General features: G+C 35.5%; 1 protein-coding gene across 1 annotated transcript; it reads right to left on the bottom strand.

Annotated features, from left to right (window-relative positions):
- Nucleotides 1-36901: 36901 nt before the first annotated feature.
- LOC309822292 (mitotic spindle assembly checkpoint protein MAD2A-like) lies at nucleotides 36902-70769 on the bottom strand (the record flags this gene model as incomplete). Its single annotated transcript, XM_082654025.1, is given in 4 exon segments — nucleotides 36902-37047; nucleotides 37050-37497; nucleotides 37566-37787; nucleotides 70656-70769. Coding segments are annotated over 4 exon segments (930 nt in total).
- Between the last annotated feature and the right edge of the window lie 1320 nt (nucleotides 70770-72089).

Below are 72089 nucleotides of genomic sequence, written 5' to 3'. Positions count from 1 at the left end.
TCTGGATTACAGTTATTGCTGGTGAACATGACAGTTTAGAACTAAATGACTCAACACAAAACAAGGACCAGCAATTAAAATATTTCAGTAAACAGCTCTCATCATCATTCTTGTGGTCTTTTTCCTAATGGACTTCAGAAACACTGCTTCTAATATATGCAAGTCATGATACTAAAAAAAAGTCTTCAGCCATATATTTGGAATTTAGTCTTTGTGCATTGTATGCTTTCTGCAATCTCTAAACTGAATGATTTGATCTTTAATTTTAAAAAAGCCATTATTGACCTATATGATTTATTAGAGATGTCAATTGATTACTTTATGTTGATGGAGGATTCCTATTTTCTTAGTAATACACCATGGGTCACAGTAAATAAAAACATTATCAGGATCGCTTACTCAAGAAATTGATTTTCCATAGGATCCTATTTAAAGTCTTATTCTGGGAATAAGCCAGCAGTGTTTTATAAAGCAAACACTGTCATGCTTAAGAAATTAATCTTACAGAGAAAGAGAAAGACACAAAAGAAACATTATTTGATGCAAAGCTGAGTTTTACTATTGTGTTTCAGGTCAGTGGTTTTATACAGTACATGAGCAAATTCATCACCCCTTGTTGTCCAGTTCAAACATGGAGAGACATGGCATTGATATATACAAAGGAAAAGGACTTGAAAATGTTCTGTAATGCTAGTTTGTTCAAAGCTTATGGAGAAATCACTCTAAATGTTTTATTTGTATGTGAGATTTATCAATATGACCAAATTTTCTAAAAACAGAAAAGTTTTCCTAAATTCTTTTGATCTTTTCCAATTGTCACTTTAAAAGAGCATACAATTCTATGATCTGCTTGTTCCCCTGTCTCTTTAATCTTTCAATTTCTACTTATAAGAAAATCCTTTATAAGAACACAAGGCTATAGGATAGCAAGGAGGAAAGAAAATTGATTTTTTTGAGATTACAGATATTAAATACTGGTATTCTGAAGCCAAAGATAACTAACTGATAAACACCAGTAGGAAATGAATATACATTACCAAAAAGAGAATGTTTATTAGGATACAAATTGAAAGAATATTTCTCTAAGGAAATCAAAGAAACTTTCTTTAGGCAGGCTTGGAAGTAAAAATCTTCAAAAATATCTGTTTTTAAAGAATCTAATTTTCTCTGCTTATAAAGACAGAACAAATGCATTTACTATTCTGAAATGTGAAGAAGCCATATAGGTAAAACTACTTACAACTCTTCAAGCACTATGCAAATTTTAAGATTATAATGACTATAATTATAATAATATAATAAAATATTAATGATTAACTTCCATAATTGAATAGCATTTAAAAATTCTAATTATTTTCACCTTTATTATCTCAAAATTTCACCCAAAGTAATTCTGTATTGTAGGAAGTAGAGTAATACTTATTTTAAATTAATAAAGGAGGAGATTTTGAGGCCAGTTTGAGATTATTCCTACCCCAGACCAACAATCATTGCTATTGTGGAACATGACCAAACATTTAGTTCTCATCACAAAGCACCAATTCAGCTTACAAAAAGTACTATCATGCATTTGCAATTTGACAAGTGGCCAGACATCTCTGCATTACCTTTCCAAAAAGAAAAACAAGGGAAAAGAAACACATTTTTTTGAATAGTAGAGTACAATATATTTGTTCTGAGTATTTCTATTATTTAGTAAGTGTGGTAGTCATTAAGACTGTTCTCAATAATCCAGCTGTCTCTTTCTAATGACAAGGCTGTATTAAACTGCCTAACTTGTAATTATATATGGCCATGTGACTTTTTTCTTAAGACATATAAGCAGAAATGGCAAGTTTAACATTCAGGATGAAGCATTAAGCAACAGTGCATGCTTCTTTTCTTTTTTCTTCTCTTAATTTCTTCCCCTTGGCATGGTGACTGGCAATGTTAGAGACGGTGGCTGTTCTTTCAATACAGACTGACAGAGTGATATGATAAGCAAAGCACCTTTCTACCCTACATACATGTGGAACATGCAGTAAAATTAACTTTTTGTTGTTGTTTGTTTGCTATATGAGTTTATAATGAGTTTATATAGATTTGTATAAACACCAAAACAGTCAGTATGCAGTACACTTCCATCACCTCCAAAATTTTCCTCTTGCTATTCATTTTGTAGTCAAACACTCTCCCCCACCCTAATCCCTGGAAACCATCAATATTTTCTCAGGTCCTATAGTTTTATCTTTTCTAGGAAGTCATATAAAATGGAACCATATAGTGCATAACATTTTGAGACTGGCTTATTCATTCAGCATAATGTCTTTCAGAGTCACCCCTGTGTTACATGTAATTGACAGCTCATTTCTTTTCATCGTGGAGTAAAGATTCCATTGTATGAATGTACCAGTTTCTTTAACATTCACTCAACGAAGGACATTTTGATGGTCGCCAGGTTTTTGGTAGTTATGAATGAAAAAGGTATAAATTTTGTTTATAGGCTTTGATTTGAAAATGAATTCTCATTTCACTCCTCTAAGTAAAAGTGGGCTTTCTGAGTCATATGGTAAATGCATATGTAATTTTATAAGAAATTCTCAAACTTTTCTAGAGCAGTCGTATAATTCTGTGCAAAGTATATGGGTCACAGTGGCTCTGTATCTACAACACTTGATACTGTCAGATTTTATGAATTTAGCTATTCTAATAGATGTATACTGGTATCTCATTATAGTTTTAATTTGTATTTCTCTAATGATTAATGAGATTGAACATCTTTCCATGTACTTATTTTCCACCTGCACACCTCTTTTGGTCAAGTGTCTCCTCATGCCCTCTGCTCATTTTTAAATTGAGTTGTGTACTTACTTATCACTGAGTTTTGAAAAATTTTTATATATTCTGGGTATAAGTTCTTTATTAGATATATGGCTGCAAGTATTTCCTCCCTGCCTGTTCCTTATCTTTTCATTCTCTTTATAGTGTTTTTCATTGAGCAAAGGTTTTTAATTCTGAAATCTAATTTATCAATATTTTTCTTTTAAAGATTTATCTTTTGTTGCCACATTAAGAATTCTTTGCCTAACCCAAGGTTATAAAACTTTATCCTATGTTTTCCTCTAAAATTTCATTGTTTTATGTTTTAAATTTGTCTTTTGTTATTATTTTTTAATGAAGTATAATTTACCAAAAACCTATGTTAGTTCCAGGTGCACAACAAAATAATTCAATATTTCTATATATTACAAAATTGATCACCATCATAAGTCTAGTTACCATCTGTCATACAAAGCTACTGCAATATTGATGACTCTAAACACCCCATTCTGTACATTTTATCCCTATGACTCATTTATTTTGTAACTTGAAGTTTGTACTGCTTAAACTCCCTCACCAATTTCGTTCATCCCCTCACATCCCTTCCCTCTAGCAACCAACTGTTTTTTCTCTACATCTATGAGTCTGTTTCTGATTTGTTTTTTCAAGAGTTATTTTTAAATTAATTTTGCGTATAAGTAAGTCATATCATATTTGTGTTTCTGTCTGACTTATTTCACTTCTTATAATATACTCCAGGTTCATACTTGTTGTCAAGAATGGCAAGGTTCAATTCTTTTTTATGGTTGAGTAACTATATATTCATATATAATATCACATCTTCTTTATTCATTCATCTATTGATGGGCACTTAGGTTGCTTCCATGTCTTGGCTATTGTAAATAATGCTGCAATGAACATGGGGTACATTTATCTTTTCAAATTAGCGCTCCTGTTTTCTTCAGAAAAATAGCCAAGGAGTGAAATTTCTGGAGAGTATGACAGTTATATTTCTATTTTAATTTTGAGGACATTCCATACTGTTTTCCGTAGTGAGTGGACCAATTTTCATTCTCACTAATGCTGTATAACGGTTCTCTTTTCTCTACATTTACAACAACATTTACTATTTGTCTTTTTGATGACAGACATTATGACAGGTATGAGGTGGTATCTCATGGTTTTGATTTGCATTTTCCTGATGATTAGTGACAGTGAGCATCCTTTCATGTGTCTGTTGGCCATCTGTTATGTCTTATTTGGAAAAAAGTCTGTTCAGGTCCTCTGCCCATTTTTTAATCAGGTTGTTTGTTTTTCTTTATGTTCAGTTACACATGTTCCTTGTATACTTTGGATAGTAACTCCTTATCGGATATGTAGTTTGCAAATATCTTCTCCCATTCACTAGGCTACCTTTTTATTCTGTTGATGGTTTCCTTTCCTGTGCAAAAGCTTTTTCGTTTGATGTAGTCTCATTGTTTATTTTTGTTTTTGTCCGTTGCATGAGGAAACATCCAAAAATATTGCTAAGACCAATGTCAAATAATGTAGTATCTATGTTTTCTTCTAGCAGTGTTATGGTTTCACGTCTTACATTAAAGTCTTTAATCCACTTTGAGGTTAGTTTTGTATATGGTGTGAGAAAGTCATATAGTTTCATTATTTTGCATGTGGCTGTCCAGTTTTTCCAAAACCACTTAGTGAAGAGGCTATATTTTCCCTACTGTATATTCCTGCTACCTGTGTCTAGATTAATTAAACATATACACATGGGTTTTATACTGGGATCTATACTCTTCCACTGACCTATGTGTCCATTTTTTTGCCAGTACCATACTGTTTCAATTACTGTAGCTTTTTAGTATAGTATTTTTAACTTCAGCAGATTTCATTTTTATTTATTTTTTTGATTTTTTGGAGCATAGTTGATTTAATGTTGTGTTATTAGTTTCAGGTGTACAGCAAAGTAAATCAGTTGTACATATACATATATTCCTCTTTTTTAGATTCTTTACCCATATAGGCAATTACAGAGTATTGAGGAGAGTTCCCTGAGCTATACAGTAGTTCCTTATTACTTATCTATTTTATAATATATAGTAATATGTATATGTCAATCACAAGCATCCAATTTATACCTCCCCCCTTTACCCCGTGGTAACCATAAATTTGTTCTCTACATCTGTAACTATTTATGTTTTGTAGATAAGTTCATTTGTTCCCCTTTTTTAGATTCTACATAAAAGTGATATCATATGGTATTTGTTTTTCTCTGACAAACTTCACTCAGTATGACAATCTCTAGGCCCATCCATGTTCCTGCAAATGGCATTATTTTTTCTTATGGCAGAGTAGTATTCCACTGTATATAAATGTACCACATCTTCTTTAACCATTCCTTTGTTGATGGACAGTTAGGTTGCTTCCATGTCCTGGCTATTGTAAATAGTGCTGAAATGAACATTGGGGTGCATGTATCTTTTCAAATTATGCTTTTCTCTGGAAATATGCTCAGGAGTAGAATTGCTAGATCATATGGTAGCTCTATTTTTAGTTTTCTATGGAACCTCCATAATGTTCTCCATAGTGGCTGTACCAATTTACATTATCACCAACAGTGTAGGAGGATTCCCTTTTCTCCACACCCTCTCCAGCATTTATTGTTCGTAGATTTTTTTGATGATGGCCATTCTGACTGGTGTGAAGTGATACCTCATTGTTGTTTTGATTTGCATTTCTCTAATAATTAGTGATGTGGAGCATCTTTTCATGTGTTTTTTAGCCATCTATATGTCTTCTTTGCAGAAATGTCTACTTAGATATCCACCCATTTTTTTCTTGGGTTGTTTATTTTTTTTTAATATTGAGCTGCATGAGCTGTTTGTATATTTTGGAGATTAATCCCTTGTCAGTTGCTTCATTTGCCAATATTTTCTCCTATTCTGAGGGTTGCCTTTTCGTTTTGCTATGGTTTCCTTTGCTGTGCAAAAGCTTTTAAGTTTCATTAGGCCCCATTTGGTTATTTCTGTTTTTATTTTCATTACTCTAAGAGGAGGATTGAAAAAGATATTGCTGTGATTTACGTCATGGAGCGTTCTGCCTATGTTTTCCTCTAAGAGTTTTATAGTATTCAGCCTTACATTTAGGTCTTTAATCCATTTTGAGTTTATTTTTGTGTATGGTGTTAGGGAGTGTTCTAATTTCATTCGTTTGCATGTAGCTGCTCAGTTTCTCCAGAACCACTTATTGAAGAGACTGACTTTTCTCCACTGTATAGTCTTGTCTCCTTTGTCATACATTAGGTGACCATAGGTGCCCAGGTTTATCTCTGGGCTTTCTATCCTGTTCCACTGATTGATATTTCTGTTTTTGTGCCACTACCATACTGTTTTGATCACTGTAGCTTTATAGTAAAGTCCAAGGTCAGGGAGCCTGATTTTTCCAGTTCAGTTTTTCTTTCTCAAGATTGTGTTGGCTATTTGTGGTCTTTTGTATTTCCATACAAATTATAAATTATTTTGTTCTCATTCTGAGAAAAATGTCACTGGTAATTTGACAGGGATTGCATTTAATCTGTAGATTGCTTTGGGTAGTATAGTCATTTTCACAATACTGATTCTTCCAACCCAAGAACATGGTATATATCTCCATCTGTTTGTGTCACCTTTTATTTCTTTCATCAGTATCTTATAGTTTTCTGAGTTCAGGTCTCTTGCCTCCTTAGGTTAGATTATTCCTAGGGTTTTTTTTTTTTTTTGATGCAATGGTAAAAGGGATTGTTTCCTTGATTTCTCTTTCTGATCTTTCATTGTCAGTGTATAAGAATACAAGAGATTTCTGTGCATTAATTTTGTATCCTGCAATCTTACCAAATTCATTGATGAGCTCTAGTAGTTTTCCGGTGGCATCTTAAGGATTTTCTATGTATAGGATCATGTCATCTGCAAACAGTGACAGTTTTGCTTCTTCTTTTCCAATTTATATTCCTTTTGTTTTCTTCTCTGATTGCCATGTCTAGGACTTCCAAATTATGTTGAATAATAGTAGCAATACTGGACATCCTTGTCTTCTTCCTGATGTTAGAGGAAATGCTTTCAGTTTTTCACCACTGAGAAAGATGTTTGCTGTGGGTCTGTCACATATGGCCATTATTATGTTCAGGTAGGTTCCCTCTGTGCTCAGTTTCTGGAGAGTTTTTATCATAAATTGGTGTTGAATTTTGTCAAAAGCTTTTTCTGCATCTATTGAGGTGACAATATGGTTTTTATTCTTCAAATTGTTGATGTGGTGTATCACATTGATTTGCGGATATCGAAAAATCCTTGCATCCATGGAATAAATCCCACTTGATCATGGTGTATGATCCTTTTAATGTGTTGCTGGATTCTGTTTGCTAGTATTTTGTTGAGGATTTCTGCATGTAGGTTCATCAGTGATAGTGGCCTGTAATTTCCTTTTTTTTTGGTAATACTTTGTCTGGTTTTGGTGTCAGTGTGTTGGTGGTCTTGCAGAATGAGCTTGGGAGTGTTCCTTCCTCTGCAATTTTTTGAAAGAGTTTCAGAAGGGTAGGTGTTAACTCTTCTCTAAATGATCGAATTCACCTGTGAAACCACCTGGTGATGGACTTTTGTTGGAAGATTTTTTAATCAGTTTCAGAATTGAACCAGTTTCAATTTCAGTACTTGTTATTGGTCTGTATGTATTTTCTATTTCTTCCTGGTTCAGTCTTGGAAGGTTGTACCTTTCTAAGAATTTGTCCATTTCTTCCACATTGTCCATTTTATTGGTGTACAGTTGCTTGTAGTAGTCTGTGATCCTTTGTACTTCTGTGGTGTCCACTGTAACTTTTCATTTCCAATTTTATTGATTTGAGTCCTCTCCCTTTTGTTCTTGATGAGTCTGCCTAAAGGTTTAATAATTGTGTTTATCTTTTCAAAGAATCAGCTTTTAGTTTCACTGATCTTTGCTATGGTTTCCTTTGTCTCTGTTTCACTTATTTCTTCTCTGATCTTTATGATTTCTTTCCTTCTACTAACTTTAGGTTTTGTTTGTTCTTTTTTCTCTAGTTGCTTTAGGTGTAAGGTTAGGCTGTTTATTAGAATTTTTTCTTGTTTCTTGAGGTAAGATTGTATTGCTATAAACTTTCCTCTTACAACTGCTTTTGTTGCATCCCATAGGTTTTGGATCATTGTGTTTTCACTGTCATTTATCTCTAGGTAATTTTTTATTTCCTCAGTGATCCATTGGTTATTTAGTAAATATTGTTTAGCCTCCATGTGTTTGTGCTTTTTACATTTTTTCCCTGTAACTGATATCTAATCTCACAGTGTTCTGGTTGGAAAAGGTGCTCGATGTGATTTCAATTTTCTTATATTTACCTAGGCTTGATACCTCGGACCTGTGATCCAAAGTGCGAGGTATCCTGGAGAATGTTCCATGTACACTTGAGAAGAAAGTGTATTCTGCTGCTTTCGGATGGAATGTCCTATAAATATCAATTAAGTCTATCTGGTCTAATGTGTCATTTAAGGCTTGTGTTTCCTTATTAATTTTCTGTCTGGATGATCTGTCCATTGGTGTCAGTGGGGTGTTAAAGTCCCCCACTAGTATTGTGTTACTGTCGATTTCCCCTTTTATGGCTATTAACATTTGCCTTATATATTGAGGTGCTCCTATGTTGGGTGCATATATATTTACAATTGTTATATCTTCTTGGATTGATCCCTTGTTCATTATGTAGTATCCTAGCTTGTCTCTTCTAGACCCTTTATTTTAACGTCTATTTTGTCTGATATGAGTATTGTTACTCCAGCTTTCTTTTGATTTCCATTTGCATGGAATATCTTTTTCCATCCCCTCACTTTCAGTCCGTATATGTCCCTAGGTCTGATGTATTTCTCTTGGAGACAGCATATATCTGGGTCTTGCTTTTGTATCTATTTAGCCAGTCTATGTCTTTTGGTTGGAGCATTTAGTCCATGTACATTTAACGTAATTATTGATATGTATATTCCTATTACCATTTTCTTAATTGTTTTGGGTTTGTTATCCTAGGTCTCTTCCTTCTCTTGTGTTTCCTGCTTAGAGACGTTCCTTTAGCATTTGTTGTAAAGCTGGTTTGGTGGTGCTGAATTCTCTTAACTTTTGCTTGTCTGTAAAGGTTTTAATTTCTCTGTTGAATCTGAATGAGATCCTTGCTGGGTAGACTAATCTTGGTTATAGGTTTTTCCCTTTCATTACTTTAAATATATCCTGCGACTCCCTTCTTGTTTGCAGAGTTTCTGCTGAAAGATCAGCTGTTAACCATATGAGGATTCCCTTGTATGTTATTTGTTGCTTTTCCCTTGCTTTTAATATTTTTTCTTTTTTTTCTTTTTTTTTTTTTTTTGCGGTACGCGGGCCTCTCACTGTTGTGGCCTCTCCCATTGCAGAGCACAGGCTCCGGACACGCAGGCTCCGGACGCACAGGCTCAGCGGCCATGGCTCACGGGCCCAGCCGCTCCGCGGCATGTGGGATCCTCCTGGACTGGGGCACGAACCCATGTCCCCTGCATCGGCAGGCGGACTCTCAACCACTGCGCCACCAGGGAAGCCCTGTATTTAATTTTTAATAGTTTGATTAATATGTGTCTTGTTGTGCTCCTCTTTGTGTTTATCCTATATGGGACTCTCTGTGCTCCCTGGACTTGGGTGATTGTTTCCTTTCCCATGTTAGGGAAGTTTTTGACTATAATGTCTTCAAATATTTCTCAGGCCCTTTCTCTTTTTCTTCTTCTTTTTGGACCCTTATAATTCGAATGCTGGTGTGTTTAATGCTGTCTCATTGGTCTCTTAGACTGTCCTCAATTCTTTTCATTCTTTTTTCTTTATTTTGTTCTGCAGCAGTCATTTCTACCATTCTGTCTTCCAGCTCACTTTTCTTTTGCCTCAGTTATTTTGCTATTGATTCCATCTATTGTACTTTTCATTTCAATTATTGTATTGTTCACCTCTGTTTGTCCTTTAGTTCTTCTAGTTCTATATTAAACATTTGTTGTACATTTCAATCCATGCCTCCATTCTTTTCCTGAGATCTTGGATCATCTTTACTATCTTTACTCTGAATTCTTTTTCAGGTAGATTTCCTACCTCCTCTTCATTTACTTGTTCTTGTAGATTTTTATCTTGCTCTTTCATTTGCAACATATTTCTCTGTTGTCTCATTTTGTCTGATTTGCTGTGTTTGTGGTCTCCTTTCTGCAGGCTGCAGTATTGTAGTTTCTCTTGCTTCTGGTGTCTGACCCCTGGTGGGTGAGGTTGGTCTAGAGGCCTGTGCCATTATCGCTTTGATAGGGGGTTTGATTGGTGTTGTGGTGACCAGAGCCTGCCCTGGATATTGAGCAGGGCCTCTTTGCTCTGTGGTTGTCACTGCCCTGTCAGGGGTGGGGTCTGTTCCCTAGCTTTTAGAGGCCCCAGATCTGTTTTTCAGCTGTGTTTCTGATCTACTGTGTGAAGTAGGCAGGATTAGAGCACTCCCACTGGGAGAGAAGCCGCTGAGTATTCCTCCTCTGGAGCTGTTCACCTGTGAATGAGCTCTGCTGTGCCCCCTTTCGCCCACTGTGTAGGCTGAGAAAGTACAATGTTGTTGGCACTGCTCTTGATCTCACCTTAACTGTGGGTATGCTGGCAATTGGCCCTGGTGACTCTCACGTGTTGTTTTAACCATGCTACAGGTACAGATCCACTGAGGTCAGGTCCCAGGACTGCAGTAGTCGTGCACCTGGACCCGCTGTGGGAGCTATGGAGGCAGCTCAGACTCTGGCCTGGCCCAACCTCCACATGTATGTCCCCACAAAGCCCACAGCTGCTAAAGTCAGACCTGTCCCAACTGCAGCACACTTGTCCTTTTGGATGCTTCGCAGGCACTGAATTTAGGATGCTATCAGCGGAGGTGTAACTCTACAGTTTGTGCAGCTGCGAGGAGAGATTTCAGCTCTTCTTCCACAGTCACACAGCCCCTGGGGTCTCAGTTCTGGTTTGAGCCCCACCTCTGCATGTGTTCCTCCCACCAGAATCTCCTCCAGAGGTTGCTGGAGCACATGAGCCCATCAGGTAGGAAGGAGCCGAGGTGGTGATCGGGGCAAGCAGGCCGCCCAGGTGGGAGGGTTTAATTGATTTCCAGGTGTTTTAATCTCTTTGATGCAGTTGTAAATGGGATTGATTTTTAATTTCTGTTTCTGATAGTTCATTATTAGTGTATAGAAAAACCATAGATCTTGGTATATTGATTTTGGATCTTGCAACTTTATTAAATTCATTAGTTCTAAGAGATTTTCAGTGGATTCTTTAGGGTTTTCTATACAGTATTTCTGTATATTATTATGTCATCTACAAATAGTGAGAGTTTTACTTCTTGCTTTTCAATTTGCATACTACTCTTTTCCTTGTCTTATTTTTGTGCTAGGACTTCCAATACTATGCTGAATAAAAGTGGTGGGAATGAGTATTCTTGTGTTGTTCCTGATCTTAGAAGGAATGCTTTCAGGTTTTCAGCATTAAGCAAGGTGTTAGCTGTGGGCCTGTCATATATGTCCTTTAATATATTGCGGTATGTTTCCTCTATACCCACTTTACTGAGAGTTTATATCATAAAAAGATGTTGAATTCTATCAAAGCCTTCTGAATCTATTGAGATGATCATTGATTTTCATTCTTGGATTTGTTAATGTGGTGTATCTGTGGTTGTGTGATTGATTTGCAGATTTTGAACCATCCTTGCATCACTGGAATAAATCCCATTTGATCATGGTGTTTGATATTTTAATGTATTGTTGGATTCGGTTTGCTAATATTTTGTTGAGGACTTTTTGCATCTATGTTCATCAGTGATACTGGCCCACAATGTTCTTTTTTCGGGTTGTTACTGTCTGGTTTTGGTATCAGGGTGATGCTGGCATCATAGAATGGGTTCAGAAGTGTCCCTTCCTCTTTAATTTTTCAGAATATTTTGAGAAGGGTAGGTGTTAACTCTTCTTTAAAATGTTTGGTAGAATTCACCTGTGAAGCCATCTGGTCCTGGACTTTTATTTATCTTTTTAATTACTGATTCAATTTCATTACTGGTAGTTGGTCTGTTCATATTTTGTATTTCTTCCTGATTCAGTCTCGAGAGAGTGTATATTTCTAGGAATTTACTCATTCTTCTATGTTTTCCATTTTATAATTGTTCATAGTTATCTCTTATGGTCCTTTGTATTTCTGTGGTAACTTTTTATTTATTTTTTTTGCGGTACGTGGGCCTCTCACTTTTGTGGCCTCTCCCATTGTGGAGTACAGGCTCCCGACGCGCAGGCTCAGTGGCCATGGCTCACGGGCACAGCCACTCCGCAGCATGTGGGATCCTCCCGGACCGGGGCATGAACCTGTGACCCCTGCATCAGCAGGCGGACTCTGTGCCAGCAGGGAAACCCTGATCTTTTCTTGATGTTTTTAGTCTCTATTTATGCTCTGATACTTCTTATTTCTTTCCTTCACTAACTTTGGGTTTTGTTTATTTTCTTCTAGTTCCATAATTGTAAGGTTACATTGTTTATTTGAGATGTTTTTTTCCTGACATAGGCTTGTATTGCTATAAACTTCCCTCCTAGAATGGCTTTTGCTTCACCCTATAGATTTTGGATCATTGTGTTTCTATTTTCATTTGTGTCCAGGTATTTTTGACTTCCTCTTTTATTTCTTCAGTGTCCCACTGGTTGCTTAGTAGCATATTTTTTAGCCTCCACATGTTTATATCTTTTGCAGTGTTGTTCTTATAGTTGATTTCTAGTCTCATAATATTGTGGTCAGACAAAATGCTTGATATGATTTCAATCATTGTAAATTTATTGAGACTTGTTTTGTGGCATAGCATGTGATCTATCCTGGAGAATGTTCCATGTTCACTTGCAAAAAAATGTGTATTCTGCTTCTTTCGAATGGAGATTTTATATATATATATATATATATATATATATATACATATATATATATATATATATGTATAGTTGGTATGGTAAAATGTGTCATTTGAGGCCAGTGTTTTCTTATTTCCTATCTAGATGATCTTTCCATAGAGGTAAGTAGGGTGTTAAATCCCCCACTAATATCATGTGACTATTCCTCCCCTTTTGTTTATTAATATTTACATAGTGTAGCATTTCTATATGTATTTATGTAGTCCCATGTTGGAATATATCTTCTTTCTTGTTGGATTGATTCCTTTATCATTATGTAATGTCCTGTTTTTAATTAAACAGTCTTTTTTTTTTGTGAAAGTCTATTTTGTCTGTTGTAAGTATTGCTACCCAGCTTTCTATTTGTATCCATTTACATGCAATATCTTTTTACATCTGCTCACTTTCAGTCTGGATGTGTTTTTAGATTTGAGGTGTGTCTCTTGTAGGCAGCATGTATATGGGTCCTGTTTTTTTTAATCCATTCAGCCACTCTATGTCTTTTGATTGGAGCATTTAGTCATTTACATTTAAAGTGATTATTGATAGTCTTTACTTGTTGTCATTTTATTAAATTTTTTCAGGTTTTGTTGTAGATTTTGTTTGTTTCTTTCTTCTTCTTTTGCTCTCTTACCTTGTGATTTGATGACTATCTTTAATGGTTTGTTGGATTCCTTTCTCTTTTTTGTGTATATTTATTATAGACTTTTGGTCTGTGGTTACCATGAGGTTCATATATAACTATATATAATCATATATATGATTATTTTAAGTTTGAACACATTTTTTAAAACCTGCATTTTTACCCCCACATTTTCTTTTTCACGTTTTATACCTTTTGGTTTTATTTGTCCCTTAACTACTTATTGTTGTTATAATGATTTATTACTTTTGTCTTTTAACCTTCCTACTAGTTTTGTAAGTGGTTGATCTACTATGTTTACTGTATGTTTCCTTTTGCTAATGAGATTTTCCTTAATTTTCATATTTCCGGTTGTCATCTTTTTTTTTTTTTCCCACTTAGTAAAGTCCTAACATTTCTTGTAAAGCTGGTTTAATGGGGCTGAATTTTCAGTTTCTGCTTGTTTGTAAAACTCTTTACCTCTCCTTAAAATCTGAATGATGGCCTTGGTGGGTATAATATTCTTGGTTGTAGGTATTTTCTTTTCAATAGTTTAAATATATTGCACCAGTCCCTTCTGCCTGTAAAGTTTCTACTGAGAAGTCAGTGATAGTCTTATGGAAGTTCCATTGTATGTAACTAGCTGCTTTTCTTTTGCTGTTTTTAAGATTCTTTCTTTATTTTTAATTTTTGCCATTTAGTGAATATTGCTGCAATGAACGTAAGAGTGCAAAATACCTCTCTGAAATCCTGATTTCAATTCTTTACAATTTATACCCAGAAGTCGGTTGACAGATCATATAGTAATTTTATTTTTAATTTTCTGAAGAACCTCCATACTATTTTCCATAGAAGCTGCACCATTTTACATTTCCTGGCATAAAGACAGATATATAGAGAAATGGAATAGAATAAAAAAACTCAGAAATCAACCCACACATATATCTGCTATTTGACAAAGGAGCCAAGAATACATAATGGGGAAATAATATACTGTTCAACAAATGGTGGTGGGAAAACTTGATATCCACATGCAAAAGAATGAAACTGGATCCTCACCTTACACCATACACAAAAATTAACTCAAAATTTAAAACATCAAAGTTTTTAATGTTTAAAAACTTAAACATTAAAACTGAAACTACAAAGCTCTTGGATGAAAACATAGGGGAAAATTTTCTTGATACTGGTCTTGGAAAGATTTTTTATATATGACACAAAAAGAACAGGTAACAAAAGCAAAACTAGACAAGTAGGACTACATCAAACTAAAAATCTTCTGCATAGCAAAGGAAACAGTCAACAGAGCAAAAGGACAACCTAGGAAATGGAGAATATATTCATAAATCCTATATCTGATAAGAAGTTAACATACAGATTATATAAGAAACTCCTACAACTTAATAGCAAAAAAAAAGTAAACCAATTAAAAAATGGGTAAAGGACTTGAACAGACATTTCTCCAAAGAAGACATACCAATGGCCAACAGGTATATGAAAAAGTGCTTAACATCACTAATCATCAGAAAAATGCAATTCAAAATCACTTAGTCTTGATTTATTATTCTTTTCATATATTGCTGGATTTGGTTTGCAAATATTTTGTTGAAGATATTTTAAGCTATGTTCAAAAAGTATACTGGACTTTTCTTATACTGTCTGCTTCAGATTTAGTATAATATTCCCTCCTCTACTATTATCTGAAAGAGATTATATAGAATTGGTGCTACTTCTTCTTTTAATGTTTGGTAGAATTTACCAGTCAATATATCTGGGCCTTATGTTTTGGAAGATTTTAAAATATGGATCCACTTTTTAAAATGTTTATAGGAATATTTAGGTTATCTATTATTACTTGATTGAGTTTTGTGATGTAAGAATATCTTGCTCTCAAGAAAATTACATTTTACTGGATGAATAGCTAGAAAACATAGGCTCTTACACAACACTGTGACATAGGCTAAGAGAAGCATTGTCTAGTGAGTAGTATCATCATGATCCTAGATATGCTCCATAATATAGCCAGACTCGAGAGATTATTCATTTAGGATATTGAATAGATTCCATTCTACAGGAGGAAGGATACAGAAGAAACTGGAAAAATTGAGTCTTAAACATCTCATCTGTGGTTCAGAAAATACCTTTGGTCTTTGATTATTACAAGAACTCATTGTTCAGTGAGGTGTTGGTATAAAAATCACACTCAGAAACTGAATCAATACAGGGGGTTAGAATGGCAACTGGGAACATATTTCATGTCTACAAATTGCTACAGGCACATTGGAAAAGGAACCATGCTAGATAATAGATCCATATCTCACAAGCTTGACTTGTTAAGTTACTTATGTACTTCCTCTTCTGCTCAAAGTGTTTTTTTCTTTCTTTAACAACCAATGTGAGGCTGAGCTTATTGGTAAAAGCCTTCAGGATTAGAGCTTCACAGGGTGAGGGAAGAAGTTATGGAATCAGGGATGGACAAAACACTGTTTCATAATTTATTTTAAAAACTAATAAAACATTCTATCAAGGAAGTCAGTTAACTAGGGCATTTTTTTAAAGTTTAAGAACATCAATTGATTATTAAGTAAAAGTCAATTAAAATCACTATTATAATTAATAACACTATTAAGTTAAATAAACTAAAATATCATATCAGCCCAACAATTTTGCCAAGATACCCTTCTGAGACAGGGGGAAAGCCTTGGTAATGAAAAAATACAGGGCTTATGAGGAATATTTCTATTGAGAACACTTAACAAAAAATGCTGGTCTATGATATTAGTATAAAATCTAGCAACTTAGAGAAGTCCTAGGCAGAGAACAAAGTATTAATCCAAAGAGATGACAAAGGTTAAACACTGCAAACGAACCTCGGGAATACAACTGAAAAACAAGTAGCTGAAGTGGGTTTGGAGAGGTTGATAAATGTTTATCCTGGAGTGATATGTCTGGGTTGGAAGGCAGAAGTAATGTGGTTCAATATAGAGCTATTAAAGGCATCATGATATTTGGATAATTTTGGTCAACTGTAATATTATGAAACAATAACAGCAATAGGACATCTGGAAGCCCTTAAATCTTTGATAAATGGAGGTCAAAGATTCTCTCCTTGGCCAAACTTTAGACAGGCTTCTCTGTGATGTCTTTTTGACTAGACCTCATCCGTGGGCCTTATCTTCAGCTGCATAGGCGTTTTGACAAGAATCCTACTAAGTCAGTTTAGCAAGAATCTCCATACTCTTGATGTCTCCTCCTAGTAATATTCCAGCCACTGGCCCTTCCTCATTCTGCTCACTGACTATAAATCACCTGCTGTCTTTGCTGTGTTTGCAGTTGAGCCCCATCTCTCTCCCTTACTGTGAAAGTCTTGACACCTAATACAATAGTCCTGAATAAAGTCTTCTTCATGATTTTAAAAGTGTCAGAATGATTTTTTCTTCAACAGTTGTGGCTCCTGTCTAATAAAATCATAAAACTCTACAGAAAATTTTATGACTTTTGCATTGAGTGTACTCCAAAAATGGTCTAATGAAGAAAAAATATCATGTAACTCTTTTCTAATCTCCAGCATTTTGCAAAATGCTAGGGTAAGACCTCCATAGAAGGATAATTAGATTTGATAGAATTATACATTTCAACCTGAGTTATGAAAACAAGCATAGTATGTACAAACTTGCAGTTACTCACGTAAACTGTTCTAATATCCTTAATGATCATTTACAAGCGTAACAGTCCACTGTCTACACAATATATGTAGGAAAAAAAACCCTCTTTTACTGATCATAAAGTCTTAAGCTTGGCTTTAATATTTTATCATGATTCTTTCTCCTAGAATAAGCACTTCTCACTTTTTCTTTGTTGTTGGGCTCTGCATGCAGAATATTCATTACAGGCACTATGTACTGTTGAACCAAATAGTCATGGTCCCTGCACTCTTGAAGCAATTTAAAAGAGGATTTAAACTTAATTTCTATAACACTGAGAAAGAGCTACTGGTATGGTAGAAATAAAATCATGGTATTCTGGAATCCAGATTAAGCAAGTATATTAAACAGGAAGGAGTGGTCAATAGTTTTAAATACTGCTGAGTAGTCATTGATGAGATCAGTTTTGGTAGCATGGTAGGTAAGAAAGCCTAATTGGATAGGCTTATGAGAAATGAAAGAGAAAAACTGGAAAAGTGAAAACACACAATTTGAGGAAGTTTGCTTGGGAGATGACCACAGAAATGGGGCAGTAGTTGGTGGGCAAAAATGGAAAATGGAGTCAGGAGAAAATTTATTCATCTGTGGTGTGTTCATTTTAGGAGGGGAAAAACACCAGCATGTTTTAAAATGATGAAATGAATAAAGTGTGAAAGATAATAAAGTGTAGGATAAATCAGGGAGAATTTCTGGAGCAATGATCTTGAGTAGATAAGACAATACAGGGTATACTGCATAAATGAAGGGGCTTATAACATATAAGTGCATGTATATGTCATCTAACTTAATTGGAGGAAAAGCAGAGGAACTAGATGAACATTTTGAGAAATGCATGAATAGGTGGGAATCTGAGGATGTTCTCAGCCAGTGACCAAGAACTAAATTAGAAAATGCATTTGGAGGGGTTCTCTGGTGGCACAGTGGTTGAGAGTCTGCCTGCCGATGCAGGGGACCCGGGTTCGTGCCCCGGTCCGGGAAGGTCCCACATGCCACGGAGTGGCTGGGCCTGTGAGCCATGGCTGCTGAGCCTGCGCATCTGGATCCTGTGCTCCGCAATGGGAGAGGCCACAAGAGTGAGAGGCCCGTGTACCGCAAAAAAAAAAAAAAAAAAAAAAAAGACAAAAAAACCCAAACAAACAAGAAAATGCATTTGGAGATTGTGAGATTAGGTATAAAAGCTATATTAGAGGACAAAGGCACTCCAAGGGCTAAAATAGTCTTGCTTTCTCTCCTCCCACCACTCCCAAATTCTCCAAGTAAGACAATGTAAAACAACAGCAAATAGGAAGTTTGAGTTAGTCTCTCTACCATTCCCTCTCTTAACTGCCCCTAGTCACAATGAAGAACTAATAAAGACGTAGAGAATGACTTGAGGACACGGGGAGGGGGAAGGGTAAGCTGGGACGAAGTGAGAGAATGGCATGGATATATATACACTACCAAATGTAAAATAGATAGCTAGTGGGAAGCAGCTGCATAGCACAGGGAGATCAGCTCAGTGCTTTGTGACCACCAGAGGGGTGGGATAGGGAAGGTGGGAGGGAGATGCAAGAAGGGGATATGGGGATATATGTATACGTATAGCTGATTCACTTTGTTATACAGCAACAACTAACACAACAATGTAAAGCAATTATATTCCAATAAAGATGTTAAAAAAAAAAGCAAATTTGCCACATTTAGGATTTTTGCTAGATTAATACCATCTGAATATAGAGAGGTAGGTTACTCCTCCTCAGGGGAGTGGAAAAAAGAAGGTGTGGCAAAGAGGCCAGGGTGACAATCCCTACCAATGGAAAAGAGAGAAGTGCAGAAGAAGAACTGTGAGGAAAGGCCAGACAAGCAGATCTATGGTAAATGGCTAGTGAAATCTCCTGCCCCCAAAGACCAAATTTGGTTTCAGAAGAGTTATCTAAGTCATTTATGTTTACTTGTCATATTTTAGATACAAACCTATCTTATTTACTGACACTACTCCTAGATTATGAAGTCATATCATCAGCTAAAAGAAGTAGATATCTTTTAAAATGTGAAAGATGAGCATCTGTGAAACTTTAGTGTCTTCATTTTTTGAGTTTTTTCTGACTCAACTTTGACTTTCCAGTGAAATAACCAGGGACACAGTGTTAGAAGTAGTGTATGACTTGATTTTAGCAACTTGAGTCCTGGTGCTACTGTGTGACTGTGGTCTAAATAATTTCTAAATGCTCTATGGGTTCTAAATTAGTACAACACAATGGTGATTTTTTCATAATTTGAGTCTTGATACACATTTTCTCCACAATATTTATTTAGTTTCCTACTATAAATTATTAACATGCATCTTTACATTCTCGGAAAGATTTCAAGTACCTTGATGAATAGACAATGTCTTCCTTAAAGTTTTTTCACAGTTCTTGTGCCTAGTACATTTAATAATTTCTAGTAGAACCAAAACAAAAGCATTTTAAAATACAAGGATGGTGGTTTAGGACAAGAATTCTAGTTGATATTGTGTTTTGAATATAGACAGTCTCCCCCTTCTTTCTGAGAAAATATTTGTAGTATAAGTAGTGTCATCCAAAATACATTACAGTCATTTTCTGGGATATTGTGACAACCAAACATATGAATTTACAAAGCCCACATAAATGGAGTCCTCTTGATGGGGTAGTGCACAATTTGCACATCCAAACATGGAAATCATGTTTCTGACATGCTTTCCCTATGCCATAGAGAAGAGGGAATACTGGTATACATGACATACATCCTGCACTTCCAAAAGGAGTATAGAGGGAAAAAACAGTGTCTTTTCTAATACATATGAAATAGTCAGTGCAGTTTTTTTATGTTTTTTTCAACATTCGTTACCCTATTTTTAGTCATTTCATATTAAAAAATTAAAATATCCTCTACTGTAATCACGTAAAAAAATTCTAAAGATGCCTCAAATAGTTTTTAAAGGCTGCTATTGTGGTTACTTGATTCATATCATAAATAGCTATGCATCTCTAAGTACAAAAAAAAAATGCTTGGGACTTAAATGAAGCACATACTTTAAAAAGATCTTTCCAGTCGCTGTGCCTAAACAGAGTAGTGAGTGAGCCCCAACTGAAATACCCAGCAATAATCACTGCATATACACCAGTCCCTAGTGAGCTGTATATTAATGTTTGGCAATTGATGGCAGAATTCATAATTTCATGGCAGCTCTGGGGGAATAAAAGGTTTATTAAGAAAGTAAAATATTTCTGAATATTGGATTGTTTTTAAAATTTTCCTGCTCTGCTTTTGGAAAGTAAGGAAGCATATATCGTAATACTAAAAGAAACTGAATCAACATTTGGCATCATTTTATTTAACTTCTATTTAACATAGCCCAAAGTCAATAATCTACCTATATATATATACTCAAAATTTATTATTTCTGGGAGAAGAACTATAATGCTAAGAGTGAGTCCCTTTCTTCAGGTCCTATTCTTCTATCTACATCCTAGTTTTACCTCTACTCTCTCCCTGCACAATTCCCCACTGACTTCATGATGGCAAAATTCCTGGAGGCTTTTTTCTTTTTTTCATGAAAAACAACCAAATAGAGAAAGCAAATTAATTTTATACTAAGGGATTTAAAAAATGTATTAATGTGAGCTTCAGTATATAGAAATGCCTTCTCTTTTACCAGAGTTGGAGGGAAATATTTTTTTCCCTCAGACAGACATCAGTTTGCCAGAATGTTAACTTTTATAGATAAAGTTGATTTACATTCATAACCACACTACTGAGATAGCAGATGATTTTGAAAATGAACACAAAAGAACTGATGGTACTGTATCTGAAAGCTTGTATCTTCATTATCCATTCTCCATGCAAAGTAGTCTTTTATGCCTACTCTAGCTCCTTCTCTGGTAGTCAGTCAGTCAGGTACATTTTCAGATCAAGATGAACATGCCTAGTTCTCCAAAGACTGAACCATCACTCCAATTATTTTCTATTGCCCCCATGGGAAGCAGAATAATGCCCTTCGCTCAAAGATGTTCACACCCTAACACTTGCAACCTATAAATATGTTACCTTACATGGCGAAAGGGACTTTGAAGAAGTAATTAAATTTACTGACCTTGAGATGGGGAGAATATCCTGAATTATTCATGTGGACCCAATTTAGTCACAGGAGTTAAAAATTTTCCAGGCTATGGTCAGAGAGAGATGTGAGATTAAAGAAAGATGAGAGAAATACAACACTGTTGACTTTCAAGATGGAGGAAGGGCCCATGAGCCAAGGAATGTGAAAAGAAAAGAAAATGGGAATAGGAACATACATATCGATAATTACCATAAATGTAAATGGATTAAATGCTCCCACCAAAAGACACAGATTGGCTGAATGGATACAAAAACAAGACCCATATATATGCTATCTACAAGAGACCCATTTCAGACCTAGAGACACATACAGACTTAAAGTAAGGGGATGGAAAAAGATACTCCATGCAAATGGAAACCAAAAGAAAGCTGGAGTAGCAATTCTCATATCAGACAAAATAGACTTTAAAATAAAGTCTATTAGAAGAGACAAAGAAGGACACTACATAATGATCAAGGGATCGATCCAAGAAGAAGGTATAACAATTATAAATATTTATGCACCCAACTTAGGAACACCTCAATACATAAGGCAAATACTAACAGCCATAAAAGGGGAAATCGACAGTAACACAATCATAGTAGGTGACTTTAACACCCCACTCTCACCAATGGACAGATCATCCAAAATGAAAAGAAATAAGGAAACACAAGCTTTAAATGATACATTAAACAAGATGGACTTAATTCATATTTATAGGACATTCCATCCAAAATCAACAGAATACACATTTTTCTCAAGTGCTCATGGAACATTCTCCAGGATAGATCATATCTTGGGTCACAAATCAAGCCTTGGGAAATTTAAGAAAATTGAAATTGTACCAAGTATCTTTTCCGACCACAACGCTATGAGACTAGATATCAATTACAGGAAAAGATCTGTAAAAAATACAAACACATGGAGGCTAAACAATACACTACTTAATAACGAAGTGATCACTGAAGAAATCAAAGAGGAAATCAAAAAATACCGAGAAACAAATGACAATGGAGACACGAGGACAAAACCTATGGGATGCAGCAAGCAGTTCTAAGAGGGAAGTTTACAGCAATACAATCCTACCTTAAGAAACAGGAAACATCTTGAATAAACAACCTAAACTTGCACCTAAAGCAATCAGAGAAAGAACAAAAAACCCCCAAAGTTAGCAGAAGGAAAAAAATCATAAAGATCAGATCAGAAATAAATGAAAAAGAAATGAAGGAAACAATAGCAAAGATCAATAAAACTAAAAGCTGGTTCTTTGAGAAGATAAACAAAATTGATAAACCATTAGCCAGACTCATCAAGAAAAAAAGGGAGAAGACTCAAATCAATAGAATTAGAAATGAAAAAGGAGAAGTAACAACTGACACTGCAGAAATACAAAAGATCATGAGAGATTACTACAAGCAACTCTATGCCAATAAAATGGACAACCTGGAAGAAATGGACAAATTCTTAGAAAAGAACAATCTTCCGAGACAGAACCAGGAAGAAATAGAATATATGAACAGACCCTCCTCATTTTGCCTAATTCTCTGTTTGTATCAAAGTATTAGGTAAATCAGTTATCTCAGTCTTGAAGGAGTGGCCTGTGGGGATCAGAAGCACAATTCTGCCTGGCTAACCAGAGCCAGGTACTCAAAGGATGTCCCCTATGTGGGCTGTGTGCATCTTCCTGCTGTGGTAGGGCTGCAGTTGTTGCCGAGTGTTGGTGGGCAGGGCTATTGTTTGGCTTACTGGGAGGTTTGACCAAGGTGTAGAGGTAGGCAGGGATCTCAGTGGGGTGCATTCATTGGTGCTAATAAGTTAAATGGAAAATTCCAAAATGGTGCCCACCAGCACTGGCATTAGCAAATAGCCTGAAATCATGAAAATGGCTCCTGCCAGTGTCTCAGTTCCCAGGGAGTGTCCCAACTGGTTTCTGCCTCTCTGGAAGATGCTTCAATATTAATAAGTGGGTCTTCTCCACCTATGGTCCATGAGCTTTTCAAAACGGTGTTTTCGCCCTGGTTTTGGGGTAGAGTGAATCTGCGAGTGAGCCCTTTAAGAGAGGATTTTCTGTTCCCTGCAGTTCTATAGTTTTACTGGGTATATTCCTTCTTGTTTTTCAAATCTAGGTGTTTGGGGAGCTTGTCTTTCCTGTTAAGAATCTAGGGGGTGGGGGTGCCTGATATAGAGATTGAATCCCTCATTCCTTAGGGAAAAGATCTATACCTGTGTGATCTCTCTTGACTCTAGATCACTGTGGCTGAGGTGTGGATTTTTCCTTGAAGAGACCATATCTCTGCCTCTCCTACCCACCTCAACAATGTCTTTTTACCCTCTGGTGTGGAGGCTGTTCTTCAAACTTTCAGGTCCCTTTTGAGGGAATTATTTCATATTTAGTTGTAGATCTGTTGTGTCCCTGGGAAGTGGTGAGTCCAGAATCTTCCTATACTACCATCTTTAACTTGATCAAAGTTATACAATGTTTTCTGCCTTAAAAATCAATACGTACAGTACCCTAAAATAATAATTACTGTTTCCCCACTGCTTCTCAGGAGGCTTAATGACTATCGTTGGTGATTTATGTGTTTTCAGTGAATGCCAAATAATTTGAATATTGTCTAAGCTAAACATAATTAAGAATTTTTTAGCTAGGGCTTGAAAAAAATTACACACACTAAAGGGAAATATGAATATGTGTGTCTGTGTATATATATACATATATAGATATATTTTTAAATTTTGGTGTGTCTATGTCAAACCTCCCCTCTATTGGTCTGGATAATAAAAAAAATTTGACTATAGCTAAAAATCAAAATACAAATAAATCAATAATAAACATATGTTAATGTGGCACTGCATTTGGAACTAAAGTTGACCAAAACCAAGTTAACACGTGTCTATCTAGCTACGTCACTATTTTACTGATAAGCCATTGAATCAGCATAAAACTTAAAGCAATCTTGAGCTAACAAACTTCAATGTTCCCTCCATTTTTTCCTGGCCTTTCTCAAGAACAGCAATTCCCACTAATTCCCATTAAGCAGTATTTATTCTAATCATGCCAGTCTCCTCCTGGTCACCTACATACCTACTGACACTCCTCCGCTGTTGAAGCTTTTGCTGGTTTTACTACATGACAAAAAACTGCAGGAAGCTGAAAAGCAGTGATGAAGTGTACTTTCTCTCCAACTTATTGAGCTTCTTGAGAAATGCTCAATCATAATGATATATATAGGTTCTTTTATTCATAAAATAGGGAAGGAATGGTTTTAATCTTTATAACATATGTATGCATGCACATATTTCCAAGTTAGATATAGTTACATGAAAATGTATGGACTTAACTATTTTTCTTCTATGAAAACAAGAATCATATTTTATTCATTTTGAGTTCTGTTGTTTAGAAGAGTGCTTTGCACAGTATGAAAAGCTATAATTCTGTCAGATAAATGTGAAATATATGTACCCACTTAGCAAAAGACTATTGTTTCAATAATCTTAGTCACATACAGAAGTTTTTTGAGATAAGAGCTAAATGTTCTGCGTCTCAATTTCTTTTACTTTATAAATGCATGCAACTATAATATTTTTACATACTTTTTTCCTAGTGAAAATCTTTGGACCTTTACATTTATCGTACTGCTACTACTGAGTGTCTGGTCTCTTCTTTAATGTGTTCCAGATGAAACTTTTCACTTATGAAGCCAAAAATTATTATGTACACTGACTAAATCTGTATGAATATCACAATGAGGCTAGAACATTTTCATTTTGTAGCAAAGTAGTATTTTGTTTATTAATAAAAACTATAGAGATTCTAATGATACTTTTCTTCATAATTATCCTGAAATATCTTTGCACAGTATTTTATTTGATACTCCAACTGCCTGATGAAATTCTGCTAGATTGTGATTGATGGAAACCTTATCCTGCATCCTAAATAATCCCAAAGTAATAATTTGTAAGTAAAAGAGAACTTCAAGATGCTCTGACAATTAATCTAGTCAAGTCTATATGACTTTGCTTTTAAATCTCTCAACATTCCATATGCTGAAGAACTGTTCATAGAGATATGTGAGCAAAACTCTTACTTGACTATTCAGCAGATATATTATCATAGCTGGGAAAATAGCCACTCTTCAGAATGCTGACCCTGATTTTTATGTCTTTGAATGTTCATAAATTGTTTGATTGTAATGGTTCATAAAATTCTAAAAATGACTGAATATTAAACCCACAGTATAAAGGGATCACTTAATATTTTTATGGCTCATTTTATCTGTGTAATCGTTTCCAGAATACATCAATAAAATTGATCAGAATGTCCCAAAATATTAGTGACAAAGAAGTATTTTGTGCTGATCTTTTCCCTTCTGTTTTAAGTTGCTTCATATTTTGTCTGCCCTTCAATAAGTCCTGTAAGTAATTCTCCAGCTGATTACTCTTATTCCTTGAGTACTTACTTTATTATATAATTCCCTATTATAAATGACACATATCTCCATTTGGGAATAACTTTCTTTGGCAACTAATGCACCATTACATCTGGCACATGTTACTAGCAAAGCAGAATATTAGGCACTGGTATTCCTTTGTTTTCATTCTATTTCTTAGCATTTCACAGCCCTTGGTCCATGGAGAGCGACTCCATGCTCCCTTTTCTCTTCTTTCATCAGGAAAAGGAGAGTGTGATTTGGCAGATGAACAGCACCTGCTTTGACTTCCTCAAGGTTGGTCATTGAGCAGATTACATACAGCAAGTGTTTTTCAAGGGTTGGATTCTTCATGCTACATTCATTTTAAGTATCAAATGTGCAATACTATTTCTCTCCTTGTTGCCTTCTCAGATCTCTGTGACCTCTGCTGATGAATTATCGAAAACCTTGAAAGTAATCACTGGAATACTTCCTCTTCAATCATCAAAATTTAGTTTTCATTAGAGTTAAGTGTTCAGAAAGCAACTCAATTAAGCTAGATCCACTAAAAATAGGGGTTTTTTTTAAAGCAAGAAAATATTCTTTGTTCCTATTCCATGGTTCTTTTACTATTGTGTTCTTCAGTGACTTGCTCCAAGACATTTTACGCTTCCTTCGTAGTGGCATGAACTTCTTGCAAAATGATTTATTAGGAAGGCACGCTTTTATTGATATCTTTAATATATAAAAGAACCATATTTCTAGGTAAACTATCATTTTAGGTTTTCTTCTAGTGGAATAGACATAGGAAGTTGTGCTGTCTGAATGACTGTCACTGATATTTTACTAGGAAACTCTTTTTCCTTTAAATGATTATTTAATGACTAAATGTGATCTAGGTATTGTGTATAGGACAACAAAACAGGCATTTGCTACAAAAAGGTCATTCTATATCATGTGGAGATAAATGTATAAATAAGTCATTTTCAGATTATGAGAGACTATATTAAAATATGTTCAAAGGATCATAGGATCACAGGAGAAAGAAAGACTAAGAATATAAGACATGGAATTTAGGGGCCAGACTGCTCAGAGTAAAGAACTTTGAGCTGGGTATTGAAAACTAGTAGTTGGAAATATGTAGCTGACTCTGACTGGAAATTCTAGAGCAAAGAAATAAAGTCAATAATTATTGGTGCAAAGGTGGTTAGAAAGTTAACAGAAGTAGAACAGTGGCAAAGTTTGGGTGTTTTAGGTGCAAATAGGAGAGTTTATTTTGAAATCTTGTGGAACATCAATTGTCAAAATTTTGGATGAAAAAACAGGGACAAAGAAGACTAAGATGTGATAAAAGAGATGAGGGAATATTTAGTAGAAAAGTGTCAAAGCCTGCTGAATGTTGGAAGGGTGGGAAACATATTAAGATATAGGATGCGGGCTTCCCTTGGTGGTGCGGTGGTTGAGAGTCTGCCTGCCGATGCAGGGGACACGGGTTCATGCCCCGGTCCGGGAAGATCCCACATGCCGCGGAGCGGCTAGGCCCGTGAGCCATGGCCACTGAGCCTGCGCGTCTGGAGCCTGTGCTCCGCAACGGGAGAGGCCACAACAGTGAGAGGCCCACTTACCGCAAAAAAAAAAAAAAAAAAAAAAAAAAAAAAGATATAGGATGCGCTCAGCTGTGTCAATGGATGTGGGAAATTAAAATAAACTCTGAAAAAATACTAGTAAGTATAGCCTTAATAATAAACATTTTCAGTAAAGTAGAAACTAGATTTCTGTGAAATATCTAGCCTTTCAAGTCTTGAGTTGTATAGATGACTTCTTTTGATTTTCCTTCAATATCACTAAAACAATGACTATTGTCCATGGTTCTTCATGGTAGATATGTAAATGGACACGTTTGTATGCAGTCTATGGCTTTGTGCCATAGACGCCATTGGCCTCCACGTACACATACACATACAAACATGACGTGGATTAAGCAGAGATACCTTACAGAATAAAAACCTCTATCCCTGTATTGGTTTACATTATTATTTTCTTCATTTCAGAGAATATCTACTATTCACGTCTGCTCCCATAATAGCAGCCCAGCTTTTAAAAATTTCGTATTATTCCTTTACATAATTATACATTAGACTATTGATCCTTTACATTTATGATTATACATTAATGTTAAAATAAAGTTGAGTTAAACTTATTTTACCTCTATATCTGAACTGTATTTCTAATAGGACACATTTCTAGAACGGTAATGATTAGATAAAAGTGTATATGTATTTTAAATGTATTGACAGTTATAAGAGTTCCACAATTCATACTCCCACTAGTAATTATAAGGAATTCAATTTCCCCAGCTCACCAACCTGCTTATTTTCATTACGGTTAAAATTTTACTAATGGGGTGCATGTTCTATCATCATTTTAACTGCACATCTATTTGATTCATACTGGGATTTATTCCTATTGAACATTTTATTTTTTTTCTTTTGTGAAGTGCCTGTTTCTATTTTGTATTGATTTATAAGAGTTACTTAAGTATTATGGATATGATTTATTTAGATCATAATTTATACAATTTTTCCAAATTATTGTTTGTAATTAAAATTTTACTTATCTTGTTTAGTTATTTTAATAGCATTTACATTTTTCTGTAAGACACATACCAGTTTTTTGTTTTCTATTTGTTGTGTCCTTCTTTTCACTAATACCATACATATTCCAAGCACATATTTAATCTTTTAGTACTTTTTTAAAGCTTATTTTTTATATTTATATTTCAAATCCATGACACATTTTAAAATCCATCAAGCATTTAGTACTATATAAAATGGGGCAGGGATATATATTTTAATATTAATTTATGATGTAGATACATTATAAGAAGATGCCTCATTTATCATATTTCTACATGGACTTTGTGTTGCTTTTAGACTTTTTGTTGATTTATTAATCTGCTTGTATATCCTTATGGTAGAATTGTATTTTGGTTATCGCTGATATGGAATACATTTTAATATTTGAAAAAACACTTCATAATTTTCAGTAACCACATAATTTGAGGGTTTCTCACATAGGTATTCCACCATGTTAATTCTGGAAAAATAAATAAGAATATCTTTGTTACTGAGATCACAGTAAATTACAGATTTATACTTTTAATGTGTTTACTATGTGACTTACAATGGCATTGTTCTGCCATTTTTTAAATTTTTCTGTTCCTTAATGACTTTTTATCTTAGGCAACTTATTATTTTCTTACTAGATATTTCATATATTGTTAATGTTACACAATAGATTTTATCTTTATTGCATTTTAGACAAGTTGCTGTTGACAGGAAAGCTATCTCAGCTACAGTACTATGGCATATATAATAGAAAGGAAAGTTTTTCTATTGCTTTTTGCCCTTGTTATGCATCTGTCTCTGTTAGCTCCAATCTCTCAGCTGTCCCCAAGATTAGGACACATCCTCATTGAAGAGGTAAATCTGTGACTTGAAATTCTCACTCTTCTTCTTTTTTTTTTTTAAACGTCTTTATTGGAGTACAATTGTTTTATAATGTTGTGTTAGTTTCTGCTGTATAACAAAGTGAGAGCAGACTGTAAAGTCAGATTTATGTATGATTTATGACTTAGTAAATGGGGATTATTATTTTTTTAGTTCAAGTGATACAAAAAAGTAGAAAGTATCAATATTTATGTGTGTATATGGAAGGATGTATCTATGTGTGTTTCTATGTGTGTATATAGGTGCAATATTGGATATATAAAAATAAAGAAATCCTCCTATAGTTCACCTTTCACATATTCTCATAGATAATTTTCAGGGATTCTATAAGTATTTCTTCATAAGGATTCAGAATAAGCACTCAAAAATATTTATTGGATGAAAATATCGATACTAATGAGAAACAAAATTTTTAATCTTTGTAAGTTCCACATCACATATAATCAACAAATATTTATTGGTTGACTGAAGAAAACTTTCTGTGATTTACATGAAGTGAGTGTGAAGAGCTAGCTAAATATATGCACTAAAGAATGATGCTTATATAGATTACTGAACTTTTATTTATTAATATTCTTTGTCTCTCTCCACATATATAGAGAGAGATTTCTCTATATATCTATATAGATATTCAGACATATTATCATGTGATATCTAATGTGGTTTTTCTTTAAGGCAGTGTCAAAAAGATGATAGAAGACGATTGTGGAATTTAAGTATTTATTATTCCAAGCATTTGACTATTGTGAGAAACTCCAAAGTTGCTAACCCTACAGTTCTGCTGAGGCACCAGTTCAGCTTTTAAATGCCAAGAGTTGGTGTGGCAGCAGTTGCCACTTAACTAGTAAGTGAACATACAGTAACAAAGTTTTATTAATCAAGACTTATTCTGTATAAAGGATTTGTCCTTGGTGACTTCAGAAATTAACATAATCAGGTAACTACTCGCATTACTGTCCTATATGAAAATCAGGACACAGGTACACACAAAGAAAAATTTGTTCAATTGTTATTGAGGTCCTCAGTGAAGATTATAATTTGTCTTGAATAGTGAAATGAACTTTTCACTTATTCTCAGTGCTATCTTCATTGATGTCAGTAAGAATGTAGATATATTTACTCATACTGTGATAATAACTATATGCGTAATTTTAATTGCTAATTCTACTTGTCATGTATTTGGCATTATTTCCTGTAGCATATCATGCTGTGAAATACATTTGCACTTAGTTAATTCCTTCTATTCACATTAACACTGAAGAAAAAAACAGCAGCACATAACTTTTTATAAGAACAGTAAGAGCCAGATGCTAAAGAAACTTGCTTTCACTTACATAGCTCTTTTAAGTTAAGTGATTTTCTACTAGTAAGTCAAATACCCGATACACTGCCTCAGAGAAACAGAATTCAATTATGTTTTACTTGATATAATTGTTTCCTTCTCATGGACTTTTGCCCATGCCATATTTCTTGCTATAAATGTAAAATACTCTAATATATTTATCAAATAATTAAAGATGCTAGAGATGTACCAATGTTCATAGGAATTATGAAATATCAAGCAATGTATGAAATATCAAAATTAAATCACATAATCTTTAGATTCATAAAATCCAACAGGGACATTATGGACTTTCAGTAATTACTTATTTCTAACTACAAATATAAAGCTTCAAGTCTTAAAGAAATATTTATTTACAGGAAATTTTTTTTCTCTCCCTGTGTCACTCCAGCAGAATAGACAAATCCAACACATAATTCACCATATGTTAAACTCCCCTTACCTTATTTTTATTGCCTCACTTACAGCAAGGCTAGTCAAACATGCAACTAAATGTGGAAGTCTACTTTTTAAAATGAGGAAGAGACCACTAAAAAATGTTATAGGTTTAATTAGAGTAAATCATTTTTAAAACTGTATTTCTTCTGTGAATATCTGTGGCATAACAACATAAGACTGACTTGATATCTAGACTTTCATTCATTTTGAAAAGCCCATCCTAGATAAAAATACAACTTTTATGTAAGTAAATGGGTTTTCTCTTTAGAAAAATGCATCAGATAGAAATAATTTCGATTTTTATAATTAGAATGCTCATGTAAGACAATTATTTTCTTATCTGCTATGATTTCACACTTTCCTAGGAAATCATCCAAAGAAAAGCCAAAATGATTTGTTATTATGAACAATTTGTTATCGTTGACTATGGAATGAAAATGTTCTTTAAAAATAACATATCTTCATGGAATAATAAATTATTATTTAGCATTTTTAGTAACAAATCTTTAAATAGTATGAATGAATATGTCAAATCTCTCAAGGGATCTTGATAATAACAGGACTGTGGTTAGGGCAAGAGAATTTAGGTACTCACTTCAGGTATAGAATTTAGGGTGTAGCAAAAACTCAGTTTTCAAGATGAATGTCTTCATGCAATTTTAAAAATCCAACTTAATGCAAAAATTCGATGAGCAAAATATAAAACTTTTAAATAAAGAAAAGATCTAACCCTGTGTTTGCATAACTCAACTGCACTCTATTCCCTGCCCTGCTAATAAAAATACACATTTGCTGAATTTTTAAAAAATGCCTGCTCAATCAGAATTGGAAAATTTGATTTCCCAACACTAAATTACAAAGCCATGTGATTAAAAATCATGATACTTTGTGGTAACAAATAGAAAAAGAAAGAAGGATGGCTGATAATTTCATATGTATCTACTCTGAGATTAGAGAAAATGGTTGTTCCAAAGAGAAACTAATCTTAAAAAGATTAAGTGTAAAAAAATCCATTGATCACTATCTTTTGCTTTCTTTTCATTGATTATTCAAATAAAATAACAGTTTACAGGCATAATTTATTTATATTTTAAAATATATAGCTTATTCATACTATCTAATTTTTATATTGGACATAATTTATTATTCACTAATTTTTATGTGGCTAACTACTGTTTTGTTCTTGCCACGAAGAATCATAAATTTTCACTGTGAGAACCACCTGGAAATTTCATCCTTGTACTAGTTAATAAGTAACCAAGAAATCTAGTCAGATCATCTAGAGTAGCAGCCAATGTTAACTCTAAAACTGGGGCAGGAGTTGGTGGAATTACTTACTAATACCAAATAAAGAATATTTTGAAGATCTTCATTTCCAATAAAACACTGACTCTGTCTTGATCTTTAAATCCAATTATCAACTACTTTTGAGCCACTGAACAAAATTTTGTCCTTTTCACAAAATTCTACTGTTTGTTTAAATCTTGAGTTACTTAAGTAAAATTGTATTCAGAATTGTTTAAAAGCAGAAAATTGCTGATTTAGGAAATAAGAGCCCTCAGGTTAGGAATATGCTAAATACGGCAATCTTATTTTCTAAAGAATTACTAAAATAGAGTCTGTAATGAAAATCAGAGATAGTAGAAATAACTTACTGAAAGCAGATGGTTGCTATAGTGACAGGATACATCCACACTGGTGTTGATTGAAAGGAACGTATCTCAGAACTAACAGAGGCCACAGAGGATGGATATCTTTGGGAATCTTTCTTTTCTCCAACTTGTCTGTCCTAGTAAAAGATGGAGAGATTGAAGGTCAGGGAAGGCATGAAGATCTTACAAATGAGAAAATTCTTCTTTAATCCAGAAAATATTAGCAGAAGGCGACTCCAAAATTGTGTAGTCCAAGTGATGGGGCAAATACTTAATAAAAATTTAAAAGTTGAGCTGAGATTTTATCTCGAGTACATCCTTAATTGATTCATCATGGATGCCTGAAGTGGTAGTGCAGTGAGCTACACTTTTATGCTCCACTCAGCATAAAAGAATGCAGTAGTTAACAGACAAGTCACTGGTTGTGGAGACAGGAGTTGAAAGTACTCCTGTTTGCCTCTGGAATGTGAGCCAGGGAGGGCACACAAGAATCATGCTTTTCAGCAAACAGAACCAGCAAAACAGAAGTAATGGTGTATACGAGAGCCTAAACCCCCAAGCAACTTAGTATTATCTATAACCAGTGCCCCTAGCCCAGAGCTATTCATACCCAAAATACCAGCATACAAAACCACAAACAAAAAAAGAAAGAAATTTCTGAGTTTATAAAAAGTGAGATAGCACTTTTTAAAAAATTAGCTCACTTGGACTACTTCTTGGGTTTTAGCTATAAAATCAATTGCTTTTATTTTGAGTGTATGCTTGTGGAAATATTTTTGAAAATTTTCTCTTTGCATTCTCTATTAAGAACACATTTAATAAGTTAATTCGTTTTTAATCATTTAATTTGATTGAGAAGTTTGTGTCTGGGTCTGCTAAATCTGCTCATCAAAAGAGAGAAAGAACAGACCTAACATAAGAAAAGCGAGTAAACTACATTCTACTGAAAACAAAAATAATTTCCAGAGAAATTCTGGGACTCTGAGGGGATGGAACATGATATATGGATTTGTTTATTGGGATATTCTGTAGTAAGCATATTTGTATTGAATTTGCAATAGAGAACAATTTTACTTGGAAAAATGATATAATAATGGTTTCCAACCATTGTCACATCTTTTCTTCAATAAAAATAATGCAGACTTATAATATACAAAGAAGATAAATGCAGAGCTATCTTGGGTGAATCAGGAATGGAGGAATGGGTACCTCAAATGCTCAGATTATTTTGCCACCACTGCCCCCACCACCACCACCTCACAACAACAGCCTCTGAACTGGCAGAGTAGGTTTTCTTTTCAGAGTAGTTTTTAATAACTGGAGATATTAATATCCAACAATAGCTTCCTTTCAACTCAAAACAAATGAATGATAATTAGAAATAAAACAGAAATAGGCTACTGTGTGGAGAACATGTGGACATGGAAATAACTCAGAGCAGAGAGACTTATTAGAAGACTAAACATTAATCCAGGAAAGAAGTGGTTGTGTTCTAAATCATGGTAGTGGAAATTTTGGGAAAGATGCGATAGAAGAGTGGATAGGTTCAAAAAAATATTTGGATGGTAGGATTCAAAGGATTAGAGGGTTGGAGTGCTTTACTTGATGTGGGAAAGATAAGAAGGAGGGACAAGACGAGGAAGAAGACTGGAATTTTGGCTGGACAGTGGAGTGAGAGTGATACTATTCACAATATAATAAATTCAGGTAGAGTGATTTCAGTTTGACACATGCTGAGTTTTTGGGGTTCCTGAGAACCTTTAAGTGGAGATGCTGATTTCACAGATTTATAGGTCTATATATCAAGGAAAGAGCCAGAAGGACACAGATATACAGATACACAGAATGTGTGTGCACACACATACACATATATATGCACACATACATATATATGCACACATACTTACACACACACACACACAATGACAGTTCAGGCAATGAAACCTGATGAGACCAAGCACTGTGAAGAATGAAATTGGAAGGCAAAGAAAGGCAGAGGAAAGGAGATGGAAATAATAGAAGGGGATCTACAAAAGAGAACTGAGCACAGAGCATGGGAAGAGTTGCCTACCCAGAAGAATAAAACAGTGATCACAAAATACGTTCCTACAGAACTATTCTTACTCAGGTGAATATCCTTTTGAAACTTCTGTTTCATCGCTTAGCATCGAAAATCCAGATGCATAGCAATATTATTTACTTTATGAACATCAAAACATATTAATAATTGGATAATGAAGTTTAATTACTGGAAAGCTAGAGTTATAACTCCATTTCTAGATATCCTAGATTCAGAAATGATTTAGCTCTATTTTGACTGGTGAATGGGATTGGAAATTCTATTACATATTGGTTTTTGTTTATAAATTGTAAGTCAAAACCCAATAATATGACTGCTATAACAGAATAGAATCATATAATTGTGTTTAATCTATAAATATAATTTAAAATGAGAAAAAAAACTAATCTCAAAAAAAATTCTGCCTTTCAAAAAACAATTTTTCTTGGACGAAAATCTGGGAGTAAATGAATCAAAATTAGAATTGCATACATCAAAGCAATTCTAAATAGTCAAAGTTATACTTAGAGGAAAAATGATGACTGTTCAGAGCTTTATTTAAAGGATAACAAGAAAGTAAAACATATCAAACACAAGATTATAGAAACATAATTTTTGCAAGGGGAAGGAATAAAAAGAGAAATGTGAAAAACTAATAAATTTTAAGTAATTTCGTTAAAAGTTATTTTTAGTAAAATGGATCCTAGGTGTCTCAGGCATAGGGGCTTCCTACTGTACACCAAAACAGTGCTTTCCAACCATCTGTCTTATATTCTTAAATCCTATTCAAATGATGTCTTTACAACTATTATGAAAAGTTAGTATTATCAAAACTATCTTACAGGTTAGAAAACTGAGGTTAATGGACATGAAAATTACACAGGAAGTAAATACTGCAGGAACAATTTACCCTTTGGTGTGTTAAATATAAAACTTGTGATCTTTCCATTCTATAATGGAAAATATGTTGTCTTCAATTTCTTTTATCAGCATTTTATAGTTTTTGGAGTACAGGTCTTTTGCCTCCTTAGGTAGGTTTATTCCTAAGTATTTTATTCTTTTTGATGCAAAGTTAAATGGACTTGTTTCCTTAATTTCTCTTTCTGATACTTTGTTGTTATATTATTTACTTTTTTAAGTTGTTATGGCATTGTTTCTAGGTTTACATATACTGAACTAGTCTAGCATAGTTGGAATAATACAATAATTACATTAATACAAATAGTTTCTCCCAATTTGCATATACATGCTCAGAATACTTAGCTCAACAGAAGCTGAGGGCTGAGGTCTAGGGGAGGAACCCACAACATGGCAGGGAAGAAGCTGGGCAGATAACATGTTCTGACTTTGCTGTATTCCTATCCTCTGTACCATGCCAAACAAACCCTGTTGCTAAACACAACTAGATGTGGGTAAGGGAGTTCTAATTATTTATTCCATGGAAGTTGGCATTACCAGGGCACAGAGTAGATTGAAGAAAGGTGGAAAATGGATTGGAAAGGGTAAATAAAAAATATTCAACATAACTGCTAATTGCAGGGATGTGATACTCTGAATATTTTATGCACTAATGACATTATTTCACATAAGCCACCAAGGATTACCTTTTCTTTTTTTTTAAAACATACACATTTAACTTTATTTCATCATTGTCATTTAAAGCTTGATTTTATAAAACATAAAAGGACATTCTTAAAAGTTTGGTATCATAGCAATTTGAACAGTAGGAATATCCATAGCTTCATGGGTTCAAGTTATATAAATTAAAATCAAATAATTGGAAAATTTTTCAATATGGAAACTATACAAATGAAATAAATGGCAAAAGGACCTAATAAGAGCAATATTTTATTACTTATGGACTATCATTAGTTACTTTCAGGATCTAAACAAACATTCTGAATATTCATATTTCTTTAGCTCTATTTTATATTTAAATATTTCTGTACATTCTGAGTCAAGCTGCTTGACCAAAAGGTCTGATTTAGAAAGACATTTATTTTTATGGCAAAAGTTTTTCCATCTACAGTACTACCTTCAAAGGAATTGACATTACAATGTTAATGAAATCTGCTAGTTCCCTTTGGAACAGTGTGCAATAACTTACATCAGCCATATGGAAAGTGAAACAGGTACCAAGGAATGGAACAATTATGCACAGATTCAGTAAAGTATAATGTTAAGTTTTCCCCATCTAAAAATTAACCAATGAAATATATCAACTAAAGTTGATTTGGTTTCAGGAAAACCACATTTGAGAATACAAGTACATTACTGTCTTTAGCTCATCCTCAGTCATTGACAGGAATTTTGTAGGCTACCATGCTACTCACTTTGTGAATTGTAGTAGTAAATGAACAAAGATGAACTTCTTCAGAACTGGCAATGAACTGTGGTCCTGACTCTTCCCACTTTTCAGGTACAACCAAATCTTTGTATAAATCAGGAGATCAAATGAACAAGAAACTTCCAACAGTGGCAGAAATGTCACTGTAGCTGTGATCTGTCTGATCACTGAGCGAATTTCATCTTGGATAGCTTTCTGAGACTTTTCTCTGGGGCCACTGTCATCTTTTGTGGTCTTGTCACATTCAATATCAAATTGCCATCTTTCAAGGACCTCACCACTTTCAATATTTGAGATGACTACCACCAATTTCTGCACTGAACACTTGTATAACCATTCTTTCAGTTGTTCCACCACATTATTTAGGCATTTTATGAGTTCAGGATCAGTAGTTACAAGCAAGGTGAGTCCATATTTCTGCACTCGAGTAAAGGTTTCGGATGGATATAAGCCACGCTGACATAAAATGCTGTTGATGCCAAATGCTGGTCCAGAATGGCGCTTCCTGAACTCTAGTCCATCACCGTCGACCAGTTTCACCTCGCGGGGGTGACGGTGAGGGGTGAGCTCTGCACTTTAAAGAAACTCTCCTGGCGAAGGGGCTGTACCGTGAAGCAGGCCTCAGCAGCACCTAGGCGTCCTCCTCCATCATTAGCAACGCATCCGGAGGAGGCGCCTGCATCCGCCTCTTCCCAGATTCCTCCTGCCGGGCAGGAGTCCGGGGCTGAGAGGGCTTGGGTTCGGGGCCACTCCAGCCCACCCGGCTTCCCCTCGCCTCGGAAGCCGAGCCGCAGGCCTGACGGGCGGCCTGGGCTCCGTTCTCTCAACCTCTTACATTATTTGAAAATAAGAAGCTTTAGAAGCTTCTTTTACTCATTATGCTTTAATTTACATAATATAATTAGTTCACTGATCATACTCTTATTGGTACTCTGATTTGCCATAACAATCCTTCATTTTCAAATACTTCTTGAATGTTTCTTTTAAATTTTGGCTGCATAATTTCCACTTAACTTCTGCACCTGTGTTGCTCTTTCAATTTCCATAACCAACTATTTTCTCTTTTGAGTAATGTTCTATAATCCTGACTGGTTTTACTGACTTTTATTTATAAATTGTAATCTGTCCTGTATGTTTTCCTTTTGTCACAGAAAAATTGTGAATCCAGAACAAAACAAATATTTCAAGAGAGAATTTTTCCACAAGTCACTTTTTTTAGATAACTAGAATGAGTTACGTTGATAGAAAGTGTTCTTCAAAAGACAAACCACTTAAATAAGATATTCCTCACCTAGTAGTCAGTTGTACTTCTTTGGTGTCCTCAGGGAAATACTAATGTCAGATTAATACACCTATTTTCTGTATGTAGAAATTTTAATATATATCTGCATATTATATTTTTTCAACATATATGTTAACTTGTCTCAACGTTTTGTAGATGAGTAAATTGAAACTCAGAAATCCTATGTATACTGCCCAAATAATCAGCAAAAAATGACAAAATAGCAATTCCAGCCAGATTTACTGTCTCAATAATTTGCACATACTTCACTGTATATATACATATTTAAGATTTGTGTACAGAGACTCTTAGCATCTCACTTTTAGAGATTAAAATATTAGTAAGTCTTCCATTTTGTTATGATACGGAAGTCCAGAGTTTCTAAATATTTGTAAAAAGGAGCAACTGCTCTTGGAGAGAAAAACAGCAGGCACATATTTAACTTATCAGTCCTTTACAAGAAAATAATTGGACAGCAGAGAGAAATATAACAGGTCACCACCTCAAAAAAGGACAGCATTTACAAGAGACCATGGCATGATAAGAACAATCATATTATGAGTTTGCAACTGTTGTCATCCATCATGTTGGGAATACAAATAAGGATGAGATATGGAAAAAGAATATATGCGGGTTGCTAAAGCTTTTCTCAGGAAGTATTTTTTCTCATTAAAAGCAGTTTAACAAATAACATCACAGGTAGGGCAAATGCAAAATGACAGGCCTAGCAACAGAGGGCAGACATCATTTCTATAATCAAATGGAAATCTCACGAGCATTATGAAACTAACCAGAGCAGCTGCCTTTGAATTTTGCCAAAAAGACATATGCTCTTAGAACAGCCCCTTCCACTGCTGGTGGCTGAAACCCAGCAGGGTACTATTGTAATGCTATTCCACTTATATTTTATTATTTTACTCATAGCCACATTTTACTCAGAATATTGAAACTTTCATGGAAATTAAATGCCATGTGTTCACATTAGACTTCCACTGGCAGCTCCATTCTATGTGAAACAGTCTAGTCTAAGAAGAATTTGACCCCAGTCTTGCTGAAAACATTCCCTCCTTAGTTATCTAAATGTCAACTCCTTCAAATTTAGCACTAATATTTTAAAATACAAAGGTCTCAGTTTTACATACATAAAAGGAAACTATTCAAACTGAAACCAAGCAGGACCCTGCGGGGCCCTCTTGGGGACAGACAACCTCCCCCCACCTTAGATCCCCCAGCTCTTGTTTGTAGAAAGTTTTAGCCTCCTCTGCCTTCCATGAGTTACAAAGAACAAATTTAATCAGAGAAGTGAGCAAATGCAAAAATAAAGGAAAGCAGTCAAGCAAGACAAAATAATAACAGTTTAGCCATAAAACAAAGTCAAGGACCTTTAGTTCCTTCTCAAGGGCCATAGATAATATCTTGAGCCATATCCTTGAGTTGTTTTGCTGATACTAAAACCCCTACCAGGTGGAGGAAGTTAACTGCATGCTGACCACCAGCACAAAGACCCCAGGCCAGGTGGAACCAGAAGGTTGGTGTCTGAGATCCCTGAAACATCACCTTGTTAGTTACCTCACCATCAACCAATCAGAGAATTGTGCATGAGCTGATCACATTGTCTTTAAAAAACCCTTCCCTGAAATCCATCAGGGAGTTCAGGTCTTTGGAGCACAAACTGCCCATTCTCCTTGCTTGGTGCCCTCAATCAACACTGTACTTTCCTTCACAACCCGGTGTCAGTAGATTGGCTTTTTTCCACGTCTGGTGAGTAGGCCAAAGTTTGGTTTGGTAACAAACCCTGTAGTCACTAGCCCTAGGAAGTTTTTTTTACAAGTAACATTGTAAAACTATGTCAGAAATACTGAGTAGGAAGTTGTATTTATCAAGGACAAATATTAAATCCTATGTTTCCCATGTGCAATGTGCATTGACCGTCATTCCTTCACATTAGGACTAATTGCTTCCTAATCCTTAGGGGGAAAACCCTAAATCATATTGTTCTAATCAGCAGCCCAGAAAGATTTAAACAGAGGAAAATAGTAGCCCAACTTCCTAAGTTGTGTTTGTAAAATGCATTCGCAGGTTTTGTGCGGTTTTTTTTAATTGTTGTTATTTTAAGATGCTGTGAATTTGAAAGAATGAACATAATCATAAAATGCACAGGATTCTAAACCCATAATCAGGATATTTAGAGTAATTCTCAGTTTCTTGGTTATAACAAGAGCACATAAGCCAAAATAATTTTTAAAATTAAACAAAAATATTGGCTTAGTGGCTTCCCTGGTGGCGCAGTGGTTGAAAGTCCGCCTGCCGATGCAGGGGACATGGGTTCATGCCCCAGCCTGGGAAGATCCCACATGCCGCAGAGTGGCTAGGCCCATGAGCCATGGCCGCTGAGCCAGCGCGTCCGGAGCCTGAGCTCCGCAATGGGAGAGGCCACAAGAGTGAGAGGCCCGCGTACCGCAAAAAAAAAAAAAAAAAAAAAAAGAAAAAAAATTGGCTTATTTGAGCCTGAAGTTTATTCAGACTATCAAACATGTTGCCCTGAAATTAGCAGGCTTAAGAATGATAAATACAGTGTAATGATTAAGATCACTGGTTTGGAACCAGAGTGCTAGGCTCAAAGTGTCTGCAATATAATAACGTGGTGACCTTTGGCAAGTTATTTAAATTCTCGGTATCCCTTCATCTGCAAATCATACAAAAATATATGTATGCATATCGTGGGGTTACTGTGAAGATTAAATGAGTTAATGATTTTAAGTACTTGGAAATTATCTAGTATACATTAAATGCCCCATTTTTTAAAAAAAACTTAATTTCCAGCTACATGAGTATGTATCTTTTAATGTGTGGAGATTCCTCAAAAAATTAAAACTAGGGGCTTCCCTAGTGGCGCAGTGGTTGAGAGTTCGCCTGCCGATGCAGGGGACACGGGTTCGTGCCCCGGTCCAGGAAGATCCCACATGCCGCGGAGCGGCTGGGCCCGTGAGCCATGGCCTCTGAGCCTGCGCGTCTGGAGCCTGTGCTCCGCAACGGGAGAGGCCACAACAGTGAGAGGCCCACGTACCACAAAAAAAAAAAAAAAAAAAAATTAAAACTAGGACTTTCATATGATCCAGCAATCCCACTTCTGGGTATATATCCAAAGGAAATGAGACAGATTATAAAGAGATATCTGCACACCCATGTTCACTGCATCAATATTCACAGTAGTTAAGATGTGGAAACAATCTAAGTGCCCATCAACGGATGAATGAATAAAGAAGATATGGTGTGTATATATATAAAATGGAATATTATTTAGCTGTAAAAAGAACATCCTGAAATTTGCACAACAGAGATGTACCTTGAGGGCATTATGTTAAGTGAAATAAATCAGACAGAGAAAGAAAATACTGTATGGTATCACTTATACAATCAAAAAAAGCTGGACCTGTAGAAACAGAGAGTAGACTGATGGTTGCCAGGGACTGGGGAATGGGTAAAATCGGGAGATGTTATTCAAAGGGTACAAACTTAAATTATAAGTCCTGGGTATCTAACGTACAGCATGGTGATTATACAAAATAACAGTGTATTATATATTTGAAAGTTGCTAAAAGAGTAGATCCAAAACGTTCTCACCACAAAAAGAAATGGTAATTATGAGAAATAACTGAGATGTTAACTAATGCTATGATGGCAATCATTTTGCAATATATATGTGTATCAAATCAACATGATGCACACATTAAACTTATACAATGTTTTGTACATGTATAATACATGTCAATTATATTTCAATAAAGCTAGAAATACAAATTCTTGGCAAGTGTTCTTTTCTCCATCCCTTATATGCTTTTCTACTAAAAATATAATTAGGTTCTCAACTACTGAGACTTACTGAGACAGATAATAAAATGTACAATATGAGCCATGCATAAGATGCACTGAATTGAGAGCAGGTGAAGTGGGTTCAATTTCTACCTCTACCACTCAAAAGCCCTTGTCCTTTAGGCTCACATTATCATTTGTAGAACTAAAAAAGTAGATGTTTGTAAGTAGGTGATATGTTTAGTATAGATGTGAAAGTATAAATGTGACTAGTACTGATGAAATTCATAATAAAGTGCCTCTTCCAAAATATAAAGATATTTAAAAAATATAATGAAGATATATACATGAGAATTCATTACCTTGTATTTGTTATGGTGACATTTGTACAATTTATTCCTATTTTTTTCCACGTAATATTCTTAACTGGTTTAATTATTTAACCAGTTAAAAATAAGAAAAAAGAAAATCACTAAAAACATTAAAATAGATGACAGCCTTTTGAACTCCTTATATAAACCAAAGCTGTAAGTTAGGAAGATTTGTTCTTGACACGTAAAGTCACAAAATAAATTTATGACACATAGCAGGTACTTAAAAGTAAAATGTGGAAATTTAAATGTGGATAGACTCCTAGAGGGAAGAATTATAGGTCATGAAATATATCTTCACTGATTGAGGGTTTAAGGCATGCATTAAAAAAAGAAACCAATTCTCCAAGTAGTTTGTATTTATATCTCATTACAGCCACTATGATTAGTTGACTTTCAATAAAATAAGTCACAAAGGAAAAAAAATATGCCAGGAATCAGATTAACATGGCGGAGGAGTAGAACATGGAGCTTACCTTCTCCCACAAATACATCTACATGTGGAACAATTCTCACAGAACATCTAATGAATGCTGGCAGAAGACCTTAGATTTCTAAAAGGACAAGAAAATCTCCATATAACTGGGTAGGACAAAAGAAAAAAGAAAAAAAGAGAAAGGAATCAGGGCAGGACCTGCACCCCTGGGAGGGAACTGTGAAAGAGGAAAGATTTCCACACGCTGGGCAGTCCCCTCACCGGTGGAGAAATCAGCCAGGACAGGATGGCAGGGGGGAGCTTTGAAGCCTCAGAGAAGAGCAGTGCAACCAATTTGCAGAGGGGAAAGCAGAGAGACACCTGCACAGATGGTTGGTGCCACAGCCCTGCGCTCCCCAGCCTGAGACGCTCCTGTGCTTGTGCAGGCGGGGGCTGGGTGCTCAGGCTCGGGCTTTGGAGCAGACCTGGCGAAAGGACTGGGGTTGGCTATGTGGAGACAGCCTGAGGGAGCTGAGGTGTGGTGCACCCCAACCAAGGGAGTACAGGAAGAAACACAGGCCTGCCAGAGAAGCAAGGTGCCATTGTTGGGGTGCACAGGAGGAGAGGGGCAGGACCACCATAGGAGCTTCTTTCTCTGCACGTATGTACTCTCAAGTGGCAGGGTACTGCCTACAAGAGCTCCAGGGGCAGGCGCGAGCCGCTGCTGCCATCTCAGACTCCAGAGGCAAGTGCAGACCTCTGCCACTGCCAAGGGTCCCATGAGCCAGTGCCAGTCTCTGCCCCCACCTTCCTGGGAGCCTGCAAGAGCAACGCACCTGCACACCCCCTACTCAAGGGGATAATGGCCAGCACGTGCTAAAGGAAGAGATAGCAAGCATCCAAACTAAAAGCAGCCCTTGCACCAAAAAAATATTATACCCACATAAGCTACTCTGGGACACTCCGGCATATAAATAGCCCTCCAAGACTACAGTAGATAACTGTTTCTCCTAAACTCACAAAGTAAAAGAAATATAAGTAAAATGAAGAAGCAGAGGAACCATTCCCAGTTAAAAGACCAAGAGAATACCCCTGAAAGAACAATGTAACAGACCTCTTTGGTCTAATAGAAACCAAGTTCAAAAGAGGAGGTAAAGAAAATACTGAAGGAATTAAGGCTATCACAGAAATGTAGATTACTGTAAAAAGGAACTAGAAACTATAAGCAGGAGCCAAAAAATATTAGAAAATTCATTTGCCTAGAAGAAAGCTGAGAAAAAGGCAATGAATAGCAGAATTAATCATGCAGAAGAAAGAATAGGTGATCTGGAAGTAGAAATACTGGAAATTACACAATCAGAACAGCAGACAGAAAAATGAAAAAAAAAAGAAAGCAATATAAGAGACCTATGGGATAATATAAAACATGCCAGTCTATGCATAATAGGGATTCCAGAAGGAGAAGAAAGAGGAAAGGGGATTGAAAATGTATTTGAAGAAATTATGGCTGAAAACTTCCCAAACCTAAAGAAGGAAACATATATCCAGATACAAGAAGAGCAGAAGGTCCCAAACAAGATGAACTCAGACCTACACCAAGACATATAATAAAAATGGCAAAAGTTGAAGATAAAGAGAAGATTCTAAAGGCAGCAAGTGAAAAACAAAGAATTACAAAGGAACCCTCATGAGGCTACCAGCTGATTTCTCTACAAAAATATTGCAGGCCAGAAGGGAATGGCAAAATACATTTAAAGTCTTGTAAGGGAAAAATCTGCAAACCTACAATATACTACCCAGCAAGATTGTCATTTAGAATAGGAGGAGAGATAAAGAATTTCTCAGACTAGCAAAAACTAAAAGAATACAGCAATACAGAGCCTATTCTAAAAGAAATACTGCGAGGTCTTCCTAAATAGAAAAGAAGCAAGAAGATATAGGAAAGAAGAAGTCACAATTGGAAAATAAATCACTTAAATAAGACAATATACATATTAAAAAAAAGAAAAAAAAACTTACTTGTGAAAGCGATGAAAAACCCAAGGAACAGCAAAAGGATAAACATGAAGATGTAAAAAAGGACATCAAAATCATAAAATCAGGAAAGGAGGGTAAGAAAATAAATTTTTTTTTTTTTTCCAGAATCTGTTTGAGCCTATATGACTATCAGTCTAAAGCAAGCAGATATTGGAAGGGGTTAACATACTTGTAAAACAGGGTAACCACAAATCAAAAACAGACAAAAAACAAAAAAAGAAGAGAATACAAGCATAAAATGAAAGGAAATCATCAAACCACACACACACAAAAAAGGAACAAAGAAGAAACAGAATCAACTGGAACACAAGGTTTAAAAAGGCCATAAATACAGATGTATCAATAATTACCTTAAATGTCAACAGACTGAATTGTCCAATAGAAAGACATAGACTGGCGGACTGGATTTAAAAAAAAAAAAAAGAACAGCCTACAATATGCTGCCTACAAGAGACCCACCTAGGGTAAAGGACATATATAGATTAAAACTGATGGGATGGAAAAAGATATTTCATGAAAATGGAAATGATAAGAAAGTGGGAGTCGCAATACTCATATCAGACAAAATAGACTTTAAAACAAAGGCCATAAAGAAAGATAAAGGAAACTAAAATGATGAAAGGATCAATACAAGAGGAGGATTTTACACCTGTACATATATGCATCTAATAAAGGAGCACCCAGATACATTAAAAAAAAAACTAACGGACCTAAAGGGAGAAATTGATGGGACTACAATAAGAGTAGGAGACTTTAACACCCTACTCACATCGATGGACAGATCTTCTAGACAGAAAATCTTAAGGCAACAGAGATCCTAAATGATACAATAGAACAGTTAGACTTAATTGATATTTTCAGGACATTACATCCAAAAAAACACCAGAATACACATTCTTTTTAAATGCACATAGAACATTCTCTAGGGTACAAAACTAAGCTCAACAAATATAAGAGTATAGAAATTATTTCAAGTGTCTTCTCTGACCTCAACAGCATGAAACTAGAAATAAACCACAGGAAAGAAAATGATTACGTGGAAACTAACAACATGCTACTAAAAAGCCAATAGGTCAATGAGGAAATCAAAAAGGAAATTAAAAAAATACCTTGAGGGCTTCCCTGGTGGCACAGTGGTTGAGAGTCCACCTGCCGATGCAGGGGACACGGGTTCATGCCCCAGTCCGGGAAGATCCCGCATGCTGCGGAGCGGCTGGGCCTGTGAGCCATGGCTGCTGAGCCTGTGCATCCGGAGCCTGTGCTCCGCAACGGGAGAGGCTGCAGCAGTGAGAGGCCCACGTACCGCAAAAAAAAAAAAAAAATACCTTGAGACAAAGGACAAAAAACCCACAACCATACAAAAATCTATGGGATGCAGCAAAAGCAGTTCTTAGAGGGAAGTTCATAGTGATACAGGCCTTCCTCAAAAAACAAGAAAAATCTCAAACAACCTAACCTGTCACCTAAAATAATTAGAAAAAGAAGAACAAACAAAGCCAGTCAGCAGAAGGAAGGAAATAGTGAAGATCAGAGAGGAAATCAATAAGAGATTAAAAAATAATAGAAAGAAATCATAAAACCAGGAGCTGGTTCTTTGAAAGGCTAAACAAAATTGAAAAGCCTCTAGCTAGGCTCACCAAGAAGAGAGAGGAACCACATAAACAAAATAAGCAATGCGAAAGGAGAGTTAATAAACAATAATGCAGAAATTAAAAAAAAGAGAATACTATGAACAATTACATGATAACAAATTGGACAACCTAGAAGAAAGGGAAAAGTTTCTAAAAATATAAGCCCACTGAAACTGAATCAAGAACATATAGATAATTTGAATAGACTGATCACTAGAAGTAAATTAGACTCTGTAATAAAAACAACAACAACAACAATTCCCTACAAACAAAAGTCCAGGACCAGATGGCTTAAGGGTGAATTCTACCAAACATAAAAAGAAATTGTACTGATCCTTCTAAAAGTCTTCTAAAAGACTGAAGAGGAAGAACACTCCCAAAGACATTCTATGAAGCCACCATCACCCTGATACCAAAACCAGACAAAAACATTACCAAAAAGGAAAATTACAGACCAATATCTTTGACGCATATAGATGCAAATATTCCCAACAAAATACTAGCAAACCAAATCCAACAACACATAAAAAAGATCATATATCATGACCAAGTGGGATTCATCCCAAGTTAACAAGGATGGTTCAACATATGCATATCAATCAGTGTAACATCTATGATCATCTCAATAGATGCAGAAAAAGCATTTGACAAAATTCAACATCCCTTCATGATAAAAACTCTTACCAAGGTGGGTACAGAGGGAACATATCTCAACATAATAAAAGCCATTCATAACAAACCCACAGCCATATAATACTCAATGGTGAAAAGCTGACAGCCTTCCCACTAAAATCTGGAACAAGACAAAGATGCCCACGCTCACCACTTCTATTCAATACAGTATTGGAGGTCCTAGCCACAGCAATTAGACAAGAAAAAGAAATAAAAGGTATCCAAATTGGAAGGGAAGAGGTATAATTGATACTATATGCAGATAATATGATATTATATAAAGAAAACCCTAAGGACTTCACACAAAAACTACTAGAACTGATAATAAATTCAACAAAGTAGCAGGATGCAAGATTAATATTCAGAAATTGGTTGCATTTCTTTATAATAATAATGAAATATCAGAAAGTAAAAGTCAAAAAAACAATACCTTTTAAAATCGCACCAAAAAAAAAAATGCTTAGGAATAAGGCTAACCAAAGACGTGAAAAACTTATATGCTGAGAGCTATAAAACATTAATAAAGAAAATTAAAGAGGATGCAAAGAAATGGAAAGATATTCCATGCTCTTGGATTGGAAGAATTAATATTGTTAAAATGGCCATACTGCCCAAAGAACTATATAGTTTTAATGTGATCCCTATCAAATTATGCATAACATTTTTCACAGAACTAGAAAAAATAATCCAAAAATATATATGGAACTATAAAAGACCCAGAACTGCCAAAGCAATCCTGAAGAAAAAGAACAAAGCAGGAGGCAAAACTCTCCTGGACTTCAGACAATACTACAAAGTTATAGTAACAAAGCTACAGTAATGAAAACAGCAGTGTGATACCGGTACAAAAACAGACATATGGATCAATGGAAAAGAATAGAGAGCCCAGAAATAAACCCACACACCTACCATCAATTAATCTTCGACAAAGGAGGCAAGAATATAAAATGGGGAAAAGACAGTCTCTTCAGGGAGTGGTGCAGGGAAAGTTGGACAGCTGCATGTAAATTGATGAAGTTAGAACATACCCTCATACCATACACAAAAATAAACTCAAAATGGCTTAAAGACTTAAACATAAGACATGACACCATAAAACTCCTAGAAGAGATCACAGGCAAAATACTCTCTGACATAAATTGTACCAATGTTTTCTTAGGTCACTCTCCCAAGGCAATAGAAATAAAAACAAAAATAAACCAACGGCACCTAATCAACCTTACAAGCTTTTGCACAGCAAAGAAACCATAAACAAAACAAAAAGAAAACCTACAGAAGGGGAGAAAATATTTGCAATCAATGTAACTAACACAAACTTAATCTCCAAAATATACAAACGGCTCACACAACTCAACAACAAAAAAATAAACAACCCAACCAAAAAATGGGCAGAAGACCTAAACAGACATTTGTCCAAAGAAGACATACAGATGGCCAGTAGGCACATGAAAAGACGATAAACATCACTAATTATTAGACAAATCCTCAAATGAAAACTACAATGAGGTACCAGCTCCCACTGGTCAGAATGGCCATCATTAAAAAGTCTACAAATAACAAATGCTGGAGAGGATGTGGAGAAAAGGAAACACTTGTACACTGTTGGTGGAGCCACTATGGAAAACAGTATGGAAGATCCTCAGGAAACTAAAAATAGAATTACTATATGAGCCAGCAGTACAACTCCTGGGCATATATCCAGACAAAACTGTAATTCAAAAAGATACATGCACCCCAGTATTCACTGCAGTGCTGTTTACAATAGCCAAGACATGGAAGAAACCTAAATGTCCATCAACAGATGAATGGATAAAGAACATATGTTGCATATATCGAATGGAATACTATTCAGCTATAAAAAAGAATGAAATAATGCCATTTGAAGCAACATGGATGAGACTAGAAATTACATACTAAGTGAAGTCAGAAAGAGATAGACAAATTCCATATGATATCACTTATATGTGGAATCTAAAATATGGCACAAATGAACTTATCTATGAAACAGAAACAGACTTGCAGACATAGAGAACAGACTTGTGGTTGCTAAGTGGGAGTGCGGGAGGGAAAGGGATGGAGTGGTAGTTTGGAGTTTGGAGTTAGTAGATGCACACTTACATTTAGAATGGATAAACAAGGTCCTACTGTATAACACAGGGAACTATATCCAATCTCCTGGGATAAACCATAATGGAAAAGAATATATATATGTGTAAAACTGAGTCACTTTGTTATACAGTAGAAATTAGCACAACATTGTAGATTAACTATACTTCAATTAAAAAATATATATATATATGGTACTGCACACCTTTGTTAATGTTATCCTGTAATGATTAACTTATTTTGAAAGTCAAATCTCATCCTATTTTGTTTTTACTCTCTCTCTCAATATCTCTCCACCCTTTGTGTGTATATAATAAATAAACCACACAATCTCAAAATGTATCAATACTAGGGAAAAAAAACAAAATTTCTAATTAGAAAGGTGTTTATTATGTTCATCCTAAAAGTAATACAGTTTCACCCCTATCCAATTTTTGCTTAATAGCGTCACTAAGTGTTTATTTTAAAACTTTCTACTAGTCTACTCTTTAAGTTTAATCAGTTCTGAAACATATACTGACCCAGCCCTTTAAATGTCATACATAAACATTACATTTCAGAAGAATTGTTGCCTAATAGAAGGTAAAACTTTGTCCCTCCTAGTTTTAAATCTAAATAACATATGCTTTTTGCTTTAGTGAATTTTAATGATACTTACTGATCATGAACTACATGCCACAGAACAAACACTAGTGAATAAGTTGTAGATAATATTACCTGAAGCATCACAAAGTTATTTATCCTGAATTTATGGATTAAAAGCAGATATGGAAATACTACCTCTGTTGGGATTTATCCTAGTTATTGTTACATAATAAATTACTCCAAAAAATTAGTGGCTTAAAATAACAAATAATTATTCTCTCATAGTTTTTCTGGGTTAGTAATCTGGGCACAGGTTAGTTTTGTCTCAGGGTCTCTCACAAGGCTGCTTATCTGAAGTTTCACCTACAAGCAGAATTGTTGGCAGAACTTAGGTCCTCACGGGTACTGGCCAGCAACATCAGTTCCTTGCCATGTGCACCTCTCCATAGAGCGTCTCACATGTCAACTGATTTCTATCAGAGTAAGAAAGTGAGAGAAGGGAGAGCAAGACAGAAGTCAAAGTACTTTGAAACCTAATCCCAGAAATAACATCCCATCACTTGCTGTGTTCATTAGAAATGAATAAATAAATAAAGTGCATCACTAAAATCAGCCAACACACAAGGGGGAGAGGATTTATAAGAACTTGAAAAACATAGGGTGGGGATTATTGGGGACCATCTTAGAGGTTGTCTACTACAGAATTGTGGCAGAAAAAGGCCTAGTACTGAGTAAAGTTTTGAGTTTCATTTCATGACCAGTTTTAGATTAAAAGGTTGTAAAATTTTGTCAATATATTAGATTATTGTTAAACATTTTGAAAAATTAGGATTCTAGCCAGTTTTATATTTTGCCACAATTTCAAATATATGAAATGATGCCTTCTTAACGCTTTTCCTCTTGATTAGAAACATAATCACTTGGGCTCCAGTGATTTCACAACTGCATGTTTCATGTAATTACTTTATAATTACATAAAAGTAGTGAAATTTAATAGAAATAGAGTCAGAACTATAGATTATGAGTAATACAGAAATTAATATTTTATAGCTACTTTATAGATTCCCACTGTTTGGTCTCTTCAGTATCGTTAATTTGTTGACTTTGCTTATTATTTAAATTTAAAGTAAAAATTTATGCTATAATAAGCAAGTTCTACTAAATTTTCAAGTTATGGCTGTCTTCCTGAGCTCAGGCAGTATTTTAGATAGCTTTTACTGATATTAGAATATTTAATATCTGTTTATACATAGAAGACAAAACTGAATTTATTACTATATAAACATAGCCAACATCTTGCTGCATTTGGGAAAAACATAAATTCTTATGGCCCTGTCAAAGGAAAAGCCCCTCATGTCATCCTGGCCCAAATTATTACTCCTTTTATGAAACTATACTTGGTCCCAGCACTTTAAAATACGTAATACATGAGTACTTCTAAAACATAATACTCTTTTTATTTTTAGGTCAAAAATTTTGCCTTGTTTGTGTTATAAAAAAGTTAATGTATTTTCCCCAAACTACAAGCAACCTGCATTTTCAAGGGTTTCTACTTTTATGAAACTTTCTAAAACATAATAGACCTAATTTGTTAAACTATGTTTTTCTATATTCGAGTCTTTGGATTTGGATAATGTCTCTTGTCCTGAGCACCTGGATGAGGAGTAGAGAAATTTGCTGAGATGACGAAGTCTATACACAGAACAGGCTGGGGACACGGGTTGGAAAAGATCAGAGAATGACTTAGAATGTGTTGAGTATGAGAAGTTTATTGGATAGTAAACTGGAGATACTGAATAGGAAATGAATATGAGCCTGAATTAAAGGAAAATAAATATAGGCAATTATTAGCACACGAATAAATGTACAGCCATTAGACTCGAGTAATTTTTAGTATTACTACATGTGTACATGTCAGCAAAGGGCTCACTGCCTGACACACATAGAAGCCAATACTATGGCACTGGCTTTTAAGAAAAGAAAAAGCCTTATTGCAAAGTTGATTGGTAAGACAGGAGGTAGGGCTCAAATCCGTCTCCACGGTGGCAAGTGAGGTGGATATTTAAGGGTTAGGGTTTTGGAGTGGTAAAGAAAGGAGGAGAGCAGCTGGATACAAAGTTCCAGGAAGTGCTGCTAAGTTCTTATGCACAGGTACAAGCAGGTTTCATGCCTCTTCTTGGGTCACATGTGCAAATTTTGGGAGTTGGTATTAAACATGTGGGGGAACTTGGCGCTGTGACATCAAAAGGTCATCTATAGACAAGCAAGTCTATTGTGCAGACTTGGTTCAGACACACTGGTTCCATCCCAGTTTCAGCCAGTTTTGTTGTATTACAAACAGAGGGGTTTTTAACCAGCTGTTCCCTTATTTGCTGTTCTGTAAGACAAGCTCAAGGATTTCTGTAGGTCACCAGTTTCTGTTAACATTATGGGGCATGGCTTCAGAAAGGAATTTTTAACCCTGTGGGCATGGTTTCACATAGATTAAGAAACAAGTAAACCAACTAAGAGATAAGGTTAGTATTGTTAGAGGACTGACAGTGGCATCTGTGAAGCCAAGCTAAGGATGTGCTTCAAGAATGAGCAATTGTATCAATAGCTACAACCAGGTAAGATGAAAACTGAAACTTGACCTTGAATATAGTGATATGTCACTGTTGACACTGAAAAAGTATATTTCATCATTCTAATGGGGTCAAAATTCTTACTGGAATGGGATCAAGGCAAAATGAGAGAAGACAAAATAGGGACGATAGTATAGATAAATGTATTTAGGATTTTAGTGTAAAGGGATCAGAAAAGAAGAAAAGAGTGTAAGTTATAGTAAGATATTTGGTTAAGAGGATTTATAGAAAATGTCCCCTTATGTTCAGCAAGATGAAGGACACTTGTTACTGTGACAGATTTTTTTAGTTCTGTGGTAGTGATTAATGTGTAAATATAACAGATTCTTCTGAAATAATAAGAGTGGAATAAAGATAGCAAGCTTAGAAACTGTTGAGGTATATTTGTGTGAGTAAATCCATAAACTATATAGGGAAGTAGACAATAGCAAAAATATAAAAAAACAAGGCTGGTTCTTTAAAATGCTTAGTATGATTTATAAATCTTTGGCAGCATTAATAAAGGTAAAAAGAAAGAAAATAAGAGTGAGCAAAATTCAGGATAAATAATGTAAAATAGCTTCTGACATATCAGAGATTTATAAAATGATAAAAGAATATAAGAAATTTAATCATTGTAAATTTGCAAATATATTTGAAAGGAAAGCATTTACGTAAAAGTATAAAATACAAAAATTTACAGGAAAATAGAAATCATGAATAAGCTACTGACTTTTTAGTAACTAATAAAAAATTAAAACCACACCACCCTAAAATTCCTTAGTCCTACGTGTTCCTTTTTTTTCCCCTGGTGAATTTCACCTAATACACAAGGATTATATAAACCCATTGTAATACACACTGCATTTTTTAAGCTTGTGTAGCATTCATTTCAGAACCATAAGAAAAGTATGAGAATAGAAATCAAAGTTCTTTTCACTTATGAACATATATTCAAAAATTTTAGATAAAATTTTCAGTTAAGTGAATCCCATGGTATGTTAAAAATGCTTTGTAAATTTAAGCAGAAGACATGGGCTAAGAGAACTAGCCAGCATGTGAAGAAGAACAGGAAGAATTCCAAGAAGCAAGAAGAGCAAATGAAAACTCTGAGTTTGTGAACATCTCGGAACATTCAAGAAATCTAAAGAAGGGAAACACAGTGACATCTGTCAGACACCTTGAACTAACAAGCTTCAGGTAGTTGGCAGTTTTAACGTCTGACTGTGCTCCATGTCTTTGATATGTCTATATTTTGCAAAGCTGAGTTTTGTGTGATGCTATGATAAAAAAGAAGTATCCCGAGAAAAATGAGTGTGGAAAAGGAAGTGAAAGTGGTGGTGTCCAACGCAAATACAAGATTTAAAAAGATGCACAAAATCCAACAGCCACACACATTTCCTCGGAGAAAATGCAAAAATGGACATGTAGTTCTGGGTGGTGAAGACACAGAGATGAATGAAAAATCAGAAGACTGGAAAGATCATGCCTTCTCTCAACATCTCAGGTTCAGGACTTTTAAATTCTTGCCATAGAATGAAAAGATAACATTTAATAGATGCACAAAGGTCCAAACACAGATAGCCAAAGCTAATTGAGTATTTGTACTCCTTCTATGTCACTGAGTATCTACAAAAAAAGTTTATGAATTGGGAGCGGGAACTATTTTGTCTAGTTTCCTAAGAAACAGATAAAAAAAAATTGGAACTAGTAACAGAATGTATAATAAGATTCAGATATTAATTCCTGCTGACTTTAAAATCACCAGAATACTTCATGATCATAAAAAATAATAAAACAATATTGAGCATTAGGTGGGGAGAACACTGATCAAAAGGCTTATCACTACTATCACTGTATTTTTAAATTTAGCAGTAAGTTAAAAACAATGTTTTAGAACACATTTAAAATAATTATCTTTTTTTTTACTTTTTATTATACTACACGCTCAAAAATATGCACACAAACAATAAATAGAAAGGAAAACAAAGGTTGTGTCATCTTGGAAGATATTTCTTTTGATAAAGGAATCAGATCTGACATCAAACTAGAGAGAGTAAAAACTGAGTGTTTTAAGCCAAATGTAATAGCACTTTTCCTAAATTTCTCTATTCTCTTTAGAATACTCTTCCATTCTTCTGCACAAGATGCCATATACTTTCCAGCACGAGCAGAAAGAAAGATATGGGATACAATACAGAACACTCGAAGAGAGAAGTTTCTAGTTCAAAATCCTAGTTCAAAAATGATACCTACGGGGCTTCCCTGGTGGCGCAGTGATTGAGAGTCCGCCTGCCAATGCAGGGGATACGGGTTCGTGCCCCGGTCTGGGAAGATCCCACATGCCGCGGAGCGGCTGGGCCTGTGAGCCATGGCCGCTGAGCCTGCATGTCCGGAGCCTGTGCTCCGCAATGGGAGAGGCCACGGCAGTGAGAGGACCGCGTACCGCAAAAAAAAAAGAAAAAAAAATGATACCTATGAAGTACAAAACATTAAAATGTTTCTATCTCTCACTGTTACTTATTTTACAGAATTTCTTTGTCCAATATGGTAGCCACTAACAACACTGGACTTCTACGAATTAGAGTAAATTAATTAAGTATAAATATGATTAAAAACTTAGTTTTTTAGCCATACTAAGCCACATCTCAACTGTTCAATAGCCATATGTGATTAATGAATCTTGTATTGAAGAGTGAAGATATAGAATATTACCAATGTTGCAGAAAGTTCTACTGGACAGGTCTACTACAGAATGAATGGAATATGGGAAAGCATCAATCCCATACTAAATGTAAACTATAAGATCATAGCAATCCTTTTTCTAGATAATTTAATGTTCTGTAGTGTGCTCTGAAAATATACAAATAGACAAGCAGATAATTTTTAAAAATCCATGTATTAGAAATTGATATATTATTAATGAAGCTCCATAATTAAGTGGTGAAATGATGGACATTTTAGTAGATGTTATTAAGAAAAGGTGCACAATATATGGAGAAGAATAAAATTAAAACTACCATATGATTCAGCAATCCAACTCTTGAGTATATATTCAAAGGAAATGAAAATAAGATCTTGAAGAGATCTTAGAAATTGAGGGACAAAGGTTCAAAAAACTGATACTGAAATGGAAAAAAGACATTAACAGATAATTTACAAAAATACATATAAAATTTGTCCTCAAATATATGGAAAAATATTCAAGCTCACTCAATGGTAAGTCATACATATCTGGGATGACGCTGCTGAACCAAATTGGAGAAAAGCTTGTATTTGAAAGCAGAATGCTCCCATCTGTCAGTTTAATGTCTCCATGGCTTATAACGGAATGTGTGAAATATAACGTGTTGTAAACTGGTAGTTTGAACTGGGAGGGGATTTTAAAAGTATGCTGAAGAGAGATGCTCTCTCTCACATACACACATTTTTTTTTTCTTTAGGAAAACTTACTCTTGGCAGCTGGTCTGACTAATTCCCTGATACCTGCTTCCACACAATAATATCCACAGTTCATTAAAAGTAAAAAGCATGAAAACACATTCTGTTTGTGAGGCCTGGGGAAAGAGGTACTTTCATATGTCATAAATATTAAAGCTGATGCCTATTGTGTTAGGTTGGGCTCTCAGGAAACAGATACCATGATGGAATGTGATATGCAGGGATCAAGACCTGTGAAAAAAGGAGAGAGAAAGCAAATTTGGATGGAGGAAGAAGTCTATGATGCAAGACCAGTAAAATCTAGCCAGTCTGCAGGAAGACTTGGAACATATTTAATACCTAAGAATTGTCTTTTGGAAGCTGAAAAGGACAGGTCTTTATACTCCTGCTCTGACTGGTTATTCAATGTGGGTGGTCCCTGGTTCTCTGCAGCTGAGTCAGATCCTAATGATATTAACAGTTAGAGTCTATGTGCTGACAGCTGGGGTCACAAGCACTTCTTGAGCAGGTAATCTGAGAGATTCTGTTTCCATCACAGTACTTATAATGAGGATAGAAATGAAATGGAAATAATGAATAGGAAAGGAAAATAACATAAGAGGTATCTAATGATGGTAATGTGCCCTGTCCTGAGGAGTATTCTTAAGTCAGTCTTACACATCTGGCATTATTTATTGATACATGCCACAGGGTTAAGTCCCAAGTCAGCCTAATTTGCTCTCTGGGAATTCACATCATTTCCCTGAGCCACTGTGGTCTTAACCGATATGTAAAACAGCAAGGATAATAATTTTCTCATAAAGAGTTTCTGAGGCACATGGTACTTCTGTTCCCTTTGAGGCTTGAAACTTTGTTTTAAACATCTTTATGCAATAAAATATTATATACTGTACATAAACAGTCATGGATATACTTTTTTCTTGGTTAAATATAGTAAACATGTTAGAAGTCTGATTATTCTCATAAAAGCTGACAATACCAAAGCTCAGTCAAAAAATGTTCAGATATCAAAGCTCAGTCAAAAAGAATTTACATAGTGAACGAGGACTGAAATCTCAATAGAAAGTGTTATCAGGCAGATTAGATGCCAAGTTCTGAGAAGTCTAGAAAAGTAGAAAGACTGATGATCTAAGAAAGAAGGCTCAGAAAGACAAAGGAAATGAGTATCATTAGATACATTCTACATGCTAGGCACTGAACTGGGTATTTAAAATATTTTTTCCCACTTATATGCACTTATAACTTTGTGAATTAAGAATGATTACTCCATTGACAGGAATACAATAATAGTAGGAGACTGTAACACCCCACTCACATAAATGGACAGATTTTCTAGACAGAAAATCAATAAGGCAACAGAAATCCTAAATGATACAATAGAACAGTAGACTTTTAATTGATACTACATCCCAAAAAAAAAAAAAAACCCAAAACATGCATTTTTTTCGCATTTTTTTCAAGCACACATGGAACATTCTCTAGGACTGACCACATACTAGGGCACAAAACAAGCCACAACAAATTTAAGAGTACAGAAATTATTTCAGGTATCTTTTATGACCACAACAGCATGAAAGCAGAAATCAACCACAGAAAAAGAAATGAGAAAAAAACGATTATGTGGAGACTAAACAACATGCTACTGTTGTTTAGCAATGGGTCAGCAGTGAAATTAAAGAGGAAATTAAATAATACCTTGAGAAAAATGACAATGAAAACACAACCATATAAAATATATGGGACACAGCAAAAGCAGTTCTTAGAGGGAAGTTCATGGTGATACAGGCATGGCTCATGGTGATACAGGCCTTCCTCAAAAAACAAGAAAAATCTCAAAGAAACACCCCAACCTACCAACTAAAAGAATCAGAAAAAGAAGAACAACAAAACCTATAGTCAGCATAAGGAAGGAAATAATAAAGATCTTAGAGGAGATAAATTTTAAAAGATTAAAAAGCAGTAGAAAAACTTAATAAAACCAATAGCTAGTTCTTGAAAGGGTAAACAAAATTAACAAACCTCTGGCTGGGTTCACCAAGGAGAGGAACCAAATAAAATAAGACATGCAAAAGAAGAAATAATAACCAATATCTCAGAAATTTAAAAAAAGTAGAGAATACTATGAACAAATATATGACAACAAATTGGACAACCTAGAAGGGACAAGTTTCTAGAAACATACAGCCCACCAAAACTGAATTAAGAACATATAGATAATTTCAGCAGACTGATCACTAGAAGCAAATTAGACTCAGAAATAAAAACAACAACAACAACAAACTCCTTACAAACAAAAGTCCAGGGCCAGATGGCTTCACAGGTGAATTCTACCAAACACACAAAGAAGAACTTATACTGATCCTTCTCAAACTCTTCCAAAAGACTGAAGAAGAAGAACACTCTTAAAGACATTCTATGAAACCACCATCACCCTGATACCAAAACCAGACAAAGACACTACCAAAAAGGAAAATTACAGGCCAAAAGCTTTGATGTATATAAATGCAAAAATTCCCAAGAAAATACTAGGAAACCAAATCCAACAACACATAAAAAAGATCATATATCATGACCAAGTGGGATTCATCCCAAGTTAACAAGGATGGTTCAACATATGCAAATCAATCAATGTAATAAACCACATTAACAAAAGAAGAGTCAGAAACCACATGATCATCTCAATAGATCCAGAAAAAAAACATCTGATAAAATTCAACATCCATTCATGATAAAAACTCTTACCAAAGTGGGTATAGACGGAACATATCTCAACATAATGAAAGCTACTTATGACAAACCCAAAGTCAATATAATACTCAATACTGAAAGCCTTCCTGCTAAAATCTGGAAATAAGACAAGGATGCCCACTCTCACCACTTCTATTCAACACAGTATTGGAAGTCCTAACCACAGCAATCAGACAAGAAAAAGAAATAAAAGGTATCCAAATTGGATGGAAAGCGGTAAAATTTTCATTACATGCAGATGACACGGTATTATATATAGAATACCCTAAGATTCCACACAAAAACTACTAGAACAGACAAACTCAGAAAGGTAGCAGGAAACAAGATTAACATACAGAAATCAGTTGCATTTCTTTACACTAACAATGAAATATAAAAAAGGGAATGTAAAAAAAAAAATCCCTTTTAAAATTGCACCCCAAAAAATAAAATACTTAGAAATAAACCTAACCAAGGAGGTGAAAGACTTACATGAGAACTATAAGATATCAATAAAGAAAATTAAAGAGGATTCAAAGAAATGGAAAGATATCCCATGCTCTCAGATTGGAAGAATTAATATTGTTAAAAAGGCCATACTACCCAGAGCAATCTACAGATTTAATGTGATCCCTATCAAATTACCTATGACATTTTTCACAGAAATAGAAAAAATAATCCAAAAATGTATATGGAACCATAAAAGACCCAGAATTGCCAAAGCAATCCTGAGGAAAAAGAACAAAGCAGGAGGCATAACCCTTCCAGACTTCAGACAATACTACAAAGCTACAGTAATCAAAACAGTGTGGTATTGGCACAAAAAATAGACAAATGGATCAATGGAACAGAATAGAGAGCCTGGAAATAAAGCCACACACCTATGGTCAGTTAATCTTTGACAAAGGAGGCAAGAATGTACAATGGAGAAAAGACAGTCTTTTCAGGGAGTAGTACTGGGAAAGTTTGACAGCTGCATGTAAATCGATGAAGTTAGAACATATACTCACACCATACACAAAAATAAACTCAAAATGGCTTAAAGACTTAAATATAAGACATGACACCATAAAACTCAGAAGAGAACATAGGCAAAACATTCTCTGACATAAATTGTACCAATGTTTTCTTAGGTCAGTCTCCCAAGAAAATAAAAATAAAAGCAAAAATAAACAAATGGGATGTAATCAAACTTACAAGCTTTTGTACAGCAAAGGAAACCACAAACCAAACAAAAAGTCAACCTACAGACTGAGATATTTTATTTGCAAATGATGAGACTTGATAAGGGCTTAATTTCCAAAATACTCAAACTGCTCATACAACCAACAACAAAAAAATAAACAACCCAATCGGAAAATGGACAGAAGACCTAAATAGACATTTCTCCAAAGAAGACATACAGATGACAAACAGGCAGATGAAAAGATGCTCAACATTCCTAATTATTAGAGAAATGCAAATGAAAACTACAATGAGATACCACCTCCCACTGGTCAGAATAGCCATCATTAAAAAGTCTACAAACAACAAATGCTGGAGAGGGTGTGGAGAAAAGGGAACCCTCCTACGCTGTTGGTGGGAATGTAAGTTGGTGCAGCCACTATGGAAAACAGTATGGAGGTTCCTCAAAAACTAAGAATAGACTTGCCATCTGATGCACCAATCCCTTTCCTGGGTATATATCTGGACAGAACTATAATTCAAAAGGATACATCCACCCCTATGTTCATAGCAGCACTATTTATAATAGCCAAGACATGGAAATAACCTAAATATCCATCAACAGATGAATGGATAAAGGAGATGTGGTACATGTATACAGTGGAATACTACTCAGCCATAAAAAAGAATGAAATCATGCCATTTGCAGCAACATGGATGGTCAGAGATTATCATACTAAGTGAAGTAAGTCAGAAAATGAAAGACAAATACCATATGATATCACTTATACATGGAATCAAAAATATGACACAGATGAACTTATCTATGAAACAGAAACAAACCCACAGACATAAAGAAGAGACATGTGGTTGCCAAGGGCAAGGAGGTGGGGGACGGAGGGATTGGGAGTTTGGGTTTAGCAGATGCACACTATTATATATTGAATGGATGAACAAGGTCCTACTGTACAGCACAGAAAACTATATTTAATCTCCTGTGATAAACCACAATGGAAAAGAATATAAAAAAGACATATATATATATATATATATATATAACTGAATCATTTTGCTGTACAGCAGAAATTAACACATTGTATATCAGTGATACTTCAATTAAAAAAATTAGTACTGCAAATTTATAGAAAAGGTAACTGAGGTAGAGAGGAGCAAATTAAGTTGTCCAAGACCAAAGAGCTAGTAAGTGGTAAATTCTATATTCAACACCAGTCACTCTGAGCCCTAAGCCATTATTCTTTTCAGTTAATAATTTCACAGTTGAAAACTACTGTTAAGCCAAAATCTGTCTGTATTTTGTGTTCAGTGTACCAAACAACCGATAAATAAAACCCTTTATTCCTGGTTGTGGAGCCTAGTTATTTTCCTCAAAAACTGGCAGGGCACCTAATTGATATTCTATTGGCTGTATCATTTTCAGGTAGGCAGTGGTTATTTATTTTACCCTCCTAGGTATGTATGACTTGGGATATGAGGTAAAAGATAAGGGTTATAGTAAACTGAGCTGGGTGTCAAAGTGGTGCAGAAATGATATTAAAACAGCCCCTTGAAGAGTCAAGGAAAATGGGAATGACTACATTGGAGGGCAAAACAGAAAGTAAAGGCAGAGAGTAAAGCCAGAACATCAAACCAAATGCTCTGGATTTAAAGGCAGAAACTAAATGCTAGCTTTTAGGATGGAAACAGACACAAAACTTAAGTAAACAACTATGAGCTACCACTACACTCTTACTGGAATGGCCAAAATACAGAACACTGACAATTACAAATTCTGACACTGATGTGGAACAACAGGAACTCTCACTCTTTGCTTATGGGAATGCAAAATGGTACAGAAACTTTCAAAGTTTGGTGATTTCTTACAAAATTAAACATGTTCTGATTCAGTAATCATGCTCCTTGGTATTTACCCAGAAGAGATGAAAACTTATATCTATACAAAAACCCGCATATGGATGTTTATAGCAGTCTTATTCATAATTGCCAAAACTTGAAAGCAATCAAGTTGTATTTCAGTAGGTGAATGGATAAATTGTTTTGAATCCAGATAATGGAATCTTATTCAGGGCTAAAAAGAAATGCGCTCTCAAGCCCTTAAAATACATGAAGGAAACTTAAATGCATATTACTAAATGAAAGATCAACTGAAGAGGTTACCTACTTTATGATTCCAACTCTATGACATTCTGGGAGACAGTAAAAAGATCAGTTGTTGCCAGGAATTAGGGGTGAGGGAAAGATAAATAAGCAGAGCACAGAGCATTTTTAGACCAGTAAAAATACTCTGTATGGTACCATAATGTTGGATACATGTCATTATACATTTATCCAAACCGATAGAATGCACAAAACCAAGAGTGAGTCATAATGTAAACTAGGAGCTTTGCAGGGTAATGATGTGTCAATGTAAGGCCATATATTGAAACATATACCACTCTGGTGGGTGATATTGATAATGGGGGAGGCTATCCATTTATGGAGGTAGGGGGTATATCAGGAAATCACAGTACCTTCCACTTAATTTTGCTGTGAACCTAGTGATGATTTTAAAAAGCCTATTTGAAAAAAAATAAACAAAAACAACTATTACGTGAATTTGGATAGGTGATTTTCTGTGGTGTCTGTGTAGCTACAGGGACATTTTCTGGGATACTCCAGGATTTGCCTTTAAGTGGGATGAGAGCTAGTAAGGGCTCCAAACCAACTTGTTCAATTCTCTGCTATGAAGTCCCTTATAAGTTATCTAGAGCAACATTCTTAATGTGGGAGTAAGGAAACAGGCTCAGAGAGGTTAAGTAACTTATAGCAAGTGACATAGCTATTGTATGTCAGTCTTCATCTATAAAACGTCAATGTCTTATTTGAGAAGTGTCAATGTCAGCAATGACTGCTCTTTTGATAGAAAATTAGTTGTGTATTATAAATGTATGCTAAATAAGCAAATTCACCCTACAGAGCTTGGTGAAGGAATTTCACTAAGAAAATTAAGTGATAATCAAAGGCCACTGTAATAATGTGTTATAAGTCCAAAATCAAGATGTGTTATCTATAAATTCGGTATTCTTTCAATTTTTGTGTATTTGCTTGCCATAATAGAATAATATTTCTTCAATAAAAGAGATCTGAGGTCAAATGTATTTCTAAAATGAAATGTTTTATATAGCATTCCTGGAGATTCACAATATACATCAGTGCAGTAAAGGAAATATTTGGTTGTTGCAAAATAATATTACATATCTACAGTTAGCTCTCAATCACTTAGCTAATGAAAAGAAATTTTTTGTAAAACTTTGTCACTAAATACTTTGTTATATAAACAATTTCCCAACTCCAGAGCAGTTAAGAAGCAGAAGATCATGAGTTATTAACCATGCTCAGGCTCTGGGACCAAACTTTGGGATCAAATCCTGGCCCTGGCACTCACTAGTCATGTGACTCTGGAAAAATTTCTTAGTCCTTCTAGGCTTTAGTATCTATTAGATAGAAATAATAATTTGATATACCTCATAGACTTTTCAGAATTAAATCAGCTAATATTTATAAAAGACTTTGAATAGTGCCTGGCACAGAGCTATCACACAATGCATGTTAGCTGCTGGAGTTATCACTCACTAGCAAGCAGGGAAAACATCTAGAAAATGGGAGGGCTTCCTTTGCAACCTGGATCTTTATTCACCTCCTTTTTTTAATATATTTTCCACAATATATTCTTTTTCCCTATTCCTTTCTTTCACCTTGTCTATCGTGAGAAGCAGTGTGTGGACAAAGATAAGTTTAGGACATGTGATATTAGAATCAGAGATTGAGGGAAGAAGAAAACAAAGAATGAGAAGAAAGAAAAGTACACATGAATGCTCAGACGAAAAAAGAAAGACATGGATTTGAATGAATAATTTCATGGAGTTACAGCCTTACAGGTTCAGAATTCCTAGTTCTGAAATATACAACATCTACTGTACAAGATGGGCTACTTGTAGGATTCATAAAACGGTAATGAAATAGATTTTTTTTAAATATATTGAACTGATTTTCACTTGCTTATGAGTGATACTTGAATTGTCAGTTTCAGCATCCTAACATAGTACCAAGCAACATTACAGTTCCTACCTCACTCGTTTAGTTCATTGCTATGAAATAAATTTGACCTTCATAAAATACCATTTGCTATAAAAATGATTCTTGTTTCGCATAAGTAAAACTGTATTATGGGAGGTACTTATTTATTGTTTCTTCTTAATTGATTTTCTATTATTTTGCAAAAACTGCATTCCAGAATGTTGAAAGATATGGTCCTACTCTGATTATAGAAGTTCAACTATTTTTTCTAGTGAAAATCAGTACCAGTAAGGGGATGTGACAAAAATATATTCAAGCAATATTATGACATAATAACATGTGATTAACTGAAAGTATTGATTCATTTGAAGGCAAAACATATTAGGAACAACTGAAAAGTAGATCTCAGGAGATAATTAACAATGGGCTTCATGGAAGAATTATCACCTTTGGAAAAATCATTATTAGAGTAAACAGTACTACAGAAAATTTTTCACAGTATGGAAACAAATGTGATATACAGTCTAAAAATTAGGTTGAGAAGCAATGTTAAATAAGTCAAAGATGGTAATGAAGACAGTATTCACAGACACAGAAAATGACTCCGACACCAGGTAATGGAAATAACAATTATACTTAATAGCAGACAGCAGTGTAGGTGTTAGCTGCTACTTGAACAGAGAAGAGATGCATTATTCAAAATTATTTTTCTTAATTGTAAAACATACGAGAAAAAAGAGAAGACGCAATTTATTCTAGAAACGCTGTCGTAAAAAATCTAATATTCAGATCAAAAGACAATTCAAGCATGGTTTACTGGCAAACCTATAAACAACTATATATGTTTGACATTTTCTTTCAAATGTCTGCATTTTAAAGACACCAGTTACTGTGATGATGTTTTTAATATAAATGCAACATACATTAGTGGACATTATATATTAGAAAAAACTTACTTGGAAAGTAACTAAAATATGATAACTGTAAAATAATACAGTGTATTTCAAAGACTTAGTATGGAAAATGTAAAACATCTTATTTGTAGTACTTTTCTTTTTTTAATGAGCCAAGCTTTGTTTGGGGGCTTTTGTTTGTTTTAATTTTTATTATTTATTTATTTTTGGCTGCATTGGGCCTTAGTTGTGGCACGCGGGATCTTCACTGTTGCATACGGGATCTTTCGTTTCAGCACGTGGGCTCTTCCTTGCAGCACACAGGCTTCTCTCTAGTTGTGGCATGTGGGCTTCTCTAGTTGTGGCATGTGGGTTTTTCCTCTCTCTAGTTGTGGCACATGGGCTCCAGAGTGCGTGGGCTCTGTAGTTGTGGCATGCAGGCTCTCTAGTTGAGACACGTGGGCCCAGTAGTTGTGGCATGTGGGCTTAGTTGCTCCATGGCAGGTGGGATCTTAGTTCCCCGACCAGGGATCAAACCTGCATCCCCTGCATTGGAAGGCTGATTCTTTACCACTGGACCACCAGGAAAGTCCCTGTGGTATTTTGTTGATTACAAGTTGAATTGAAAAACATCTTTAACATATTGGGTTAAATAAAATATATTACAAAATTTAATATTACCTGTTCCTTTTTATTTTTGTGTGGTTAACAAAAAAAAATGTGAAATTAAAGAGCTAGGTCTAATTATCTTTTAATTGGTCAGAGCTGATAGAGATGGTAGTTTGAAAACCATCATACAGTTTCTTGGGAGATGATTTCACGTACTCTTAAAAAGAATTAAAAGTTGATTTCTTTTCATGACACGGAATTCAGGCCTTGACCATGACAATCAAGAAACTAACAAAGGCATCCAGATGATACTTTAGAGATCCTTACATTAATTACATTTTTACAGTCTATGCCTGTATTGTTTATGTATATTATAGTAACTTTGAACTGAATCAATTAGATACCACTTTCCAGCTGAGACCTTTAAACTCTCTAAGCCTATGTATTTATCAGTTAATCACAAAAAAAAAAAAGACTTTTGGTCTTTTATGATTGCTGGTTGAAGGTTTTAAGAATTTAAGTAATAATCAATTTGTATTACATTCAGTTCATGTTAAGAATTATTATTAGATATTATTACTATTATTGTTATTAGTAGAAACTTTAGTTTTTTCTGAGCTTATGAATACCTGGAATAGCTGGCAGACTCTATTCATGCCCTTCCTTTTTTTTTTTTTCCCTACCTATGTTATAAAGGGCACAGCAGGGAAATCACCAGCTAGAGCATGAAGCTAGAGCTATTTTGCATTCATCTTCCCTTCAGGAGGAAATATTGAAATGCCAGTTGCTGTGCTGCCCGATACACTGTGAAATCATTTACTGCCCAATGGGATTAAGAGACCTGGTGATGTGTTGCTTTTTCTGAATATAATTTCCCTGAGACAGCTGCTGCAACATAGCCATCTGATTGGGTATCATGGCTGAGACATATTTTAGAAGCCTATCTTCCTTTTTCCCTATTTCTCAACATGGGCAATTTATATCCATAAACCAATGACTTAAAGTGTTTTGCTCAGAGCAACTAGTCAAGAGAGCAATGCATTTAGAGTCAGGAGACCTAGTTTCTATTCCAGACTCAGCCACTAATGAAATTGATGACTTTGAGTTATTTAATTTCTCCTGCCCTTAATTTCTTCCTGTATACAACAAAGAGTCTGAACTGAATTTTTTAAATACCTCTTTCAAATACAGTTGCCTAAACTTTTCTTGTCACGTTTGAAATGAAAATACTCTGTTATTTTATGATTTTTCTGCTATCTCCCTGATGTTGCCTATTTTGAGTCATTGGCATTTATTGATCCATTCAACAAGTATTTGAGGGCCTGCTTTTGATAGTGTTCTAAGTGTTAGGAAAACAATAGTAAACAAAAATATATCCTTGTGAACTCTGTAGTCTGGTGAGAGAAAAAAACATTAATCCAATATTTATACCTACATCTCCACACAAACACATATGATATAATTGTAACAAGTGCCATGGAGGCATAAAATTCAGAGATATGAGAGTAAAAAAGAAGTATGTAGCTTTGGGGGGAAGAGAGGATATGTGTGTGTATAAACAAATATTATTTATTTTCCTTTTAGAACATTATATATTCTCATTAATGTACTATTTATTCATTCATTAAAATTTTGAGTCTAATTCTTGTTATATCTGAAGTGTTACATACTTCAATTTACAGTAATAAATAAAACCTTTATGGTGCTTACAGTGTAGTTAAAAAGACATAGCAAATAATCAACAGAGTTTTGCTTCCACTTAAGATGTGGAAAGCAAGGGAATGTGACTTCTATCCTAACAACCAAAAAAGGCATACCATTTACAAAAGCGTAACTTTCCTGGAAAGTACAGAATACTTGTCTGTAGACCACCAAGGGACTTAATTTCAAGTGACAAACCTCTCCCAGGAGAAAAGGGACAAATGAACTGTTTCATTTTTCTCAAAGCAGAGAAGATATAGGTGCTTCAACAGAAGGATGAGACATTGGCTGAAATGATGAATCACTGTGACCGAGCTGGGCTATCCTATCAGTTTAGCATAACTGGGAGCCACAGACATGTGGAGAGCTCTTCCCACAGGCTTCCTCCAGATACTTAGATTAGGCAGGGCTGAAGACAAGAGTGAATTCCCTCAGTGGCACAGGCATGCATGAGATGATTTTCAGCCACAATGCCTGCCCTGGAACTTCTTCCCATAGGAAGCAAGTCTTTAGCCACTGAAGTGGAGGTGACAGCGAAAAACACCCTCTCAACCCTATGGTCTTTTGGGGAGTGGTAGAAGCGAAATCTGTCTAAGGATAGGAAATTCTCTTCACTGATGCCATAAAGCAAGCAAATATATACAACTTCTAGAGGAAGGATAAAAGTCCTTTGTGCCTAGGAAAGGTCCATGAAAAACCCCTGGACCCAGCACTGATATAAACAGAAGTTTGCTACTATTTAGGGAGGAACAGGGAATTCTCTTTTTCTCCTTCTCTTCTTTCTAAAACCTATCACAGATAGAAATCAATTTCTAGTCATAGAGAGTGCTGCCAGAAACCCTGAGAAGGTGCTAGGCTTCCCACAGCCTAGACACATAAACCCTTACTAAGACTGAGGTTGCACCAGGAGAAATGCAGTGTGCTGCTGCAGGACAGAGCATGGAAAGAGAAGCTACCTCTGTGCACAGCTGTGCAGAGGCAACTGAAAGCAGAAAGTGGAAAAGGAACACAGAGAAGCCTTCCAGCCACCTCAGGGCTAATGCTAAGCACAAGGTAACAATGACGTGTTGCTGGAAGAATCTGAACAAACAGAATGTGAACAGAAGGGATGGGGCCACTTCTAACCTTGGGTGATAAAAAATGACCCTGAATAGTTTTCCACTCTCCTTCTCCTTGTACTGTCTTGAGATTAATATGTACAGTGACTCTGAAAGACACATGGTAAAGATAGCATAGGCATCTTCCCTCACGACAGAAGCAGCTTGGTGTTTTGTCATGTCTCGGAAGAGAAGAACTAACAGATTGGGGACACCAAATGAACTTTATATGAGCTTAAAATAAAATCCTGTTATGATTGTGCCACTACACATTTTTGTCTGTTATCTAGCAACAGTGCTTTCTTAATTATAAAAATGGTACTTTGAAGTAAAACAATTTCACAGTACAAACATAAACTATATGGCATTGGCCTAGCAATCAGATACAGTATCTGAGAAATTGATACCAGAGCTCAGAAACATGTCAACTCCCTGGACAGTGGCAGTACATCATTTAAGGCTGTTGCCCTTGATATAGTAGACTGACCACACGCCTACTAAGTTGTAGTTCTAGGAAATGTGAAAATTAAAATGATAGTATGCACTGGCTTTTATTTTATGCTTCCGGAATATATTTTATGAAAGAGATAAGTTCAAGAAATAATTATATGGTTTACAAAATGAAATGAAAGCAAACAAAGAGTCCTAACATTTGGAGACTCTCAAAAGTTAGGAAAATTCTGGCTGCTTCTGGACTTATAACAGTCAGATTTGAGCAACAGATTATCAGGAAAACAAAATCACACAGCCTTGTGCAAAGCTTAGATTAACAGTTTTTCTAAATAGATAAGCCTATTATTTCAGATAACCTCGAGGTGTTCAAAGGTGTTCAGCATTTAAGAGAGAGAGAGGAAAGAATTTACGATTAGAATTAGGAAATTATTTTGGATGTGGTTAGGTAGTTGCTGGTACATAAATGGATAGGAAGCAGATAGATCTGAAGCTCAATGTCTTTGAGGAATTCTCTTGTCATTAGAGCAAAGCCAATTTTTAAAATGCATTGCTTATTTTAATCTTAAATCAACCCTCCACCTCTAAACTTGAACCAGTAAGAAATGGACTCTAAAAACTGGGCAGCCCCCAAAGAAGGATACACCCTAGCAGCCACTTCATACATGTCTATGGATAATAATGGAAAAGGAACAGGAACAGTCCCACAGGGTGGCATTAGAAAGCTTTGGAGAATAGTGTACTGGTGAGTTACTCACAAAACAGAATTAAGATCCTGTTATGCCAGGGTTGAGAGATTTTCCACATTGGGCCCAGCAGTAATTTAGTATTTCTATGATCCAGACTGCTGTGTATTTCTAAATATTTCCTTTTTTTTTCTTTTTTTTTGTAGTGGAAGTTTTCACTGCAATTATCCTGTTTTCACTACAGCATTGTATTCTGGGTGTGTGTTGAGGAGGGTGGGTGCAGATAAGTTCTCTTTATCATGTATATATTATTCTGTCATAAAGCACAACCTTCAGTTGTAAAGAAAATGACTGTAAATCACCCAGAAACCCTGAACTTCCATTTGGATAATGTATGCTAGGGTTGCATCACTTGAGAAGGTGCTGTGGGAGGGAAGTTAAAACAGATATTCCATGACCAGAAAACCGAACTATAACAAACACTGACTAGTTGCTATGGTTGCATTGCATTTTTTAATGTGTTTTTTTCTCTTTTTTTAACATATTTATTGAAGTATAATTGCTTTACAATGGTGTGTTAGTTTCTGCTGTATAACAAAGTGAATCAGCTATACATATACACATATCCCCATATCTCCTCCCTCTTGCTTCTCCCTCCCACCCTCCCTATCCCACCCCTCTAGGTGGTCACAAAGCACCGAGCTGATCTCCCTGTGCTATGCGGCCGCTTCCCACTAGCTATCTGTTTTACATTTGGTAGTGTATACATGTCCATGCCACTCTCTTACTTTGTCCCAGCTTTCCTGGGACTTTGTCCCCTTTTCCTCAAGTCTTTCTCTACACCTGCATCTTTATTCCTGTCCTGCCCCTAGGTTCTTCAGAACCATTCTTTTTTCTTTAGATTCCACATATATGTGTCAGCATACGGTATTTGTTTTTCTCTTTCTGACTTCACTCTGTATGACAGACTCTAGCTCCATCCACCTCACTACAAATAACTCAATTTCATTTCTTTTTTTGGCTGAGTAATATTCCATTGTATATATGTGCCACATCTTCTTTATCCATTCATCTGATGATGGACGCTTAGGTTGCTTCCATGTCCTGGCTGTTGTAAACAGAGCTGCAATGAACAGCTTTTTTGGGGGGGGGCAGGATATAAGATGTATTTCTCACTATAGATCATACTCAAAAATGCTTGAAAGCCACGGATCTAGACAATTCTCAGTAAGATACCAGGATACTTGCTCTTCTGATTCCCATTTGACAGATAGAGAAAACTAGGCTTTCAAGGAGTGGGTGAGATGGGGCTCCTGGGTCCCCTGGGTGGGGAGCCCTTGCTCTGAGCCCCTCCGAGGGGTCTGCAGGACTGGCTGTAAAGGCGGGACCCCCGGCTTGCAGCTCTGGTCCCTGGTCCTCCTGCTCAGCAAAGCAGGGTTGGCCAGCGTCCCACATCTCAGCCGTCTAGGGACCAGAGGGCGTGGGTGTCTGGAGCTTGGAGGAGGTGCTGGGTTCAAATTCCACCTCTACTGTCTCCTGCCTGGGAGACCATGGCCCTCAGGGAAAGAGGAAAGTGCCTTGAAGGAGACGGCCCTCCTGCCCGTCCACAGCCCCCATGGAAAGCCATGGCCCAGGGCATGGGCCAAGGCCATGCTCTCCCCAACCTGGACACAGGTCTCCCGCCTATCCAGTGGAGGGCGGATGCCCGGGACTTGGCCTCAACGGCCCGTATCCCTCTGTGCAGGCCCTGGTTCCGACCAGCCATCCAGACACCTGAGCCTGGGGCCGCCACTCACCTGGCCGATCCTGGTGCTGAGCAGGTGGGGACCACAGGAGCGCGTGATGGGCAGGAAGAGGCAGGGCCACCACCTCTCAGGCCTCAGCTTTCTCCCCCAGCCATCCTGTTATTTCTTCCTTTGGCTACGACCAGACTCCAGCCCTTTCTCCGCCCCCAACACCTCTGCCTCCTGGTCCAGCCCCATCCTGGGACTCCTGAATCACAACCTCCATGCTGGCCTCCCCACGTCCGCCACTGTCCTGGTCATTGTGGTACACGACTCTTTTTGAATATGGTTTTCTCAGGGTATGTGCCCAGTACTGGGATTGCTGGGTTGTATGGTAGTTAGTTTTGATTTGCATTTCTCTAATGATTAGTGATGTTGAGCATCCTTTCATGTGTTTGTTGGCAATCTGAATATCTTCTTTGGAGAAATGTCTGTTTAGGTCTTCTGCCCATTTTTGCACTGGGTTTTTTGGTTTTTTTGATATTGAGCTGCATGAGCTGCTTATAAATTTTGGAGATTAATCCTTTGTCAGTTGCTTCATTTGCAAATATTTTCTCCTATGCTGAGGGTTGTCTTTTCATCTTGTTTATGTTTCCTTTGCTGTGCAAAAGCTTTTAAGTTTCATTAGGTCCCATTTTTTTATTTTTATTTTTATTTCCATTTCTCTAGAAGGTGGGTCACAAAGGATCTTGCTGTGATTTATGTCATAGACTGTTCTGCCTATGTTTTGCTCTAAGAGTTTGATAGTTTCTGGCCTTACATTTAGGTCTTTAATCCATTTTGAGTATATTTTTGTGTATGGTGCTAAGAAGTGTTCTAATTTTATTCTTTTACGTGTAGCTGTCCAGTCTTCCCAGCACCACTTATTGAAGAGGCTGTCTCTTCTCCATTGTATATTCTTGCCTCCTTTATCAAAGATAAGGTGACCATATGTGCGTGGGTTTATCTCTGGGCTTTCTATATTGTTCCATTGATTTTTTAAATGTAAAGT

Source organism: Grampus griseus, assembly GCF_964374135.1.
Source record: "Grampus griseus genome assembly, chromosome: 4".
In the NCBI taxonomy this organism is placed as follows: Eukaryota; Metazoa; Chordata; class Mammalia; order Artiodactyla; family Delphinidae; genus Grampus; species Grampus griseus.
The sequence above is the reverse complement of the archived record's forward strand: the minus strand, read 5'-3'. Positions and strand labels throughout refer to the sequence as shown.